This window comes from Labrus bergylta, chromosome 13 (genome assembly GCF_963930695.1).
Source record: "Labrus bergylta chromosome 13, fLabBer1.1, whole genome shotgun sequence".
NCBI lineage: Eukaryota > Metazoa > Chordata > Actinopteri > Labriformes > Labridae > Labrus > Labrus bergylta.
The window spans coordinates 25,350,904-25,422,992 of NC_089207.1; the positions used below are offsets into that span (position 1 = coordinate 25,350,904).

Below are 72,089 nucleotides of genomic sequence, written 5' to 3' on the forward strand. Positions count from 1 at the left end.
ATATTCCCAGGCAACCCTTCCCTCCATAAATCCAACACTTCCTCTTTGCCTCATTCGGTTTTGTTTATCGGTCGCCTGGCTTTCTGGACCTCGTTTTTTTTGCTTCTCTCACAGCGTTCAACACCTTCGATTCCCACTCACCCCTGGTCATCGTTTTCATTACTGATGTCACTGATGCCTCACATCTCATAGGGTTGATTTTTTATGAACGACATTATTTTACAGATGCATTTAAGACGTGGCCTCTGTGTGATCTCTCTTCTTTGTCTGACCTTTGTTAAGGTCTTTTTACACAGCTGAGATTTCCCAAATCAACCCCTGCGTGACTCAGGGATCCACACTAACAGCCCTCGTGGATTCTCACCTGCATGGTTACCAGATTGTTGTCATCAACATTGTAAACACAGGGGTCATCACAATCTATCAAAAGTTCTTCATAGGAGCCTTAAACCTCTGTGAGAAAGTTAATGTCACAGCAACATTACTTTTCGATGAAGCTTCTATCTCCTTTAAGTAACAACGTACAACTCCAAAAACATGTTGACCCAAATGGACTAATATGCAAATAAAGAATCAGGGGTTTTGTATTTCATATTTCATGAGATATTTTTGCATGCTACATGGCTATACACCTCACCTTATGGATGATCCTAACAAGTTTTGTATAGTGCAAAGACAAATAAAACAGTAAAAGTTCCTTGAGTTTGTTTTTGTTTTTGTTTCAAGTAAGTTTGTATTTTTATATATTTCTTTATTTTTTCTTCCAGCCTTGAATAAGTAGATGAGACAATTAAAACATTTATGTAACTCTGAGTTGCTCTTAAGGGCCGGAACACAACACTGATGCTCGTTTTACAGAATTAGTTCTGAGGGCTGAAAACAGTCTGCAGCTCTCTGTTGAGCACAAGCATCATTATGTGTTCCTCTCTGAGCTCTTTTTGGCAGTTTTATCCACTTTTTTTTGTCTTTTGGGAGTTTAGATTTCGGCGCAAAAACATGAAATGAAGCAATAATTAATTAGAAGAATAAATTAAGCAACCCCTTTTTAGGTTTGGAGATTGAAGCTGTCTGTGGAGTTTGGGCATTAAAAAATAATTTTGACGAAAAAAAAACAACTGTAACAGCTGAAAAGACTCTATTGCAGCTGTATATGTGTATCATGGAAGTCAACCCACACATAAACACACTTATGAGGTGCTGACAAACCTGCGTATGTGTTTGTTTAAATTAGCAAAGTCTCCTGAGAGAGGATTCAAATTTCATCCATGGCTAAACTGTGACTTTGTTCACTGCACCTGAGCAAGGTCTGCAAAACAAAACTCAAGGTAATGCACAGTAACTGGGGGCCCTGTGTGTGTGTGTGTGTGTGTGTGTGTGTGTGTGTGTGTGTGTGTGTGTGTGTGTGTGTGTGTGTGTGTGTGTGTGTGTGTGTGTGTGTGTGTGTGTGTGTGTGTGTGTGTGTGTGTGTGTGTGTGTGTGTGTGTGTGTGTCCTGCTGTGATCCAGTTTCCAGTCCCAGTTAAAGTAGGCCAGCCAGTTAGCCCATGAGTCAGCCTTTTCTCCTGAGGAAGGCGACTCCCTGACATGACAGCATCATTAACAGCTGACCAACACACCCCACCACACACACACACACACACATTTTAATATTAACTTAGACATGCAAGTCATATCTCATATGCAGAGCATTTACACAGAAACGCATACAGTATAAAACTACACGCTCACACACACACACACACACACAGCTGACCTGCTATATGTGTGAACACACCCAGAATGGCTTTCAGCAGGATTCAGTGATGGATACTGTAACCTTTTGTCTCCCCTCGAGTAAAAACGTGATGCTGAGGTCACTGACTCTCACTTGAATGCTAATAAATGCTGACATGAGCCGTGTTGAACTCAGTGATACTGAACCGACTTTACTTCTGTTTTTTTTTTTATTATCACATGACTTCATAGAATCCAGTCAGTTTAGTGTATTTTACACAAAATATTTTTGTTGTTTTGGGCATGTTGTATGCATATGTAACATTTAAATACATCCATGTGACATTGGTGTCTGTTTACCTCAGTCCATTTCATTTTAATGCACATGGGAAAAGTCTGTAAGTATTGTTCCAAATGGTGACATCTGCTGAACATGACTGATGTAAACGCTGACTCATTACTCTTACAGATAAGATGAAATGAAAGCGTTGCCAGAAGACAAAATAGGACACTGAATCAATACAGACACAATGTCTCTGTACCGCTATAGAAGAATCAAGATTGCACAAAATAGAAGCAGAGGAAAAGCTACCCTTAACCATAGAACATGCTTTCAGACAATATTCTTTCATTGTGTGATGAAATGGGATTCAGCTGCAGCAGCATTAAGAACAAGTGGACTAAGCTGTTGAAATGGGGTTTGTAGCACTACTCTTATGGACTGAATGAATGGGACAATTGTTATTCAGCTGAACCTAGACTCAAAGATGACAGTGTACCATTTTTTAAAAGGATTTACAAGGATTTGGAATGTGCTAAATGTGCGTTAGTCACTCAAAAATAGATTGATCTTACTTCTGCGGCACTGTAAATTGTTGAGTATTGTTCCTGCTAGCCTTAAAAAACCCAAGCATGTACCGTCTTTAAAAAGTCTAGAAAGGGAGGTTTTGTTTCAGTTTAGCTCACCACGGCCCTTCTTTTACAGATGAGAGAAACCAAAAGAAAATGGTGTTCTGACAGCGAGGTGAAGCTAAAATACTTTTTGTTCCAAAACCCATTGGGGTTCACTGTTTTCAAGTAGCTCATAGACCATACCTACCATCTGTTTTGGACATTTTAACAGACTTTCTTGTGACATAACTAAGCTTAGTGGTTCAATACGTTAAATTCACAAACACAAGATGCTCAAATGTTACTTTTCAATTATTAAGCCGTCTCTATTCAATGTTAAAATCAAAGCACTTCATATCTGGGGGAACACACTACAGGTAAACTTTTTACTGCTTTTTTAAGTTATCAATCTTTTATCTTTGACTTATATTTAAGTTTATATGTGTGTAGCATGTCTCAATTACAGAGTGTATCATTTCATTTCCCCTTGTGGGAATAAAAGAGTATATTTTCTTCTTCATTTCCAAAGCAACATGTTTTGTCTAAGATAAAAGATGAGAAAGAAGATTTTTATAAACACTGCAGTAAACATAGGTCAAAATGCAATAAAGCCTATAAGGGAAAATATGTTACATGTGTAACTGAATATGTGTGTAAACATGGGGTTCATAATGCATCTTCTCTTAAACTTCATATCTTAAATCACTGGCTGTTTTTCCATTAAGTCATGTCTATGAAATCATTATGAAAATACCAAAAGGTTATGATGTAGAAGTCACGATCTAAATAATTACTACAGTGTACCTCCTCCCACACACTGCAGCTTAATGAGTCTGTTTTCCATCAGCTCATTACTGCACAGGTCACTCTTTGGTGATATACATCTGAGGAAAGCAGTCATCCTGCAGTGATCAGGGGATATGAGTCATGCTTACATATATGCTATACCTGTTTGCCATGGAAGGACATTTTTTGAATGTGTGATTAAAGCTAGACTGGTACTAATTTATTCCAATAAAAAATGGATAATAGGTATATAAGATGTTGTAGATAAAGGGATGTTTGTTTGCAGTATCTCTCTTTTTTAACATTACTTTGGTTAGAGCTAATGCAGAAGAGTTGTTATAATGACAGAAATAAACCAATCATGTGTCTGAAACCATTGGGTGAGGAAGTCATGTGCAAAGCGCTGCTTTCCCATGCAGGAATAATTTCCCCATTATTTCCAGTTATAAAGTCATTATTACTGTGAAATGGAAACCTTTTCATATTTTCACAACATTAATATTTCCATGTTTCAGCGGCAACATTGAAAAACAAATAGGGGAAAAAAAGTATTCATGATGCACAAAGCTAATGAGGCATTAAGGCAAAATGTCTTTTCACTCTAAAGTGCATCATTGTTCCAAAGCAACATTAAAGATATGAAAGTAATGAAGCTGAGGCCTCGCAGTGGGCGGTTGGATACTTTCATGGTATAAATTACATCACTGAACTTGAGTAGTGCCATGATTGAGTTACTCATTACAATCTAAGCTGATAACCAACAGCAGAGTGCAATTTGAAATAAATCTTCCACCTGAATGCATGTGGTTCACTGCAAAGTAGAGTGGGGTTCCTTTCATGGCCTGCAGTAAAGTAGGGAGAGTTTCACGGCCTGTTTTCTATTTAAACACAGAAAAATCAGCGCACACTAAACCAGATGATGAGCTGTTGACTCTCTTTTCACTGTGAAACAAACATGAAAGCTGGGCGGGCCGTGACATGTGTGTGGCTAATACAGTATATGTTAGATTAGCTGGCATGACTAATATGAGATGACACCATTAAAGTGAATATGTACAATATGAGCGGATGAAGCAGGGATGTTTGTTTCTGTATTACAAAGTGTACAGTTAAGGTAGAGCAGTAAGGAATTATTATTTGTCTCTCAAAAGCATATTCTATATCTGTTTTATATATAACCTAACACACAATCAAATTTAGTGACAGGGCTGCTATACCATTGTTGGATTGAAGGATATTATAGACTGAATGAAAAGCTTTGGTCACTTGTGATCATTAACAGCAGTTGAAGTTGATTTATTCAATGAAAAATTAAGATAAGATAAGATAATCCTTTATTTATCCCAAAACAGGGAAATACATTACATTATTACAGCAGCAAAGATTGCAAACCAAAAAGTGAACACAGTACAATTTAAAGAAAAATTAAAAATGTACCAAAAAATAGATAGATACCACAATATAGATTTAAAAAAATAGATTAAAAAAAAAAAAATAGATCAGCTGAGCTGCAGTTTTGACATATCGGGCATCATGGACCGTATTCTCACAGTGGTTATCTGCCTGTAACATCCCGCTCAAACAGACGAGCTCAAATGTTGTTATCATGTCGTTCTGCTATGATCCAGGTTGTAAATCATTAAAACCTTCAGAATCTATTTTTTAATTTAATCAACTCCTGATTGATAAGAAGCTAAAGACAATGGATACTGAAAATCCAGAGAGACATGAGGCCTTATCATGTCGTTCTGCTAAGCAAATAATAAAGCACGTCAGCTTATGCCAACTGCCAGTGTTTGGCACCTGCCTGTCCAACAGAAAACAAGCCAACTCTGCGTTCATGGTCAAAAGCCAACCTAAGGTTCACCCTCGTTTTGGAATGAGCTTTATCCGCTTAGTTGTTGGCCTCACTATGATTATATATTCTCTTATGTGCCGCTACATCTGAGATATGCCGATTTGAAACACGTCCAATCACTGAATTGTATTCACTCCTAAACTCACCTGCTCACTGTCATTGGCTGGAGGAAACAATTGCGCTTCCTGCCCAGAAACGTCCAGAAGTCAACTACAACACACAATATATCAAAATCCAGCCAGAGGACAGGCTCTGCAGACACAGTCACCACCACACATGTATGGCAGCCCATAAGTGATGGTTGTACGACATTACTTTTATACAAATCTATATTTTATTGTTCATGTTAAGGCTACTGACTCGACCTTTAACCTATTATTTAAAAGATAAGTTCATGTGTCAAGGCCGCCCTTTTTAAACATTAGTATTGGTGGCCTTTCTGTGGTGTTGAAACATTACATTACTTATATTTAAAAATGTATTATTCAGCCGCTCCAGAGTCCTCCAGCTCATTGAATTGGTGCACACTGTATCTCGGGGTATGTTGGGTCATGGGTCCAGCACTGGCTGGATCTTTTGTTGGAGGTGGAAAGGAGAATGCATTTGTCAGCTGAAGAGGGCTTTAAATTGAACATTTGTCATTGACAATTGATTTTGTTTTCAGAGTTTGTCAGATTATTGCTGTTTGCAACCTGAAACATAGCAGTACAGCATGATAACACCATTTTATGACACAGGACGATGGCCGATGTGAGAATTTGGTCTATTTACTGTTTTTGTAATGAAGGTACTGAGGCAAAGTCAATATGGTAATTATGTAGCCAGTTCAAACCAGCCTTTTCCCCATTTGTCGCACCCCTTTTGGGATATCTGAGGTGAAAGTGAAATAGTTGCCAAATAAATAAAATACCCTTATAATACTCTTTATAAGCTTGTAAGTTTTCTATGGCACAGAAATAAGGACAGAAAGTCATCTATTTGCTTAAAGAGAGCTCAGGCATAGAACCATAAAATCAGTATCCTACAATGGATGGAAACACTCCAACACCATAAAAGAGATAATTCAAAACAGGAGAAGCCTCCACAGAAAACAACTGTGCTCATCACATTGAGCACACACTACACAACAGAACTCTAATGTTGTTCCTCTGTGCTAGATTTCCCTTTAGATACTCAAACTACACTAAACTGCCCAAATGAATGGGTGGGACAAGGCGATGATTTTAATGAGCACTGGCTTTGATAAGTGAACAAACAAGGGGAACAATAATGCTTAACTTGTTGTTTGTTTGTTTTTACATTCGAGTTACTCAGCAACCTTCTACAAGTTCAACCCTTGGGTTAACAAGTTAGGACTGATAGGATTCATTTTAAAATTAAAACATTTCAACTTTTAAATGTCTGAAAAGAACTAAAACCATGTTTTATATTTGATTGTTTTCAACATTATTGAAGCTATTTGAATTTAGATCACAGATATGTTTCATACAGTATCTTCCATTTAAAAACATTAAATCATATTCCAGAGATCCATGAAGTTTGCAAAAAGTTATCTAAAGCCATACTTGAGGCCTTCTAATAAAAAGGGTAATATCATTTCCACAAATAAAATTCAGTGTATAACTCTCTTCTGTATTTGATTTCTAGCTTAGTCATTGGAGAGTTTCTATCATCAGTAGTTGTGGTAATTTAACATGAACGTTTCCACGATGCCATATACTCCCCAATATCATCAAATGATGCATTCTACAAAAAATGTGATTAAGAGACCCCTCTAGGCAGAACAAGACAGACTGTGACTTTTAAAGTGCAACATTAGCCAAGTCTTAAGGGCCTTTCAGATAGGATGCAGTGGCCCCTCTCAAACCATTCATTGCCTATGTGTTGCAGTGCAAGGCCACAATTGCATTGCCGTCCATGAATGTTACCAAATTTGAAACTTGGCTGTAGCGCTCAGTGACAACACCTTGCAGCGTCCAATAGGACTGGACAGCAAACAATGTCCCAGTTTCCTTAGCTCTGTAGTTTGAAGACCTACCTGCACACTGGTAAGAGAGCTCTTGTTTTGAAATACATTTCAAACAATTTGGGGCGAACCGGGTGTGTTTTAAAAAGCAGCAGAAATGTGTGTTGTGCTTGTGAAGTGGTCGTTATAGAGCTGCAGCTCCTAGATGAGCCAAAAGTCTCGCACATCCTGTCCTGCCCTAAAGATTTTATGAAACCCACACCCTCTTCCGCTTGGTCTTCTCATCCTCCTCACCAGAAGAAAGACTGGCATTCTACTGAATAGTGGAAAGATACATTGTGCATCCAAGAAGTAGCTATTTTACCAACTAACGTTTCGGTCACCTAGCAACTTGGCCTTTGATTTGTGGATGTGTGCACTCCTCCCCTGCCCTGCACCATACCCTGTGGCGAGTGCAGCGCAAACCGAATCCTGTCTGAAAGGCCCTTTAGCTTCAAGAACTCAGGATATCATTTTGCTTTTTCCAAATATATGTGCACTCTGTCGATAAAATAGATAAGAATCTCAAACTGAGTCTGAAATTGCTTGTGTTGTAAGAACAACTGTTTCCTCACAGTGCAATGCAAAAGGGAAATGTTGAAAAGGTTCACAACTGGGAAAACGGAAACAGTCTTGAAATTGTGGAGAACAGTGTGTGACAGTTTAGGAAACACAAACACTGAGTTAAAATGTTTTTGTAACATCATCAGCTATTTCTAATCCTTTATTTTAGATGATTTTTGTTTGACAGCTGTTGGCTTGAAATGGATCCTTATACACATTGCAACATTTACTGCAGTTTACATTATTTTCTTTTGTACTCCTGGCTGATGAAGTTCTCCATCAGAGTGCACAGCTCATACATATGAGGTGTAAATTATTGCATTAGTATTTAATTTGTATTTAACAGACTCAGAGTGAACACTGCAAACACTTGGCAGGTGTGAGCGCAGGGTGGTACATGTTGTTTCTCTGCAGGCTGCTGTGAGTTTTATGGTATTTCCCAGAGAGAGAGAGGACTATGATGTCATCAACATGTGTCTCATCTACAGTTAAGAACCCATTTCCTGGTTTGACAGCTGAGCTGGGGATAAAGGGTCTCTGTTCTCATAATATAATAAAGAAAAAAAGTGTCCCTCCTAACCCGTGCCCTCCCACTGGGTGTTTTCTTTTCACACTGCCTCTATACACACTCTCACAAGCATACACTTTGTATGTGTATCATTTATCCAAACATAACTGTGAGACAGCTGCTGACATTTCATGGAGTAAACACTCTAAATCTTTTTCATTTTTATTTATAAAATGAAGGTGTGAAAAATATAGCAAGCATTCCTCGTGAATTGTAAGACATCCAACATACAGTACATAATAATATTTAATCTATTCTCCCTTTATGACAAAGCACTGGCATCTTACAACAGAGTCTTTACAAGACAAATAATTTAAGCACAAATGAAAACACAAAGAGAGGAAACATGATAACTATAAGCCGCTGGCTTTGTGCACAAGCTTAGGACAGTCTCTTGAATTACACGCACATTTATACAGCCTATAATATCAAAATAATCACAGAGAGTGTCCTTCAAAGAAATGGGTATGTTGCTTACATAAAAGCTCCTTTACGATATCTCATTCAGCTCCAAAGATGCTGTGAGATCAAAAAGATGCTGGTACAACAACATTTGTTAAGATTCAAATCTACAAGTTAGCCAGAAAAAATGTAAACAAGCTTTACAAAGTCCTGAAGATGCTGATGTTACGGTGGATCATAGTTCTGCAGCCTTCAATTATTATATATATTACAGATTAAATGAATGCAAAGTACAATGCAAATAAGAGTGTCTGCTTAAGTTTGCTACATATGCACGGCAAATACAAAATCCAACCTTTTTGGTGTGTGTATTTATTAAAGAAAAATGACCTTTTAAAAAAAGATATCAAGAAAATGTTCTTAATCAATGTCATTTTTCGAGGAATAAGTTCTGTTGTAGGTCAGTGTTAGTAGATAAATGCACAACGTCATGAAATAAAGCAACCAAGCCAAGGATAGCGCTCATGTTTTTTTTAACAGTACAAACATGTCTGTCTTGTTTCCCAGATTAAAAAAAAAAAATCATTATGGTAAAAACCTTAAAAGGGACAAGGTTATTTTCTCCACAAAAGGTTTTTTAAAGGAACACAATGAACAGAGAAAAATGACAGCCTTTCAGTTTTTTCCATCGTCCACATGAAAAGTAGTCCATTGGTCCACATTAACATTACATCTGTGCAGAACTCTTAAATATCTTGTGTATTTTTTTGGACTTGCTGCCCAAAGAGACAGAAAACAAGGTACAAATTATACGATTGTATAATAAAACAGACCTTAATGAAATGTTTTGATACTGCAGAGAAAAATGTATTGTTGTTATGTTCAGAGACTCTTGCATACAAATGACAGTATTTAAAACAAAGATGTACATTAAAAATACATTAATGAGGCAATGACTTGTATATTAGAAAAGTCTTTTCTGAGATAAAACAGTATCTTGCAGTTCCGTTGGGCTTGTTGGACACATAGTTTTAACAGCAGAGTATTTAATTCACCAGCACAGAAGCCTGGTGGAGTCTGTTTTTTGTTCTGCACGTTTTTTTGTGTGTATGAGTTTTTGTTTACCTTCCCCGCATTATATAACATGCAGGTAAGTCGCTTTGGTGTCTACTCCTATCACATTTTTTGCGGTGCATCTGTAAAACCCTGTATCTCTACTTGTTGGGTTCTGTATCACCAAGGAACCCTGAGGACTAAGGTAGCGGTTGCCATAGATACGAGCCTGACCCATGACAATGAGTTGTGTCAGGTCTGGTGTTTCCCAGGTGACCGTCGCCCGGGGGGTTGCTATGGTCATGCATGGCAGCTCCACGGCGACACCAGGTCGTGTGTAGGTCACGGGGGAGGGGCCTGTTGTGATGCGAGGGGGGTAGGCGATGACGATGACAGGGACAGTGAGGACTGAAACAGATGAGGAGTGGATGCTCTGCGACCTGCAGGTGTAGGACCCACGATCGAAGACAGTGGCCTGTTGTATTGTTAGCGTTCCATCCGCTCCGACAATAAATCGGCCTGATTCACCACTCTCACCCAAAGACATCACCTTTCCACTGGGCGTAGTCCAGGAGAGAGATCTCTGGGTGTATCCATATGTTTGAGAAGCAGGGCAGGGCAGGCGAAGAGTTTCTCCATTAATGATGCTCACCAAGGGGGCTGTCCTGGTGCTCAGTGCTGGCTCGGAGGCAAGGCCAGTTGAGCGGAGTGGAGGGCCAACTGGATGAGGTACAACTGGTAAAGAAGGGCCGCTTTGTAGAAGCCTTGGAGTAACTGGTAACCGTGGGTTTGGCACCTCATTCGAACCAAAGCTTCCTTGAGCAGGTCTTTCAACAGCTGGTGCCCTGTTGGAAGATACCTCAGAGACCTCCAGCTCCACCTGTATCCTGGTCTCTCCTTGCTGACCTCTAACCACACAAACCAAGGTCCCACTATCACTCACCCGCACGCCTCGCAGCTCCAACGAGCCATTCCGGTGCACTGTTAGCCGGCTGCCATAATAAGGAGCTGGCAACACACCATTACCAGGCAGAAGCCAAGCCACTCGAGGCGGAGGGGAGCCTTGTGAGGGGCATGGCAGAATAACAGTTTGGCCTTTCATTGATTGCTTCTTCACTGTCGTTATCATCCCAGCAAGTGTGTTAGAAGAGTTTTTAGTACCTGTATTATGAGCAGCTGTGTTGGCACTACTTGAACCAGCACTTATCCTACTGTAAGCATTAATGGCTCCTGTATTTATACCACTACTGAACCCATTTTCTCTGAATGAACCAGCTCCATGATTAGACCCACTGCTGCTAACAATTCCAGCATTTCTTGATGTACCAGTGTTGGCATCATTGCTACTCTTTCCTGGAATAACTTCATTATTGTAAGTCCCGGGCTTCCTTTCAACAATATTTCCTCTAGCTGTGCTGTGACTGTTGCCCAGACTATCATTACCTCTTGTGGTAATAGGTCCATTTCTAGTTATTTCAGTATTATCTGCTTTAAAGCCTATATTGCTAGCACCGCTAACCCCAACACTGATTACACTGCTACCAAGATGGGTTGTTATTCTACTGACAGGCCTGTTTAATGTACCTTCACTATCACTCCTTTGAACAGGATTTAAGACACTGGTTGCTAAACTAATGCCAGTGTTGGGTACAATGTTTCCCAACCTGCCATTATTACCACTATGGCCATTATTGTTGCTGCCACCAAACTTGTTTGTGACTCCATTGTTAATGTTTTCCCCTGACCTACTGCCTGGCCCATTGCTGGTACTCCAACCTCTTCCTCCAGCATGTTGTCCATAGTTAGGAGACTCCACTACCAGGCCTATCACCATGCTCTTCTCCCCAGCTGAGTTGCCAGCTCGGCATGTATAATTCCCTGTGTCAATCTTCTGAGCCATGCGCACCTCCAGGGTTCCACCTGAAACCACAACAACCCGCTCAGAGTAAAATCTAGATCCCAAACTGTTGGGGATGACACGGTGTGTTGGCGAAATCCATGTCACTGTCGGAGTAGGATCTCCTGTGGCCCGGCAGGGAATAGCGGCAGTTCCTCCCAGAGGTACTTTAATGACATGGTAACTTCTGTCATCGTTGAAGGCTGGTGGGGATGTCATCATGATCTTTACTTTGACCTTGAATATTTTAATGTAAACAAAGGATTAAAACGTTTGAATATTTCAAGGTTAGAATTCAGTTAAATAAGTCATTTTCTGGAGACACTGTTCTTCTTACCTTCATGGTGTCTTTCCCTCCTTGATTCTCAGCATAACAGGTATACTCTCCTTCCTCCCCCATACCCACTGCTGGAACCAGTAAGGTCCCATTATCAAACACAGTTAGCCTCCGTGTTCGCCTTCCTCTTTCTTCCCCCTGCAAAACACTGTTTACCATGGTTCCATCAGGGAGGCTCCACTGGACAGCTGGGTCAGGCAGCCCTGTTGCTTGGCAGTCAACCTGCAGGGTACAAGATCAGTGCTACATTTTAAAGTTGTTGATAAAAGTTGAACTTTGTTGGAGTTGTACACTGAAAATGATACAATTTCATGTTAAATACAATAAAGATCAAGGACAACAAATACCCACTTTAGTATATTGTCCTCTTTCTTGCACTACTGCCTGAGTGACATTATTTTTTATTGAGCTGTTAAATATTCATGTGTGTGTGTGTGTGTGTTATTCCCTGAAGGCTGCTGCTGATGACTCAAAACGGGCTGTGACCTGACAAGTCTTTCTGTTTTTTTTGGATCAGAAAAAAGTGCTGAAATTTTGTCAAAAACAACCAAGGAAGGTTTTGGCACAACACCCAATGATAGCAGACATCCAACACATATCACTGCAGGAACAGAAAATAGGGCTCTAAAACCTCATCAGTGGATTTATTGGAGGTATATTGTTTGAAGCTCCTGTGAGGAGTTTTTCACTAGTTATGAAACAGACTAAAATTAATACTGATGCATTTTTATGACCTGCATAAGAAAACAAGACTATAAGAGACAAGATTGATCATTTCTATTTAGTGGTACACAAGACCGGATAGGCACTGGACTATAATTTGTCTTTGCATTTTTTAACTGGTATTGAAAGAACCTGATGTTATCTTTATTTTTATAGACATAGTTTAATAATGTTCATTGTTTTATGATTAATGTGAATGATGTTGACTGTTCTTTTTTATGGCTGCACCATGGGTGAAGAGCCCAAAACACATTTCCCACATTGTGAGACACTTAATCTTGAATCTTGAAATAGAAGAAGAAATAGGGCTTCTTAGCACACTGCAGAAAACAGCCTTTTCAACAGCAAAGAATATGGATGAGTGATACCTATAACTGTTTAAAGAAAGCAGGAAGACATTTTTGTATTTGAAGACATGATAAAATAACAGCAAAGAATAAGAGATACCGCTGTGTCCACAGGTGTCGCCTAAACAACACAGACTGAAATTTCCTCACAGGAGCTTCAATACTTAAGGCTAGATCCAGTAACCTCATAGTTTTTGTAATTTGATGATTGAGTAGATATTATTATTGGGACATCGACAAGGATTAAAAACAATTCTTTACTCACCTTCAGTGGTTTGCCAAACAGCACCATCTGATCGTGTGGCTGCTTGGGTTCGATTTTGGCTGGCTTGGTAGCTACAGAGACACGCAGGAGGCGATAATCATCTGAAACCTTGTTGCGTGCAATACAGAGGTAGTCCCCAGCATCTTTTTCTGTGACTGCCTGAACTGACAGGGTGCCATTAGGATGCACCTTAAAGCGTCTGTCGAAACTGAAATTCCAAAGTAGAGACACAAAGATAGAGAAAAGGCTATACAATCAGAAACAGTACAAATGGAATAACTCAGATTAAAAAAAGAAGTGATAAAAAGTGTACCTGAAATGCTTGTCCACCAGTTTTCTATTGGGAGTCCTCCAAATAATGATGGGTGATGGGTTGCCAGTTACAGTACAGTGGAGCTGCAAAATCTCCCCATAGTGGATGGTAGATATGGGGGGTGTTGTAGAGACAATACGGGCTTTACTGAAAGGGGAAACAGGTGAGGGAGGCAGGGTTGAGGGTCCCTTTTTGTCAGAGGAGGTAGAAGTAAGTCTTGTGTTGTTTACAATGCCAATTGACACTCTGGTGTTATTTGTAGGCAAGGTGGAGAGTGTTCTGTTGATGTTGGCCAAGTGTGTGGGGGAGGAAGTGACTGTTTTATTGATTTTGGGAGGTGAGTTAGTGGGATTGAGTTGGTGAGGAGGAAAAGAGAATCGAGAGGAGCTGGAGGAGTCAGGCAAGTTCCTGGATCTATTAAAATGAGATGGAGGGGGGAGTCTGAATGGATTTGGAGGTTGGCTGGGGATTGGAAAGTTCCTTTCTTCATGGAAAGAAGAAGAAGAAGATGGTTTTTCAGCTGCAACTGCTCTTGCCCCTTCATGTCCTGCCCCACCCTGTGTTCTTTCCACTTCAATTTCCACCCTCACCGTTCTTTTATCAGCTCCAACAGCATTACTTGCTGTGCACTCATAATTTCCAATGTCTTTAGGCTCAACTTTCCGAATATGCAGTGTCCCATTGGGCAAGACAAAAAGATTGCCATGGAGAAACTGGGATGGTCGAACGAGAGTCCCATCCGGGATTCGCCATCGCAGAGTTGGTTGTGGGGCACCTCGGGCCGAGCAGTGTGCATAGACAGGCCTCCCTGGAGACAAGAGCAGGTGTTCATCTCTAGGTTGCTGTATCACCGGGGGCAAGGAGGACACGTGTACACGCGCTGAGGCGCTGGCGGCACCTGCTGAGTTGGAGGCCACACAGCGATACACTCCTCTGTCGCTGGGTAAAGTTACCGAGATATGGAGGGTTCCATTTGTGTCCATATTGATGCGACTGGCCGAGGGGGAAGAGGAGGTGAGGACAGAACGGTCAGGTAAAACCCAAGAGAGCAGAGGGGTGGGAATGCCATCTGCCTGGCACTCTAGGTGCACCTCTCCACCCTGATGAATGGTCGATTCTCTATAACTGGCCAGTTTCATACTAGGGGGGCGTGTCCACACTTCGAGGGTTGTTAACAACCTACCATGGAAGACAAAGCAGACACTTACTCAATATAAAATTACATAATAAAATGAAAACCCTTTCAAATAGATATTTAAAACAGAAAGATACTTTATAACAATGGGCAAAAGAGTAATCGAGAATCTTGGGATATGCTGAATTCACGTTCCAGAAACACTTTGGGACAAACACTTAAATACATTTGTATGGACATATTTCATAAAGAGAGTAGAATATGACTTAAGGCTGCTTAAAAATGTTACAGGGGACTTTAAATATGTTTGTACCTTGGACATACAATTATTACGTTTAAATAAAGTAATAAGCAGAGTCCAAGCATCTCAAATAAACATTTAAATGAAAACAAACCAAACTGTTAATGTAATAACACACATTTAGGAAACACCAAAAGGCCTACACAAAGCCTCCAAGAATCCTGAGAAATGTTATAATGTTTCACACACACATACTAATTTTACAAATTGTATGAACAGATTGTATATAGACAGAATTGCATATGACTTTAGGCTGCCTCAAAAATATGATTCAAGTGGCCTGTAAATATGTTTTCACTTGAAATAGATTAATTTGTTTCACAAATTAAGTGGGGAAATAGCAACAAAACACACATAATACTCATTAATTAGATTGCAGTGTGCCTCAGGCCTGTGTAATTTATACTGAAAATATTGTGTACGACGGTCATTATTAATGAATGGCTCAGTATACACTACATTAATATTCATAACAGGTATCAGTAGTCTCACCTGTCACGACCCAGAAAGCTGTGTGCACTGCAGATGTATGTGCCCCTGTCCTGCTGCTGAACATTCTGGATAACAAGGGTGCCATTTGGCAAGACCTCAAATCGCTGAGCCCTGGAGTGGATTGACATCACTGCTCCTGAAAGTCAAAGAGAGAGAGAGAGGTAATCAGACAGACAGCACAGGAGAAAGCGGAAATGAAGAGACAGAGTGGGGAAAACAGAGACAAATATGGAAGGAAAGCTGTAGAGTGAGCAAAAGACAGAGGAAAGGAGGATAAGGGACATGCAGAGTGACACAGCGTAAAGTAGAGTCAGTGATGCAATGCACAAAATGTTCCATTACTTTCTTTCACTATGCCTTTCCCATGTGGCAAGCAAGAGAAAGGGCTTCTGTGTGCATGTCAGTGCGTAATGCTGGGTGTTTATGGGTTATTTCATCAGTGTCAAATGATTTCACATCCGAAAATGTTCAAATCAGTGACTTCAGAATATAAAAACAAAACTTTGTTTGTAATGTATTCCACAGTCTGTAGTTTTTAATCAAATAAATGGCAGGTTTTAACATAGATGACTTAACTCTGAATGAAAAAAATGCATTTTTATGTTTCAGAGCGTAATCAAAAATAAAGCCCCAGAGCCTGGTCCCAAGAACAGGTTTACAGAGATAATCTTTGCCAAGTTTACATCAGTCAGTGAACTAGATTTGACAGTCACATACAAGTATTTAATGTAAACCTTAATTTAAGATAATACTGAAAACTGATTTTTACATTTATGGATTAAGTTAATATATTCTAAAAATGGCTATCAAAAAAAAAAAGTAAAGTAAAGTGGCTGCTCTGTGTGTACCTGTGGCGACTTTGGTCCATGTGATAGAGGGCTTAGGCTCTCCTTTAGCTTCACAATCCAGCCTGGCAGTGCTCTCTGCTGGGAACGACACAGTCCTGATATGTGGATCTGCAATCCTCGGTCTGGATTTCACAACTGGTTCCTATGATAGAGGTTTAGAAAAGAAGTAACAAACAGTAGTTACAACATAGTTAGAATGGATCCAGTACTGATTTTCATTTTACAAGTAAAAACTTTAAATGAACATGTGATCTGAGAACTTTAGGGCAGCATACAGCAACATGAAATAAATAGGACTGGCTAATAGCAAAAATGATAAATCAACATTATCACAACAACGTTATGAATGAACAATCTTTTAAAACATACCCCCAACCATAAAAAAAGACACACTCAAACTTTGTATGAGAAGCTGGATTCCAAAAAGCTACCTTACTTTAAAACTATAACAGTATAGACATTACTATGTAGGCTTTAACATTATTGTTAAGTAGCATCACATACTTATTCAAGATTCAATATTAACTTTCTTAGGCTCTTCACCCATGCTGCTGCCATAAAAAGACAAGAATCAACATCGTTCGCCTTAAACATAAAACAAAGACATTATAATCTCCACAAAACTTGAAGAATATAAATGATATCTGGTTATTTTAAATACCAGTGCAAAAATGTAAAGACAATTTATAGTCCAGTGTCTATCCTGTCTTATATTGCACTACTCTGATCGCTGCATCAGAATCATCAATGGTGGACCCAAAAGGCTTAGTCTGCAGATGCTTGCCAACAGAAATCCAGACATTAATTAACAATTGATTTGTTTCAGATCCCTGGGGATTAGGCTTGCATAACACTTAATGTTGTTAGTTATGGAACATGTGTTTTTCATCTCTTCTTTAGTTCACTGGTAAATCCATGAAATCGAAGATTTGTCAAAAACATCCCTCAGGTTTAATAGCAGGTCATGTAAATACGGATAAGACTATTTTCAGATCTATTGTGCATTTCTGCTAAGCTGTTGCCCCAGGGTTTGCACCGTTCTTGTATCTGTGTGTGTAGGTGCTTGTGTGAGAGAGACTTTGGGTTTGACTGTGTGTGTATTGTTATGCAGCACTTTCTCTCCGAACAGAAATGATAATTTGGGTTTCCCAAAGCTCACAATAAAGAGCAATATCTTTATACTGTATATAAGTACTGCAAACTTAATTTAAGAGTGACTTGACAAATTATTAGTTAAATGAAAGACTGAATGCAGAAAGTTGTTATAAGGGAACATTAAAAACATTTGCAATTAATGAACAAATAAAGAGCAAGCAAAGGTCAAAGCTAGGCACTTAGTTTTGTTGTGAAGTATGTGGGTGATTTAAGACCCATTATTGGTAACGGTATCCACAAAATAGCAATGTTGTGTTATTTGAACTCACCCCAGGGGTGACAGGGAGCGAGGAGGAGGGGGGCCGGAGTGGCCTGCCGCTGTGTGAATCAGGAATAGAATTAGCTCCAGGGTTCTTCCATTCAGTGGGGGGTCGACTCTGGTTTGGAGCCCTGGAAGCATGCTTCCATCTGGGGTCAACTTGGCCAGCGCTTGGCCTCTCTTTGGGTGATGCTGCAGTAGGTGTTGATGTCATTCTTGTTGTGGTAGTAGAAGGGGTACTGGATGTTGTAGCTTGTGTTGTGGTGGGAGAATTTGTGGCTGATATTGTAATTCTACTACTTATTGTAGGATTGGTGGTTTTGGTAGTTGTTGCAGTAGTAGTAGTAGTCGTAGTAGTACTCATAAAAGTAGTAGTAGTAGGGTTCAAAGTTGTGGAAATAGCTTTTGACAACACTTTAGTACTAGGAGCTGTAGTAGTAGTAAATGTAGTAGAAGGGCTGGTTGAAGAAGTAGTAGTGGTAGTGGGCAAAGTAGATGTTAGTATAGGAGTTGTTGGGGTAGTAGTTGAGGTAAGAGTAGTTGTGCTTCTGGTAGGGCTAGATGTTGGAGTAGTAATTGTAGTTTTAGTAGATATGATGGGAGGTGGAGTCATGGGACTAGTTGTAGTGGTTACAGGAAGTGTGTTCTCACTATCTATTGCGGTAGATAGACTTTTACTGCTTCCCATAATACTAGTAGAGTGAGTGCTCTTTAGAGTGGTTGAAGGACTTGTTATTTTTACAGTAGTGATGGCAATTGTCACAGCACTGGCGACTTCGGTGGAAGCAATGGAGGAGGGAGTGGGCGACACAGAGGCCAAGGACTGGGAAACATATGGTACACCCAATGAATTCCTCTTCGGCTCTTCACTGTGTTTGCTTGGTGGTCTATCAACATGTTTGCCTGATGTCGTGTGTATATGTGTCTCGGTGTGTGTGTCTGGCACATGTGTCTGTGCAAAGGAAATGGCAGTGTGGGAGTGAGTGGGTGCTGGTGTTAGTGTGCTGATGGGATTGGACTCTGCAATGTCAGGGAAGTTAGCAGACTGAGTCATCATGTCTGTATGTGCCTTTGTGTGTGAGGAGGATAATGAGGTGGTAGAGGAAGGAGGGGGAGTTGCTGAGAGGGAGTTGAATTTTGAAGTGAAGATACCAAGACTGTTAGAAACAGGGGGAGTCGATGACACCAGCAGCAACTTATCAAGTTGATCTGTTGTAGTGTCAGTTTGTGACTTAGGGTCAGGTAGAGGTTGTGTTGGACTAAAAGGTCGTCCCCTCTGTCTGTTGATGATTCGTCTTCGCTGTCCGATCCTCCTGCGAGAATTCCAAGGGCTTTGAGGCCTGGAGTTTGGAACCAAGTTAGGAAAGATACCCTGCCTGGGTTTCTGGGGCCTGGTTCTCGAAAGGCTGGGGTTTTCTTCTTGTTCATTGCCCTCTCTAGCTTCAGGGATAATTTCATTTCTTCCTGGGATTGGTTTAGATGTGACTTGTTCTTGTCGTGTTTCTGGGTTTGTCACTGTCTCTGTTGGTTTCTCTGTGTGTATGTGTGTCTCTGTCTCATTCTCTATATCAGTCTGTGTTTCTCTCGACCTATCTGTCTCTTTCGTTATCTCTGTGTCTGTTTCTGTCCCAATATGTGATGGCATTTTTGTCAGAACAGTGGGAATGGACTCTGAGCCTTCCTGTTTTAGATCATCGTCATTGACAGACGACCCTTCGGTTTCTGCTTCCACCTCTGAGGCCTCAGTTCTACCTTTATCTGTATCGTCTCCTCCCTCATGTCTGCTTTTCCCCTCTGCTTCAGCTGTGGCTGTCCCTTCTGCAATGGGCTGACTATTATTAGTCTGAGCAGTCTTTTGTCGTATCTTTTCCAAGAGGTCAGCCCATTTCTTGGGATCTATCCTTTGTTTGTTGGTGGTAACTCTATGTCTGTTTTCGAAGCGGTTTCTTCTCTTGTCAGTGGATGATACAGGCCTCCCTCCTCTTCTCAGGGGGCCCTCTCTCATAAGTCCACGTCCTCTGGGTTGTCCAATCGGATGACGTCGGTTTGGTGGCAGTTGGAGAGGCCTTTGATGTCTTCTATTGCCAATAGTCGTTTTCTCTTCTTCCTCTTCATCCCCTGATCCTTCCTCTTCTAGGCGTAATAATGGAGCTCTAATTCTGGTGGACCGACCAGCCGCTGACTGTGGCCCTCTTGAGAATGAATTCTTGAGTGAAAGGGGATGTTGTGACTTTAAGTCCAGCTGCATGGACATAGAATCACTACCATACTGGTTGACTGCAATGCAGCGGTAATGCCCAGCATCCCTCTTGGTGGGGTTAGGCAGAGAGAGACTCCCATTTGATTGCATTGTGACCCCCCCTGATACAGCTAATCCTCGACGTACTGTGTTTCCATCTGGTAACACCCAACTCAAATAAGGCAATGGTGAACCAGACACCTCACAAGACAGACTAATGGGCTCCCCAACAGCTCCTTTGGCAGGAGGTCCTACATGCTCTCCTAAAGGTGGAATCGAAGACTCCTCGACTGCAAGGCGCAAGGGCATAACATCTACATCCCTGCCTGTCCGTGCTATGCAGTAATAGATCCCAGCATCTGAAAGCATCACTTTATGAATAAGTAAACCTGAGTTTGAAGCCAAGAGCCTACCGTCTAGGTTGTTGGAGGGGGCGATAAGCTTGGATCCATCTGGGAGAACCCACTCTACTTTGAGGCTACCAGAACTTAGCAGAGGGCATGGTAGTTCCACTTTACTCCTTGCTACTGTCGCCAGTGCTGTGGTGGTATGATTAGTTGAAATCAGCGTCCACGGATGAAAAGCAGGGTTGGATGTTGAGGAATGAGAAATAGGGTCAGGATGAGCAGAAACTCTTGTTGAGTATATAAGTTGAACTTTGATTCCATTAGACTGTGCTCTGTTTAGCTGAATGCTAATTGCTGGCTGTAGCAACCATTGTGGCATAGCTTTAACAGAAGCTCTGACCCCCGTGTGATAATATCCGTCTGTCTCTACTGTCTGCCTGTAGCGGTAGGCCAATGCCGGGGCTTTACTCAGCATGAGCTCCCTCTCCAGGCGAACTGCTGTCTCACTATAGTATGCTAGTATCCTCCAGAGTTTCTCATAGCTCTGTCTCTCCACAGGGCAATCCAGAGAGAGGGACAAAGCAAGAGGGAGAGGGGAAGAAGAAGAGAGGGAGAGATCAGGGGGAGGTGCAATATCCTGGGAATCAGAAGAGTGAGTGATGTTGCAACTCAGATCAACACTGTTCCCCTGTTGGTCAGACAAACCCAAAGAGGCAGTGCCTAGAGGCTCTCTGAAGGATTCTCTTGACTGGATTTCAATGAGCTCCGTCTCCAAAGGTGTGACTCTTCCAGGGGAGATGATCACAGGCGGCTTGCACGGTAGATCAATCTGGTCAAACAACCCCTGCCCTTGAAGGGATTTCGGTGAGGCACAGATTGGACACTGAGGCCCGCCAGGACATTTCATGAATCCTATTAAAAGACATAGAGAAAGAGAGATCATTTTATTTTACAAAAGGCAGCCGTACTATCTCTGTATGTGACACAATATTAAAACATATTAGTGCACATTTCAGCTATCTGCACATATTGTGTCATATATTAGTCATGCCAGCTGTTCTTAAGCCCTCATTAGCCCTAATATCTCTTGCTGATTTGGCACGGTTACTTCATCTTCCCATAAATCAGAAATAGGCATCACTTCATTCCAACACACCAATCATTAGCCTATATTTCATCTCCCGGCACACATCAATGCTGTCATTATGGATTAGTCACGGCAGGTTATGTCTAGCATATCAATGAGAAACATTTTCTGGTCTAGCCTTTTTTCACATCTCAATAACGGCATCAAGACTGACTGGAAGAGATACAGAAAAGAGAGGAAAGAGAGGAGTGTGTGATGAAAAGTAGGTAGAAAAATGTCTGAGGCACCAAGATAACAAAACCAGATATATTAGAAAGGGCATCCATGCCCTATTTTCATAACCTCACTGGTTTTAAATACTATATTACAACAGGATTTTTCAATCCTGCTTATTTTCACATGCTTATTTTTTCATTCTCCTTTAGTCTCTCAACCATATTGTTGCATCTTAGTTGAACTTGCTCAAAGGCACAGCAAATCTCAAACATATATGTGGCAGAAAAATCAACAAATGAAAACATGTTATATTACAGATGTTACAGTCACCTGGATGAGCCAGACTCCATGTTAGAAACCAATTCATCCTACAGTCACAGCTCCATGGATTGTCCTGCAATACAAGAGTCTCCAGTAGAGGTGCTGTCGCTAAAGTTTCGCTGGGTAAGGTGGTCAGACTGTTGTTGGAGAGGTCTAGGTGTCTAGAGCAGGAGAGAAAAAGGTAATATTGAGATGAAGAAGGGGAGGGACAACTCAGAGGTTGAAACAAAGTCAAGGAGGAATAGAATAATTCATGAAAAGAGAGGGAGTGGGCAGAGAAGTAGATGACAGGTTGGGTTTAGTTCATCCATCATTTTTATCATTTCCATCAATGTTCAATGTTCAGAAAAGTGATGTAAGTGGATGAAAACGTGTAGAAACAATATGATACACATTTATTTGCCTGTATTCCAAGAACCAGCAATGGAAAACTTTATTTTAATCCAACTTAATTTTCTTTTAGAAATCAATAAGGTATCACATTATAACCAGTTCCAAAACTTTAGAAAAAAAGTGCTTTTGTTTGGCCTCAGATTGGCATATTTTTCAGGGATTTATTTACTTATTTTGATGGTCAAGACTGCACAACTCAGATTATTTAGGCTAGAAGGACAAACCAGTGTTTGTTTTTTTGTAAAAACCGATTGTTGTGTCTTGTTTGGAAAGGTGTAACAGACTTTTCAGACTAAATAAGTTCTTACTGCCCTTGCCACTATCAGGATGCTTTTCAGTAAACACTGAAAATATTGTAATTCTACAGCTAATAAATAATACATTACGTGCTTTAAGTGCTAGAGCTCACCTGAGTGTAGAGAAGTAGTAAGTATTCAGCAAAGAGAGCGTGCACAGAGTGTGTGGGTGCAGCTGATGCAGCCTGTTCCCTTGCAGACGTAGCAGCCTGAGGCTAGGCAGCTGGAGCAGGGCCCGGGGGTGGATGTGCTGGAGGAGGTTGTGATCCAAGTACAGGCGCAGGAGTGAGGTCAGGCCAGAGAAGGTCAGCGATGAAGAGATCTCTCTCAGCTTGTTATAGCTCAGCTTTAGTATCTGCGGGGGCGGAGGAAATGGAGCGAGCGGGAGAGAAGAGGGATTAGAAGAGAAATCAAATAACAGACTTCAAGGCTGATGAAGAAAGCATGCTATGAACATAAGTCTGACGCTGGGCTCCACATGCTTGTCAATCAAATTTACGACATATGATAAGAGGGGAAAGAGGATGAGGAGTTAGGTGAAATATTCTATGTAAGCAGAATGGCTCAAAGCTAAATTTCAAAATACATGCAGCTCCATCTCAAATGTAAAACACAGGAAATAGCCTACAGTGCATAACCAGGCGATTTAACCTGTCGCAAAGTTTATTGGGTCAAAGCGGGATAACTGAAAGGATATTTCAGCACTTAGGGTCTTCAACTTTTCAAATATAAAATTTAGCCCTTTATCATCAGCAGAAGGCTCTCGGGAATCTAAAGTTTAGAAGGCATACCATGAAAATCAGGTTTGAGGACTGTGGATTTTGCCAGGATTATGATAAATCTGCTCCCCAGGGAGGCTACTTAGCTGGAAAGGCTCCAGCTGCTGACAGATCTAGCACGTGAAGATGTCAGCCCATGGAAATATGGTTGGTATTATCACACAATGGCAAAATATATCAGCATCTGCCTGGGAGATGAAGGGAACAATTGCTGTTTGAGTAATATCACTTCCCCACAGAGCGCTGACTCTGCCCTAAGGTTGCTGCTAAACTGTCCAGTGTGTTTCCTGTCACTGAGCAGCGAAAAAAGAATGATGGTCCCATAAATTATAAATTAGCTGTACAGAAATTAGGAAAAATGTGAACAGAATCTTGAATACTGTTATAATAATTTGAATACTGGTTTCACAGATCAAATGCATAACTTATCCTTTTATGAATCCATTAGTTATTATACAAATGACAGCATGATTAAGGCACATTAATCAATGTAGCATCCCATTTGTATTGTTCCAAACCCTTTTTGACAAATGTTATATATCTTTATAATCCTTTCATCACTTATGTTAAAAAGTCATATCTGTTCTGTCAAAGCATCTAAGCATGTTTATTATCGCTCATAGTTAGGGAGCGATGATAACCTATAACTACAGTAAGACTAATGTTTCAACTTTAAGAACTTCTGCAACCAAGCACTTTCTAGATCCATGCAGGAGCCTGCATGGTCCTCATGGTCCTCCCTGCCTGAAGCTAGAGAGGTTTTTTTTCTTTTTTTTTGTAGAGAACTGCTTCAGTTTTGGTTTTCACATCTGTGTCCTAAAAAATAGTGCCAAAGGTCAAATATGTAAGGAAACACTGGTTTACTGTCCCCAATAACAGTCGGAATACTTCAGCATCAATAGTTTGTTTATGCAAAGGTCAGCTCAAGACAGTTTGATGTAAGTTGCTACTATAGATGCCAAAGAGAAAGGTATATGTTAGTTCCATGAAGTACATTTGTAAAACAAGAAGAAGCAGAGCCTTCTGTTGCATCCCCCCCCACAAAAAGAAAAATATCATCCATGCATTCTTTTTTTTACAGTTTACCTGTAATGATTTCAAATCTCTGAATACTGCATCTGGAATATGGTGGAGGTCATTGCTGTGGAGCATCAGGAGCTCCACTTTCTTTAGCCCCGTCAGAGAGGTTTCATGGATCCTGCTGATGCTGTTGAACCTATGATAGTACAGAAATAGTATCATCCAACATAAGTCAACAAACTGTAGTATATCCATGTTATCTTATTAGTGAACCAAAGTTTGACAACTTTTTTGCAAGCAGTGATTTCAGGGTCAATAAAAGCACTTCTTGTCCAGGTGTGTGTGCTAATATGAATTCTCTTACCCTAAGTTCATGCGGCGTGTGTGTACAGGCAGGCCAGGAGGGATGGCAAGCAGGGAACGAAAAGTACAGTGGACTTCACTGGCCTGGTAGCAGTTACAGCTCCTGGGGCAAGCCTGGCCGGTAGGCAACACAAGTGTCAGCACAAGGAGAGTGAGCAGAGCCCCCGGCACACACACACTCCGACACATCTTCACTCCTCAGGAAGAGAAGCTACACTGGGATTATCACTGCAAAGGAGAAAAGGGAAGTCAAGACTGATAGAGAGCAGTGAAAAGTCCCATGGTGATATGTCCAAAAAATGTACAGTCTCTGTCTTTCTCCCTCTCCTCACACACACACACACACACACACACACACACACACAGATACACACACACGTCAAGTCAGTTTTAATCATACAGCTCAAAACCATACTGCTGACTCCAGGGGATTTTCTGTCTGGACAACACCACATACCTCCCTATCCTTAGTCCCACACTAGAGCCATACAGCATAAAAAAGGCACAGCACCTGTCTAAAAGAAAACAGACGTTCGCGCATGCGTATTCCTATTAGGTTGACTGAATGACAGTATTATTTGCGTCACATAAATCAAGGTTCGTGTTGAAAAAGGCGCACGAGGATTCATCTTTGAAGTGGGAATAAAGAAGAGCTGTCATATTAGACCACACAGACACTCTCTTCCTCTCTCTCTCTCCCCCCCTCTCTCTCTCTCGCGCTCTCTTTCTCTATCTTTCTCTCTCTCTTTTATCTAATCTTACTCGAGCGCACAAATGAATTCAAAGCGTTAGACTCCATCAAACCAACTGTGGAGCGATACCTTCGAGTCGCTTTTCAACTTGAGGCTGATATTCAAGTAAATTAAGCACCTTGGCAAGACGCTCCCGAGATGAAGAGATTACTTTAATGCACAGTCACGGTTGATAAGAGCATACCTTGAAATTCCTTTGGTCCGGGGGAGTCAACTATTTCACGGAATTATTCATTGTAACCATGAAATGCTGATTTTAGTCCAACTGCACGGTTCAACAATTAAGTGGTTTATTCACCCATAAACTCCAATATTGCAGAACTGCAAAGAAGATCCCTCAAAAAAAGTTGTCACATAAGTTGTCACTGATAAGAGCAACAAAAATGTCAAAAGATGAAAGGAGAAAAAAAAACCCGTCAACTCCTCAAAATAATGTATTTTAGTAGCATCCAACAGGTCTCCGAGTGCGTCTCTGGAAAGATAAAAGTAAGCAGGCAGGCGCGCAATATGCAAACGTCTGTTGTGATTGTGCACGCGTGTGCATCTGTGTGGATAACTGTGGATGTGTGTGAGTGTGTGTTTGAGCTTAGGGAAAGGGGACTGCACTGGAGTGAACTTTGTGTGACGCTCAGGCGGAGGGGTTTGTCCTAGGAGGGGCTTTCTGGAAACACAGAGGTAACAAGTTACAGCTCCTCTCAAACCTTACTCACTGAATTCAGGCCACTGAGGAAGAAACCTTTTAAGAAGAGCAGCTCACACACCCCCTTTGTATCAATTCTTTCCATCTAGATTGTGCACAAGTAAAGTGAAGGGTTAAGGCTTCTGGCTAGATTCACCTTAAAAACGTTTTTTCATGTGACCCTGCAGCCAAGCCGTTCTGAGTCCCTTCAGACCCCCATCCCCTCCCCTCCCCAACTCCCAGAAATGTAGTGTATTGACCACAAGCTAAATCATTTTATTAAAGCCTTTTGATTTTAGGTGCTTTTTTTCTCATGTGAATACTTTTTTAATGTTACATTATCTGCAATTGTCCTGTCTCTGCATTAAGGTATGACAAAATCCTGCATTAGTGCCCTCTTTGTACCCTTTCAGGAATTAACTGCAGTAGTAAAACTCAAAATGTCCTCCATCATGTATTTGAGGTTTTTTTTACATTTGTAAAAAAAAAAAAAAAAAAATCACTTTTAGATTTAAAATTCAAAAATAAGATCTGTTACCCTCCTTGGGTCTTTAAAAACATCCTCATTTCCCAGAAATAACCCAGAGGTCATGACCTCCGTGTCCTCAATTAACTTTATTTCTAGGGTTATTTGGGGGCAAGGCATCCACCTAAAAGTGCCAAGTGGTTCAGTCTCTGTTTTCAAAGTTTGGTCCAAAAAGTGACAACTTTGGGTATCCTTTTACAATGTTTTAGAAAAGGCTCAAGCTTTATCCACTCTATGCCGATTTGGCCCGATTCAGATTTTACTGACAGTGGAGTAACAACAAATACTGGACTTTGCTTTGTTTTTCAGTAGATTCAGGTAGTTAAGATTCTCAAATGTGGGTTAGGGCAAGTACAACAGGGACTGAGCTCTCCTAAGAGTGAAATTACCCAGATTCCCAGGCACTCCGTGGCATTCACACCTCCTTCTGTGAGACTTAAATAAAGGGAGAACAAAAATAGACGGATCCTCCTCAGCTGTTGTCTCCTACAGACACAGTAACCCCCCCCATCACTCTTCTTTAGGAGCCTGCCTTTGAATAAATGAGGGTGTTTCTGTTTTTTTTAAATTCACATAAGGTCTCATGTACTGGATAAGTTCATACATGAGCTGATTTAGCTTTTTCTCACAGAGCAGAAATAGAGAGCAGCAGCAGATGTTAGTAAGTCCTGAATGAATTCTCACATCAGCTGTCTGAATAATGGATTGTAAAATTAATCTTGAATGACTGTTTATCCCCCCAGCTTGACAGCCGACAAGAGGAGATCCGTAAATATCTTAAAAGATGTGATTTGATGCTTAACGGTCACCAGCTAGTATCTCTGATGATTTTCAACACTTGTCTCTGCAGGCGATGTCTGTAAAGTCTCAGCAGATCTCATTCTGCACTGATTCCCTGGCACTGTGATGTGGCTGCGGAAAGCATTAGGACCAATCCCAACTGACTTCATTACAATGCTCATCACTGAACTGGAATGAATCGGGGCCATAATAAATGAATCACTGAATGTCTGACCAGCAGGAAGGAACAAATGAAGACATAATGTAGAGTCAATGGCTCTTTAGGGAAGGTGAATGTCTGAATGAATGAGCAGTGGTGGAAGACAATTTCAGATTGGTTACTTAAGTGAAGCAGCAATAGTTTCTATTTTCATGATGTTTTAGAATCCATCTCATGTGTGTATGATACTTTACTGCTGTAGTTCTTTATGGTTGTGCTAATCTCTATTTACATGAATAGAGAATGCCAAATCAATACGGGCCAGGCCACATTTTGATATCAGAAGTACTGGATTTTGTCTGGTTCCATTTGTACTCTGATCATTTGTATCATTTTTGCCGGACAGAACCCAATCCACCATATGCACTTTTCTGTGGTCATCTAACAAGAGTTTAGACTTGAATTATATTTGTATAATTATTAATTTGCCTTTGCCTGTATTGACAGGACAGCTGAAGAGAGACAGGACATTCTGGGGATGAGAGAGTGGCATTGACAAGCACCAAAGGGGTCGCAGGTTGCAGCAGAAATGGCAAACTGTGTGTCAAGGACTTTGCCTCTTACCTTTGGAAAGTAAATGAGGTGCTACCTCTGCTGCAGAGCTGGAGCCCCTGTAATTAATGTACTTAAGCAGACATCTGTGTGCAGGTGCGGCAAACAATCTGCTCTCGGTCATCATGTCTCAACATCAACTCAGTTCTCATCACACAAGTTGCTGGTCGGGCTTTAAAAAGTGTCAACGCACTGAAAAGGAAGTCTCAGTAGGAAGTCCTTTATTGCTAACGGTTGGATACGCCAGAAGCACTAAAAAGTTGTCTGTCGCTCCCAGAGACTAATCATCATAAGATGATTGCAGTAAATTCAGAAATTCAAGATTGGAGTTGTTCTTACTCCTTTTTATACTGTTGAGTTGTTAAAAACCACTGAAACTCAATATATTCTGTAGTATCACCATACAGTTGTATTTTGCTGCCCATCCAGATCCATTCATCTCTATAGAGTCGACCTGTTATGAAGAAGAAGAACTGACGGATGTTTAGGTCTGTAATGTGTGCATTTCACAGATAAAACTAAGCTTTTTTTTAAAGATTATGTAGCTTTTTGTAAAAATGATCATCCTGTAATGGTAGACTTAATCCCAGTTTATAAGAAAAGATCAAAATCACTAAATGGAGCGCAAACAAAAATTCAGTCAGGAAGACTGTCAGCACTATATTGGCAGTCTAAAAACACATTGTGTAAAAAGTGTGATGCAAAGTGATTTGTGGCATGTCCAACTAAATCGTGCTTGTTATGCAGTGTACATAAACATAGCTAGCTCATTTAACATCTCTTCTTTCATTGTGCCCCTGAAAACACAGAATGCACACAGGACACTTTATGTTGACATTCCCATAACATCAGAAACAGTCAGCTCCCAGGATTCTCCTTAAGGTGCAACGGGCATCTAAGAGGCAGCGGTGAGCTTTTTCTCATTACATTACATTACTGGCCTCAGGTTGACAAGAATTTCAAGATGACAGGAGAAGAGGAAAACAACATCTTCTGGTCTGTCCACACTCAATGTAGAAACTCAATGTAAATGTATCAGAAAGTGCTAAAATAGATTTAACAGAGAAGTGGGAGCTAAGATGAAATACTCTGTGTGTGTGTTACGTCCAGAGTTGAAGTCAGTTATGAACTCATTTATGTACGCCCATCTTTCTGACTCGCCTACTAAAAAGCAGTATATTCTAAGACATGGATTGTAACCAGGTTTTAGGAGGTCTAAGGCACCAGAGAAAGGAACACATCACCTGTATGTCTTACCACACCTCATATTAAGATCATCACACCCACGGAGGCAAACACGGGCGCACTTGTTATTTACACAACGTTAGCGCTGGGTCGGAAAGGGACAACTACATCAGTTGGAAAATAAATAAAGGCGCCTGTACTGCGCGCCAAGGCGCTTTGAACCAGGTGTACAATAGGCCCCTATATTTAACCTGACAGTTTGACTGTTATTCCTCAAACCATTTTTAAAACTGTAATTATATCATAAATGATCATACTAGAGTCTGGAAGGAGCCGTTAAACGTAGTACACATAACTCAGTGTATTTAGTGCATCTCTAAGAATGAATGAAAGGAGGCATGGGGTAAAGGGAGATGGGAAAGTTTCACTCCAATGTGTCTTTGACTTGTTCATTAGACAGAAACCTCCAAGTGAATAATTAAGAACAGATCAGTCAATAAATGAATCAATGAGTGAATTGCTGACTTGCTGGCGTACTGCTACTAAGACTGTCTCACTTACACTTGTGACACCCTGTACAACCACAGCTCACAGTAAGTAAAGATGCAGTCTTGTTCTCTTCTGCCTGCAGCCTCTCATACAGGGATAAAAAAAAAAAACACTGGACATCATTGCACTCTATCGTTTTGTCTCTGGGGCTTGGTGCTTTCTAGGTCAGCTGATGGAGTGCTGAGTCATGAATTCAGGAAGTAAACAAGTCAGTGACAAGAGAAGACCAGCCTTGCTGATACATAATTTGAAATTATGGGTATTATATAGTCTTTTTAATCTGGCTTTGATGTTTGAATACACACAAAAAAACTGCTAAAAAAATATTCCATTCCATTAAAACTTACATCCACCCCGATCCGGTCTTTGCATTATTGAGCTCAACTGCAGCATGTTTCTTTCTGGTTCTTTCTCTAATTACAGAACATTTTGTTTCTGTTCTCATTGTGTCAGAAAAGCTCTGGGTGATACGAAACAGAAGCAGAGAAGCGAAGCTACAAGGCACAGAGGTATTTGTAAAAAGTTAGTACAATTTTTCTGTGTATACTTAATCGATTGAAACATTATTGTTGTGCAGAATCTTCCAACTTGGTTTATTTAATCTGCAGTTCACATAATGCACCTTGCAAAAAATACACAAAGAAATACAAACATCCCTAAACACAGCACACCCTCTCTGTCAAGGTCATTCCAAAAAGTGAGAACAGGAATAGATGGATTAGAAGCCAAGAGCTATCCTCAGAGAAACTAAGACCTCTCATTACGCACTTACGACCTCTGGGCTCCAAGCAGGTTCAGGCTGTGGCCTTGTAAAAATCTGGTCAAAGGCAAGAACAGGTTGTCCAACAGAGACTAAGCACCATCATGGAAAGTAGCATTCTTGTTTTGTCACTTTCTTTGCTCTAGAGTGTCAATGCAAGATGGATGTATCAGGCGTCATTACTATTATTGCATTACTTTTATGCCTTAATCTTTTTTAATTACATGGTGCATGCTTAAGAGTTTAAATGTACAAAAGGTAGAGGCATTTTTTATTTTATTGGTTCAGAAAGCTTTTTTGGAATAACACGGACAAACATAATGTCCCCTGAATCATACATATATTCTTCTACTGAAAAATCAGTTTATAAATCAACAAAAGTTATGACATAACACCTTACATAGAGTGCCGGTCTAGCCTGTACTCATTGTTTAAGTCTTAATTGAGGGCAAACATTAATCCACCAATGAGCAAACACTTGAGCAGTTGCAAGGAAGATCTTGTTTTTAACAGGCTGCGACGTCAAACAGATCAAGACTCTATGGTGATCAGCCATCTGCCATGACTACATGGGCGTGTATCTATATTGATTTTAAAAAATGTATGCAGTACACTGACTCAAGAAAACATTTATGTTCAAATAGGTATGTTCAACAATTGGAAACTAAGCAGTAAGATTTCATTATCAACATTCAACTGGAAATCACTGTCAGGCCACCAGGCAACAATGCTCCAAACGAATGGTTACAAATGTGATCATGTTGTATGCAGTAGGTCTGGCTTTCTGTTTAAATTTTTTTTTAAATATTCATGCTTTTGATGACAGCTAACCTTCCTGGAGTCTGACTTTAAAGAGGGGCTGCTCTCTCACAGCCTGAGGGCATATTGGGGTAACAGGACCGGACCTCCTGTTCTATTACTGATTAGGGCTCCAGCACACCATGGGGTGAAGGCTTGTCTCACCATGGAGTGAGAGCCTGGAGCTAAGCAGCCAGCAATCCACTGGGTAATAGTTTGATGTAAACAAGGACTTATTTTGGGGCCACTTTTAAACTGTTGGAAACTAAGTTGTGGCCCCCTGGGAGAGGGTACCTCTCTGTGGCCTTACTTCTGCCCTGTTCTGTGAATAAAAAGAAGATACAATTTGAAATAAATATTTATACTTGATAAGTTTAGAATGAGATGCAAGAGCAAGTAGTTTATAGTAACCTATGTGCAGGCTCCATGTTTTACTGCAGCCATACATGGAGACTGTGCTCCCTGGTCATTTGAAGGCCATCGTTGAACTTGAAGCTGTTTTTTTCTAATATAGTTTTCTAACAATTTTGTAGTGGACAACAAGTGTATTTCAAGAAAGAAAATGCATAATAAACTATTTTAATAGTTATGTCCATAGCAAATCGGCCTATTTATAATACCTACATGGCAGCTGTCCCAAGAAAGTGAATGTAAAGTGGGCATCACAAAGAGGAACATAAATCAGCTACACATTGAATTAATTACAAAATACTAAAAAAAACAATATAATAGCCAAATATGATGTGTATCATGTATAATTACCATCCTTTGCTGTAAGTGTACATGCTAGCTTGCAGGGATAGCGGTAGGGACATTATAGTGCTGTTTATCATGACTCTGGACCTCTACCAGGAAATGAGGATCTGTAAGTCAAATAGCATTTTTCACCTTAACAAAATAAAGTTATGTATGTCTTCAAGCAAAGATTGAGGCTGTTTGAGCCATTTATTTTTTATTTGGGAGCTTTAGGGAGAAACAACATGCACAGAGATCGTTAACAAGTCCCGCTTGTGTTTTCCTGAATGATATACAGAGTGCGTTTGCGTAAATCTCTCACATTGGCGGCACAAAAATGGTCGCAGCCCCTGAGCTTTTAACCCTGTGTGGCTGGGTGAGAGACAGGAGGGGGGAAAACAAGAAAGATCAAAGAAAAATGGAGGGGAAAAGGTTAGAAGGGGTCTATTATTGAGCTGGAAGTCCATTATCTACAGATGTAGCCATTATATTATCACCTGGAGGCAACAGTAAATTGTTGCTGCAATGCCATCTCATCCTCAGCAAGAAGTATTGAAAAGATTCTAATTTTCTAAACAACGGAGAACACATGGTAAGATCTGGCAACATGTGGTAGGATTCTTGTAAAAACATCTTTCTGTGCATCTGGAACATTTGAGCAAGTATAAATAAAAGGCTTAAGATTTGGATTTTCCCATGACCACACAAACTGAAAAAAATCATCAAAGAACTGTTGATTTGGAATAGCAAATGCTATGCGCTAGTGGTGCAGTGGTTGATGCGCGTGTAGTGGTCCTCCGGGCGGGCAGCCTAGATTCGAATCCGACCTTTGACTCTTTTCCCACAGGTCATTCCCCACTTTCTCTCTCTCCCTGATTTACAACTGTGTCCACTGTCCTGTCTCTCCAATGAAGTCCCAAAAAGCCCAAAAATAAATCTTTAAAAAAAAGAAATCACCCACTGCTAAACCATACCCAAACCAAAACTATCAAAACTGCCCATGAACTACTCATTGGAAAGTGATAGCAACATAACCATGATTTTGCAGTAAGTACATTTACATGAACAGTAGAGTCGAGCTAAGGTTATAGCTCGATTAATTGGACTGTCCTTTTCCCACTATACAAGAACCAGCGGAGAATCGATCTATTGACAGAAGTATGTTTGACTCCCCTATGGTAGGTGGCGATAAGCCCAGTTTCAAGTTAGCGAGCAGAAAACTTGTTGTCTGTTGAAGAGTTCCTGAATTGCAATTTTCCTGAAATTTGTTTTACGGTTCAAATGGCATTTCCCTTTGCACCAATTACGTTTTGAAACCACGCATGATTATTTCTAGAGATATGGGCTTCTACATGCTATGGTAGCTTTATGTCGTGTCATTGTCAGTGCCAACATTGCTAAGGCAAATAAGCCTCTTTTCACTCCTGACGTTTTCTCGATAATTTCAGGAAATTCTGGCCAGATATTTTCCAGTACTTGCCTTTCTCCCACCCATCAGACAAATCAAAATACTTCTCCCGATTCTCCCGAACTAGCCGTTCACATATGCCCCTCACAGCGGGGGACTTTCCCTGTCAGATGGGAGGGGCCGCTGGGGATTTCCCGAGGTAAGATGTGACGTAAATAAACAACGCGGAAGTAGCGGCCAAAGCAACAGAGTCCGCTACATGACGTCATAATGAGAATATTTGTCTTTATATCAATGCTATGTGTAATCCAATGGAATGACAACATCCACAAAAGAGAGGAGAACAACATACTGATGAACAGAAAACATAATGCAACCGTTTAATTAGGTAGTCACTATATAAATGTCATTCTCTTTCTATTGGCTCGAGTTGAAATCCCTGGAGTATATGCGTTCAGACATCAGCTCACTCGGATATTCTGCAAATAAAATACTAGGGGTCTGGCTGGAGAAACTCCTGGTAAAGTCTGCGCGAAAAATGCAGCTGTTTGCGTTCACACATAGCCTTAAGAACCTCCGGGTAGTCAAATCTCCGGAGTTTTTCAGGAGATTTCCGTATGTGTGAAAACGGTTATTGAGAATGACACTGAAGCCCTAAATGTGACAGAGCCATCGATGTGTGGCCTTGCATAATACAATGTACTGTATGAGAGGGTAAATGCTAACATGTTGTTGAAAGCTCGAAGAGTGGTTTGAGGACAAGAAGGTGTAGCCCATTTAAAAGTTACACGGCCTACATGGTTGTTCTTACATGTGCTCTAACTTCAGTGAGAATACGTAAAGTTAAAGAGAGAAAGTGGAGAGAAGTGGGAATAAAGAAAGAAATATATACATATGGGTCAAAAAGGGGGCATAGAGACATAGATTCACAAATTCTAGGCCTGGTTAGACCAAAGGATGCTGGGAGCTCATGAGGAGAAGAGACAGAGGGGGGTAGAAGGGGGTTGATTAGAGTTTAAGAAGTCAACGGTAAGGAGTGTAGTGGAGAGGGGTGGGGGTGAGGTGATCGTGGAGGCATGACGTCTGGAGGGCCTGTGGTCCTTTGCATATGCGCCTCGTAATGGGGGCTGTAAATCAGCATGAACATTGACACACACACAGAGGTTACAGATAGAAAATGTTAATAAAAAATCTCAGGTGGGACTTTCCTCGCCTTCTCTCAGTCACACACTCTTTCCCCTCTTCCTCTGGTGTTCAGTCTCTTCTTTCTTCATAACTGTTTCTGTGAAGACAGCTTATTAGGGAGATTACATATGATTTCATTATACTTGGTGACAGACCCCAATAACTTAATACTGTGTTAACTCGCTCTAATTAAACCCATATAATAATCCAAGTCATCTAATGAAAGATGTTTTATTTCCACATCATATTTTCCTATTTCCAAGCAGAGAACATGGAGAACAATTTTTTCAGTAAAACCTGTTCAGCTTACATAGGTATCCCTGTATGCAATTCAATTCGACAGAAGAAAGCACACTACACTATAAGTTAGAAATAACTGTATATAATGTTATTTCACATTTTAAAATTTCATAAATTAAAAAGGTGTTATGAACTCTTTTAATTTTAGGTTTTGATATATGATGTCATCGGCCTGCGTGCAGAGGTGACGTAAATCGTCGGGGTCGTGGCCAAGGGATAATGTGCATGTATGCCGTTTTTGTTGTGAGGACCCGATGCTTCTTAAGAGAGATAATCATAAAATACAGCACCGGGAAGAATACAGTTGCCAAACGGAAGACAGAGTCCTGGTCTTTTCATGGGTGCAACATATGTAATGACCTGGAAATCTCTCAATTTTATCAACAGTATGATAGCTTCAATCAAATTCTATTTAAGCACCAATGATACTTTTCTAACTGTTTGGTCATAATATTAAAATGTTAGGTTTGTCATCAGCTGTGTAAGAGTCAGTATTTGTTCATCAAACTGTAGAGAACAAGGAGTCATTCTGCAATCAGAAAGTAGTTTATCATGTTAGATCTTTTTTTTTTTTGAGAAATCTGGTGTAAGTATAATTTCTGTAAATATAAGCATCTCATTAGCTTAGCATAAACTCTTGACACAGGAAAAATTACAGGCTCTTCCCAAAAAGAAAATGTATGTTTTTATTTGTTAGCTCATGAGCTCTGAAGGTGCTGGTGAGTGAGATAGAGTTTTTCCTCTTGTTTATATGACAGGCTAACAGACTAATGATGATAGCTTCATGTTGAGTTAAATGACAAGATTGATAACAGTGCTAGTTCCAAAAGTTTCTTTCCTTTGAAGAATTGTTTGTCAACTTGGACTGTGATCAAAGTTTGTGTCATCAGTGGTCATTTTTACCAGGCCACATATATTTATTTTCTTTATCTAGAAATCTTGAGGGCATGTCCAGATGGGTATTCAGGGGTTAGAATGGCAGCATCTGTAGTAATGATTGGCTTTCTGCCTCATCAGAGGCGGGGCTTAGGTCAAAATAAAAGGCTTTGGCTTTTGGGCAGCAGGTTTGCATTTAAATGTACAACTTTTTTATTACATTCAATGTTTATTTATTTGTATGATTGTGCACACAAACTTCTTGCCACGTGCATAACTCAGTGCCCAGGTTGGGCCACCCACTCGCAATAATGTAGACACAACTCTACTTGGGAATCATATGTTCCAGTTTACATTACCAGTGTGAACTTTAGTACCTTTTAAAGTATGTTTATTCTGGGACTTAGGACTGAAATGTTTTTTATTGCCCTGGTTCTAAATTCTACAGGACAGGATACCAAACACGAGTGTTTCTCCCAAGAATCACAACTGCTTAAAGGCCCATTTCTGATTTCTTTTATACTGTTGTCCCTCACAGTAAAGCTCAGCAGCAATTTTTTTTTCATCCATCCAAACAACCTAAGACTAAAATGTCCTTTAATGATCTTGTACTTTTTAGAGACCCTATCTTAGCTGTTTAAACAGTCATTTACTTCAATTGGTGCAGTTTAGCGTCCAGGTCCATTCACATGGAGGTGTTAGTAAGCTGTCATGCTAACTAGCTCACACACTTGAGGCTTTTTAGAGGATTTCTTGACTCCCTTAAGGTCTTGTTTCCCAAATTGGTCGTGTCCCGAGGCTGAACTAAAGATGTAAGATGCTTTGATCTATTTTTTGCTCAAAATTTGACATTGAGGAGGAAAAAAACAAAATACTGTCACTCTGACTGAAGCTGGTACTCTTTTGGCCTAATCTGACTAAATAAAACATAACAGTGCAGGTTCATGTTGTGTTGTGTTCTTTTTATGTCCAAACTGGAACATTGTTTGCTCCACCTAAAATAACTTGTTTAAAGGAGGTGGTACTTTAATGCTCTGTTTCTCCAGGTGGAAACTCTGTTTACACTTCTACAATCTCTTGAGTGCAGTGAGTAGATTTTAGAGTGCTGAATATTACCTCCAGGGTGGATATTTACTGACATGGAGTATTATAGTTATCCCGGTAATCTTGTATGAGGGCAGTCTTCCTGAGCAGAAACATCCCAGACTCTTAATTCTAGCCTTACATTTGCATGAATGTGTTGTGATTGTTGAACTAAATATAGAATTGCTTCTTATATTGGTGACAAATGTATACTCTACCCATGCAAAAGGACCAAATGAATCCATTTGTATCCATGTCTGAAAAGTCACACTTCAACAAATGGATTCCGCCCTGAACCACAAACAATTTAAAGCTGAGTGGCAAACACCAATCTTAAATAGGAGAGAAATGGCATTTCACAGCTTGCCACAGTCATTTAGCTGGTTTACTTAAGAGTGCTAAAAGTGGCAGGCGGCCAACTCGCCCAGAGAGAAGCTTTGGATGAGCCTGGCTAGGTTAGATTTGAGCACAGTTTCTCAAAGCTGTCACATCTTGTCTGTGACAGACACAGACAGCAGGGACGGAGGAAACAATGTAAATAAGATAATAATGGAGGATTACATTAGTCAAACATTTTAGGAATATTATAGGACTGGGGGGCAAATGACAGGAGGACTGTGTAAAGGAGTGGTTTCAAAGTAACACAAAGGATCTGAAAAGAAAATTATTGTTTGCCCCCATTCCGCATTTATGAAGTAAATATAAAGAAGCAACAGTGAAGGAAACTGCCAGAGCACTGAAGGCCTCTCTTTTTGGGACAGACTTTTCTTTCTTCCCTCTTTTTCTCCTCCACACACAAACCTAGAAATGCAATTCACATTCACATGAGCACTTACGGACACGCACACAGGCACATTCTCTGCCCTGCAGGTCAGACAGACAGAATCTGTAATTATCTCAGAGGAACACTTTGACTTTCACATTGAACCTTCACACAAGAATCTAGACTTTCTTATGTAATGGCTAGCCTTGCTACGAAATGTGTTGAAAATGCTAATTAAACTAATTTCTGAGTGTCACACAGATGTGGCACCCATATAAGTCTCCTAACAGGGTTAACTGCATAGAACACAGTGTTTATCCTGCACTTGTAAAGTGACAAATGAAATGCCATGATGAGTACCAACATGTTTACAGCATGGTGTTTTTGTCTTTATGCTGCCTTCTATTCAAAAAGTCATCCAGCTGACCGCCTGCATCATTAGAGTACATCATCAAACTTCTTGACAAGTATGTGGTGGTAGCAGAATTATCCTCATGGTGTGCAGGCAGGTATGTCAGAACTTTCACATTTCTGCAGTTAAATATTCAGAGGCAATGTCGTGTACAGGCTCTAACTTGCTTGTTATTTTCAGACCTGACCATCGTCCCACACACAGCAAAGTTTTTCATATCATGCTGCACAGGAGGTTTTTTGGTATGGAGTAGATTTTTGTGTGCATGTGCTGATTCAATTCAACAATAATGCAGGAAAGAGTGACAAGTAAGACAATGCTCTCATGCTGATAGAGAAAAGGTATACGGCCAGTTATAATGTTATGTTCATCATCTCAGTGTAGCATGGTGGCGTTAGCATATATGAACAAACATTTAATTTACAAGTTTTTATGACAGTTAAAGTAAATGGTGAATGGATTTGAGCTTTTCTAGTCTTCTGTCTACTCAAAGCACTTTAACACAACAGGTCACTCCTACCCATTCACACAGTGATGACAGAGGTTGCTATTTAAAGTGTCCATCAGTATTAACACATTTATACGCCACAGATGAAGAAGCGGGAGCAACTTGGGTTTAAGTGTCTTGCCCAAGGACACACCTGTCATGTTGCTGCAGGTGCTGGGGATCGAACCCCCGACCCTCTGATCAAGAGACGGCCGACTCTATCAACTGATCCAGAATAAAAAGGACAAAAAAAAACATTTACCTTAAGATAGTTCTAGATAAGATTTGAATTTGTACTCAAAGTTATAATGATTGATTTGTAAAAACAGTAAATTGAATTGAAGTCCCTTTATTACTGTACTGAGAGCCCAATTGAAACCAAAAATATGAGCCCCATGGTTGTTCTGAAAGGAATGTCAGGGACTCTTCAAAATTAACCAAATTATTCTCCTCTGCACCCTGCAAGTATCCTCAAAGTGTCTAGAACATCTAAATATTGTTGAGATATTTCAGTGCTGACCTTTGGCATTAGCATGTCTGAAAAAAAAAAAAATTCTGTGTTGCTCAGATTTAACTAAGTTTAGTGAGGACATGGTTTGACTTAGTTTTTAAATGCACACAGAGGAATTGGAAACAATTAATTTATCTTAATTGCTGCTGGAGCGTTATTGCCTCGGGGGAACTGAAGAAGATAACTCGATTCTGTTGGGGAAGAAATATGATCCTTCTTCTCCTACAGGAGCTTGTCCTTTCAATTAGCTGTAAGTGTGACTGAGATAAAAGAGAGCTGATTAAACTCACTCTGATGGAAACGGTATCCTTCATGAAATAAAAGAGCTTGCATTCCTAATTATATCAGAAGATAAGTTATTACATCTATCGTTCTTTCATCTATCATTCTGGCTAGGACTGCACTCACTCGGGCTAATTTCAAGGTCGGGAAAGTAAGTTACCCAGTGAGAAAGTTACAACTCGCAAACACGGTTGACCTGTGACACAACGGTCACACTATCAAAGTACTGTTTAAGAGAACAGGCTCAATAAAGATTTGTTCAAACTAGGGCTGTGCCTTGTGGAAAAAAAGTTCAAGTTTTTAAGGCAGCATCACAATTACAATTTTATTACGATGACCTTTTCTGTTAAATTGGACAGTTGATTATTTTTGAAAGTTCACTAGAACAACCAAACTTATTTCCCAGAGTGATTCTTAAAATGCACAAATGTGGTGATACAGTATTTTTTTTTTATCTGCACAACCTGTTGGTCAATGCATGAGAATTAAAAATTCCACAGGAACATTATAGCACCACACATTTATTTTCCTGCAATCTCAATTTTTTAAAACTCAGATTTGTGTATTTTCTGTACCACAACATAAATATGATTTAGGCTTGTGCCCTCTTTTGTGTCTTTAAAATCTATTGAAGGTTTCATCAGGCACATTTTCACACAATGATAAATACACTCATTTGAAAACACGGACTTTAAGAGTTCTTGTGTGTTATTGTATGTATGTATGTGTGTTGTATTTTAGCACTGCAGAATTCTTACAGCTGTAGCCTATATGTTCATATGTTTGGTATTATAAGATTTACTTTAGTTTTGTTGATACAGTGGTAAGAAAGGCAAAATATACAAATTCATACAGAATACAGAATGTGATTATTCTGCGACACATGCTCATGCAGTGAAGAAGTGACCTTATTTTGTTTTTACCGTAATTTTGATTTTTATTCATAGAGGGGTCAGGACAACATTTTATTCACAGTTACAGAGCTGAGACTATAGTATCACAGTCACACCGCCTGCTGCACACTGGACGAGAGGATAGAGAGAGAGAGAGAGAGAGAGAGAGAGAGAGAGAGAGAGAGAGAGAGAGAGAGAAATGTTGATTGAGATCAGTTCGAGCAGAGTGCATGGAAAAAAATGATTATACTGTAAAAAAAAACAAAAAAAAAAACGTTTTTAATCATAACAGCAGAGGCTGACATAATCCACTCCCTCCGTTTGAGACAGTCACCCAAAAGACATAAATCCAGTTTTACTCACGACTCCATTATCGCAACAGGTGAGCCTCGTGTAGAGAGGCTTAAGCGTAGCAGAACTAAGAGAGAGCAGAATAACTTTTATAACGATAAAAACTAAAGCTTTAGATTTGCCTCGGTCGACTGTGGTGTGGCTGATCTGTTTGACTGTTAGCATACTGTTAAGCATGCTGTCTCTTGAGGTTGTTCAAAAGGTTTGTTGGGATGTGCAAACCTTACTACAAACCTTTGCAAATAGCTGCTGTTTTGTGTCCTGTCAGTTTGGGGAAATCCAAACCAGTTTCACATTACCGAGATGGAGCTCTTTTTAGGGAAGCTCTTAAAGGAAGAATGTGCAACAAATTACAAATAAATAGAAATCAAGTTCATCATAATGTAAGTGCCTCTCTGAGTCATTACTGTCTACAATTAGTAAGACACGTGAGTCCAGCCAGTTGTATTTTTGTATCATGTTTACATGGACGGGACGGCCTTGTGTACAAAGCTCATTCATTCTGTGTCAATTTATGTGCAAAATGAAGTTATGAGTTAACCAAAGTGTGCTAACATTAGCCTGCTAACACAACAATGCAGGACACAGCAATTGAGGGAAATGTTATCCAACGCTTGTGCTAAATGGTGCTTAGTTGATAACTCCTTTGTGTGAACGTGAGTGGAGAGGGGTTGAAGGTGTGCTGCTGGAGGAGAGCGGAGGCTTAAGATTAGCTGAGGTGTCACCAAACAGCAGTTTGTTTTGGTTTAGTGCTGGTGCTCAAGGGTGACATCTACTGGATCAAAAAGTCACACATTCTTCCTTAAAGGCTTGATATGTGATTTGTCACACTTAAATGTAATATAAATCAAGTATATCCTCTGAAAATAACTCTGTGAGTCATGACTGTCTACAATGAGTGTAACACCAGAGTCCCACTGTCTGTGATGCTTTCAGAGTTTTCAGAGTCCTATCTTCAGTTTGTTTACATCGCCGGGACGGCCGGCTGACTCCTCCCCTCGCGTATAAAAGTTGTTTAATTGAGGGACTAGAGAAAAGAAGAATAACATACTGTACTCACTGCTTAACTGTGTTTCTAGATCACGCTCATTTCAGGTAAATTTACATGCAGTGTGAAGATACGAGCATAATAAAGATCGCTAGCATTAGCAATGCAGCGCAAGTTGTTTTGGTTTCATGCTGGTGCTCAAGGGCGACATCTGCTGGATCAAAAAATGGCATAGTAAGCCTTTAAGTTTAGTTTTTCATTTTCAGCCATGAATCATTCTCCATTGTGAATCAAAAGGCATAAAGACTCTACCCACACTTTGCTATGATTGGTTTATCAGTGTGTCTGCAATGAAACCATGGAACGGATAAGCAAAAGAGTTTGATTTGACAGATTTTTTTTTCATACATCTGTGACTGAGCATAGAAGTGCAACTGCTAGAATATGCACTGTAGCCTGATGCTACGAGCTCTCTGCTTTGGTAAATTGCCGTCACATTCTCACCTTGTAAGCCAATCTATTTCTGCATCCCTCATGCCTCCAAAGACCCAGTGATGCAGACGCACATTTGAGAAATAATCACCTACAGTTGATTGCAGGCCTTCTTGGGGTGCTCTCCTTGATGTTGAGGTGGAAAAGCATTTCCTGAAGTCTTTATTATGCAAATGAGGAGATTTAATATCACACTGGGGTCCTGTGGGAGTCTCCTGGAAGGACTCATGACAAGCTTGTGAATATGTGCCTTTTAGGGTTTTGAATATGAGATCATGTTAAAAAAAAATACATAATTTATGGTGCTTGAATTCTTATGTTCAGCTTTTTACATTTTAAAATATAAAACAGATTCAGCTATAATCTTCCAAGTGGAGTCTGGAACTAGAACACAGCAGTGACAGAGAGTAGACATCAGCTGAGATATGGCAGGCAATTTGGCCAGAACAGTATTTAACTGAAAGAGATTTTTTTTTTAATTAAAAAAGTCATAGTCTCTTTGTTTTTTGTGGTAATATATAACTGAAAGGCCATTTTAATTATTGAGTCTAATTTGTTAAAGATTCATTTGAGGGATTTTTTTGGGAGGGGATGACAGGCACCAAATATCAGGGCCAAGAGTTGAACCTGCTGCCAGTGTGACGAGGACTATAGCCTCTGTACGTTGGGTGCCTGCTCAGCCAAATGAGCTGAACAAGCCCCCCTGATTCCCTTGGGTGACAATTTAACATCTGCCCAGCAACTACTGATGAAAAATAGTCTTTTGTCCCATTTGCACAAATGTAAGTAAGTCTGTTATTTTTCAGCTTTATATAATAAGTTATACTGTATGTTTGGATGATGACAGTCCTACAGTAACATGAAGAGACACAGCCATTAGACCTTACGAGTACCCCTGTGTCGTCTTTCTTTCCTTCTACTCCACCCTCTACCTCATTCCTTGTCTCTTCTCCTTTCTGCTGCACGGCTTTCACTGCAGTATAGATTGTGTGTGTGCGCGCGCGTGTCTGTGTGTGTGTGTGTGTGTGAGGGTGTCTGTGTGTGCATGCTCTTGTTGATGTGCCTCAGCCCTTCTCCAGATGTCAGGGGGCAGGAGGACTGCAGATGGTCGTCATTCCCCTCTGACAGCGACAGGAAGAGAGAGATTGAGAAGCAGAGGGAGAGAGAGAGAAAAGAAAAAGATAAATTGGAGCATGTGAGACACAGAAGGACGAGAGTGCGAGAGAGAGAGAGAGAGAGAGAGAGAGAAGACAGTTAAGGCTTCTCTCGTCCTAACAGTGGCAATATTGCCAGCACTCCACTCTGCTTGAGGGGACACTCAGTACAAGAAAACTGACAGAGTGAACACATATCACAAAGCTGTTCTTTACACTTGTTATGGCTTCCTTTCTCACAGGCAGAACGAACGTGTCCACTTAATTTTAAATCTTAACTCCACTAGAAATATTTCATGTCAAGCAAGTTAAGAAACATCAGGAGTTAATTATTAAAATCATTTTACACATTTGGCATTTGTTTTCAAGGCTTTTCCCTCTACTTATGTACCAGAACCAGGATTCACACAATTATTGCACCGTGAAATCAGGTGGTTAGCCTTGATGCACAGTAAACCTTTTTTCCATGTCTGTCACACAGCAGGTATATGTGGCATTCTGCTTTTTATCATATTGATATCAGCTTATATAAACAGAAACTTTAGCTGTTTTCAAGAACAGAAAAAGAAAACATATTCTTCACCCTAAATGACCCACAAAGTTTGTGATATATTCAGCGCTGCATATGCCTTCTCTATCTATTTATCAATCAATCTAACTATCGATCTGTTAATGCTCATATGTATACAGGTGGGTGTACATGTTGAGCCTGTTTAAAGTGCAAGTAGTTCATCAACAATGTGAGACATGTACCTAAGCACAGAAAAAAATAGCAACATTTGTGTGAGTAAAATTGGGTAGAGAATATTCTTTGATGTGAAGGTTGTTGTATACGAAGAGGAGGAGGCACCGAGGAATGTTGGATCGGGCAGAAAGAGGAAAAAGATGAAGAGAAGGTTAATGAGGAGTCTGACGCCTTGGGGAGCCTTTTCTTGGCTCCAGACGCACGTACAAATCTACACATACACACACACCTAAAGCACTGCGGTCAAACCCCAGTAAAAAGCTGTTAACCTATAGCGCAGCTTATCAACAGGCCAACAACACAGGAAGGCTGCCTCATTAACACACTTAAATATACTCACAACTCAGCAACAAGAGAAAGGGCACGTTTTGTGAAATAAGAAGCAGCCAACAAACACAACATGACACAGCAATGGCACCCCGACGACACAGAAGGCAATCATGCACGTTTAAAAACAAGTCCCCGAGCCCGTGAACTGCATGAAACGTCATAAATAAAGAAGAGGCTACATTTTGAGTGCTGCTGGTTAGGCTTACGGCGGTAATTTAGTAGCACACTTGGGCCCGATGGAGTATTTGGTTGTGTTGGAGAACAATTTATTTTTTACTGTGCACTACTGCTGTTAAATTCTAGCTAGTACAGAGAAAAAGATAACACTAAAAGAAGGATGTGAAACTGACTGAATGTACTTTTTAAAAGCAGTTTTGAAACATTGCTTTACTCAGGTGCATTTGTCAGATAGTGTGTCTGTGTGTATGCATATGTGAACTTGTGTTGGTAGTCTTATGTGAGCCTGCTTAAGTCTTGTGTGCTATGCATTCAGGGCCATTGTTTTGGACTAGTGGTTAGTTCGGACACTCCATGTTTAGATGCTGCAGTTTTCTTGGGCGGCCTCAGGTTTGACCCTGACCCTCGGCTCCTTTCCTGCGTGTCATTCCCTCCTCTTTCTCCCTGGTTTCATTCTCCATCCACTGTCCTATATCTAAAGAATATAAAAGCCAGTAGGACGCATTCTCTGCTCATCCTATCTAGGCAGATGGCTATTCAAAATGAGTCTGGTTCTGCTCAAAGTTTCTGCCTGTCATCATACATTTTTTCCTTGCCATTGCTACACAAGTCAAAGGTCTCCCTAGAAACTACATAGAGCTAACATTTGTATAAAAAATGCTACACATTTGGATTGGTTTTAAGATCTAATTGTCTTCTGTAATGCCACCATGATGATGTTGACATTGTTGTTTTATAGCAAAATCGTCTACAAATCAGTTTGATTGTCATTAAGTTTAGTTGGTGGACTAACGTTCCCTTCAGGATATTTGTATAAACTTTACTTCTTTGTTAGCATTCCCACATAGAGGGTAGCGTAGCATTTAGCTCAAAGCAGTGCTGTTAGTATGAGCATCACTTAATTGATACATATGAACGGTACTCTTAACAGAAGTACTAAAATATGTATTGTTTAAGAAGGGCATCTGAATAAATACTATATTTAATAAGACAATAAGAGGAGTTGAATCTTCTCTCTCACATCCTCTTCTCTATTCTATGGTCAGTTTTTAGTCACTCTTGTGTTTCTTTGTGTACAAACTTACTTCTATGTTAAATACCTGGATAAAAATGTGTCTGAATGCTCCTGTATTTGAACTATTACTTTGTCTAAGTCATTGTCTGCTCTATGACCTTCAATATGGCCGTTCAGACACTTTGTCTTTCTGCATGTTGGACAAACTTTTGAGACATAAACAAGCCTTCAGTCTTCTTTATGTTAGCTTGTTTTTTCCTCAGTGTGTTGCTTAGCCTTGTGCTCTAAGGTCTGGAAGGTCTGGAATTTTTTTTGGACGGAGATAACGAACTAAAGTTTGTGTATATCTATAGAGCATAAAAAGCACTTTCAGATTCATGCATATTTATGTGGACGAGGTCTTGGTCAGAATCCTGCCCCACAGCTGCTCCTTAGTGGCCTGATAGTGTTTTGTCAGACATCTCACAGAAGAAATGTAACAAAGAGCTTCTTTTTTTTTTTAAGTCAAGGTGGTGAATCATTGCTACGCAGTACAACCGTGCTTAATACATTTTTCATGGGCTTTGCTTAAACATTCTGCCTGCAGTCTGGGGACATTTGATCACCGCTGATTGTCTCCACCTCTCTGTCCTCGCCTCGGCTCTCTCCGGCAAGCTCAATAATGAAGACTTCACTCTGAAAGACGCATTCGAAGGCCGAGTGTGAAGTGTGTGTGTGTCAAATGTCAGCAGGCACAGTAGCATTCTTTGTGTGTGTGTGTGTGTGTGTGTGTGTGTGTGTGTGTGGGTGCGTGTTTGTGTGTGTGTGCGTGTGTGTGTGTGTGTGTGTGTGTGGGTGCGTGTTTGTGTGTGTGTGTGTGTGTGTGTGTGTGTGTGTGTGTGTGTGTGTGTGTGTGTGTGTGTGTGTGTGTGTGTGTGTGTGGGTGCGTGTTTGTGTGTGTGTGTGTGTGTGTGTGTGTGTGTGTGTGTGTGTGTGTGTGTGTGTGGGTGCGTGTTTGTGTGTGTGTGTGTGTGTGTGTGTGTGTGTGTAATGTGGAAGAAAGCCATGCTCTGTATTCTTTGACCAGCTGGAGTGAAAGAGGAGTGTTTCAGCATTATGGTGTGAAGGGATCGATCACACACTCACACAATTACTCACTCTGCACAGTCTTTGTATGACTTTCCAACCAAAGCATCAGCAAACAGACCCTCAAAGTAAATAAAGGGATTGATGAAGTGTAGAAATTGTAAAACAAACCATGTAAAGCAAAACCATCTCAGACTGTTTTTTAAGGTGAGACAATAAAATTAATCATTTTTTACCTTTTCCACTGTTTTAAACCTCAAATCTTTACTTTATATGTGCATACATTTTCAAGACAAATGCATTGAAAGTGTTTCCCTTATATTGCAAGAGTTTTGGTTATTTATTTTGCACACATCCCAAGGGACAGCTGAGCGTGCACAGCTGGAAAGCCAGCAGAGAGTCAGTGATGTAGAAAAAACACAAAAATTCAGTTTGATCTGAGTTAAACATTATTCCTTTGGGCTGAACAAGGCAGAGAGAGAGAGGGACGAAGACTAGAAAAGATGATCCATTAATACATATGTATCCACAATCAGAGCTCAGATGATTGTCTTTGAAGCACCTTCTTTTGCTCTGTGCTATTCTGGGTATAAAATGTGGTTTGAAATCATCAAATATGATAGGATTTTACAGCCAGAGCTTACAGCAATCTTGATCACTGATGTTGGCGAGCCGTCGAGACGGAAGTGGATTTGGACAAAGAGCAGGAGAACAACCAGGACCTGGAAGAGGGACACAGAAAGAGGTTTAGTGGGGAGTAAGGGAGCAGGATGGAGAGTTGAAAGGACGAGGAACTTGAAAAGAGTAAGGTCGATGTCATTCTTTAGAGGGATTAGTGCTATCTTCTGCAGGGTTTTTGGACATTTACACACGCTCCAGAGCGCACACACTCACTCGAATAAACGCAGACCTGTAAGCATGTACGCACACAAGCACAGGATTATCCTTATCCAGTTATAATCACATCACATCTGATGCTCGGTCCTTGACTTCTGGCTACATATATAGTGTCTGTCTGCATCTGCTGTGGGATAAAGCAGTCTAATCCTAAAGGAATGAAACATCTTCTATCTTTCATTCCAACCCTTCTTTTCTCAACATTAAAGGACAATGTAATTCTCCTGAAGTCTAGTCAGACTAAGAAGAGGAAGCATAAAAATAAAAAAGGAGATAAAGGCTCGCTGAGATTAAGAGATTAAGAAAGAAAGGAGACAAGAATTGAAAAAAAGATAAAATGTCACTTCCAGGTCATATCTCATCTCTGGTTCTGTTTTCTGTTTCTTTCATCTTTTTCCATTTATACCATATTGAAGAAGATTTTTACTGAATGATTTCTAAAGCACACACTCACAAACTACATAAATCATAGACTTTACTACATGATGCACCATCATTGTTATACTAGTCAAGATAAAATCACGTCAACGCCATGTGCAGTTGATACCTTAACCTCCTTATGCGTTATTTCTTTGTACTTTGGGTGATTTTCATTTCAATTAGCTTTTTTGTTAAATATCATGAAGGTTGGTTTGCTCTCTCAGCTGAATCCAGCTATACAGTTCGTTAATAGACCTTTCTATATCAAATATAACTGTGTAGCCATTTGCTGTTTTTGAATTTCTGTTTTTGAAAAAGTTGTTGAATGTGGGTGTCTAAGGTGTCTTTGGATTTAATTTTCTTGTCTAAGAGTGTATTAAAGTCTATGTGTTTGAGTTTTATTTTTCATCAAAACTTGATCAGTGCATCTTTATCCAGACTGCAGTGTAGCAGGAAGTAAACACCTTCTGCTGTTCACAGACTTTTTTCTTTTTTTGGGTTGGATTGCATTTATGTATTCACCATAATTAATCATTTTCTGGTTGCATACTGTGCCACAGGGTACTAATTCGTACTAAGCAGTTAAGTTGTTTTGTTAATTAGTTCAGACCTGTCCTTTGGTTAGTCCAGGTATTGGCTGTTACTGAGGCTACACCTCCTCTCTCTACGTCCATATAACGTTTCTTTAACATGCATGTGCATCCGGTTACTGCATAGATTTTACAATGGGAGAGAAACAGCCAAACACTAAATGAAAGGCAGAGTAAACCCAGAAACCTCCATAAAATACACACACGCTGAGGACGTGTATGCAAACACACATACACATGCAAAGATAATGAGCGTGTGCGCATGTAGGAAACACACAAACACACGCACACATACGTATATGCTGAATGTGTACAGAGGCGTTTACGCGGCAGGCGCCTGCGCTGCTGGTGTGATGGTTGTGCAAAGGAAACGCCACAAACAGGAAATTCTGTAGGATATCCCACAAATCCCCTCTCTCTTTATGTGGTGGATAGATGGTAGCTCAGGCTTGGCCGCAAACATGTAAATAGAGGAAAAGGATTCTGGGAGGAAAACAGGATCTGGATCAGACTCGTGCTGCTAATTATTTTTATGTGCAGGAAACAAATGTGAGGAATAAAATGTTTAATGAAAATACTTTTTTGTGAGTTGCTAAACAACCCACAGAATTATGCTTCTTTTTTATGTAATCATAGCAAAAAAATGAATTCTCATCATAAAAAATTAAGATCTAAAAATGATATTGCGTGTATTTAATGAGCCCTCGATATGCTAACATCACAAAATAAGATAAGAAGATGTATTCAATACGCATTCAAAGTTAGTCTAGCTGGTTAGCTCAGCTTCTTCCTCCTGCTAAAAGTCTCTATGCTAAGCTAGGCTAACCAGCTGTCTGTCGCTCCATGTAGTACAATTGGTGTGGTCAGTTCCTTTACAATACACATCATCTTGTAATTCTAAGAAAGCTCAAATGACTGAATATATAAATACTCTTGGTACATCTAAAAAAAAAAAATGTTCCTCGTCTTCACCAGCTCAATAAATTACAAATATGTTTATTACTGATCTTTAGAACTAGTAATGGTTTAAAAAAAAGAAAGTATATTTGTTGTTTAGTGCACAGAATCACTACGGGCAACCAGTGGATTTTGACCCTTAGCCTTCGTCGTGTGTTTTTGCCAAATTGAAGATGTGACCCAAAGAGATTAATTAAACTTAAAACATCTGAGTAATCTTCAGCAGATTTTGCTCTTGGTTTTATGAGATCATCAAAGCCCCGCGTCCACTGACTCACAGTCTCCTGCCCCTGTGATAAAGAACACACTTCCCTCCAATCTGCGCTCAAAGAATGACCTTTGAAAAACAGGACAGGAAAAACTCCCCATGGCGAGAGCTTGTTTGGATCTCACTAATGCCTGTGATAGGAGCGTCTACAGTGACAAACAAACAGCAGATTCACAGCATCATCAAAAGGTCTTCCAAAATGTTAAAATGAGGATTTTATCCTTCAATTTCCTTTTTTTAGCATTCTTAAAACCTTAGATTACTTTTTGCCCTCAGCCACAAACAATCAGTCTCATGAAGATAAGAAACCTCAAAGGAGCAATGAACACAAATACTAAATGTGATGGATGAAGCTTGTTCCGAGTCTAAACAAAGAGAAGAAAGGAAAAAGAAAAATGGTCGACATAAATTAATATTAACAGCATCTTGCTGATTAAATAAACATTAAATACACGTAAAACATTCATCAACAAGTGAACTGTGGAGATTTAAGCTGCAGAATGATTTTTTGCTGCCCTCCTCCTGCTGTCTAAATGAAAAAGCCAAAGGATCATCAATCCTATTCACACACACACACACACACACACACACACACAGACGCACGCACACAGACAAGGTCCCAGGATGGTAAAGTCATTGAAAATGTACGAGCTTCTCTCAGTCTAAAGCCATGTTGCCATGACGACCGCCAAGGAGAGTATTTGTAAAGCACTCGACTTTGATAGTGGTTATGTAACTAACATCGGTCTGACACTCTGACCAGCTTTCATTCGCCACCATGGCAGATACAAGGATTAACGGCTGAGATAAAACAGCGATCTGATCATCTTTTTGCTTCTTAAACTGGCAGACACCGCTCTGTGTCTGTTTATGTTGCCAAGACATGAGTTCTGTTGCTGTAACTGTTACGTGAAAAGAGAGTCAAGATGAAATATAATACACAAAATAAATAAGAAAAAAAGATATAACCCAAACCATAAATCCATCATCCTAACATGTGGACATGTCAAGCCTTTAAAGATTGGTGGATCAATAACCAAAAGTTGTTTTTTTAAGTACTAAGAAATAAATTGCCCTACTGGCTTTTCTTGAATCAACCATCTGATGTCAACATTGTGACTTGCCTTTCTTTGAAAAAGGGAGGAATTATTTTGGCTTTTACAACATCTAAACACTACATATCTCTAATTTACTAGCACCTTTCATACAAAGAGCTTCACTTTGGAACAAACGGAAAATAAGCACAATAGAAGACAACATAAAACCACCATTTAAAGGTATCTCTTTATGTATCTATTTAGATTGATCTCTCCCTCTTATAGAGAACAGACTGCAACTATGGCTCAACTCGCTGCTTATGAGAGGGTTACATATTCTCTATTGAACAGGCTGGATCAACACATGTTTACATGACTTGGCTTTCTGTAACTGTAATTTGAGGTCAACTTAGCGGTTCACTGTCAATACTGGACATATGTAGGCTACAAAACCGTCACTCCATCCTTTGTATTTTACACTGATCCACACAACGGCGTAATATTGGTGTCACAGTATGTTATTGTAACACTATGGAGATTAGATTTATTTTTGTGAAGTTTTATTTCATAGATCTCTCTCAGGTTGAGATGATGTACATTATTTGATTTAATGCTAATTTAATTATATTGACATTTTGTACTTTGCATACAACAGAGTAACTGTTTGATATGATGCACTTTGCCTTGAAGGTTGCTCATGGTTACGGTTTGAAGAGTGATATTGTTTTAAGTGAGGCAACACTTGTTGTTGGTGTTCGGTCTGTGTCAGAAGTTGTCCCCATGCTTTTGCTTACCCACACCCGAAGGTACATTTAATTCAGTATGTGTAGTGTTATAGTTAACGGCAAGATCGCCAAGGATTAAACAAATAATCAGCATCACCCAAGAAGCGCAGTTACATTATTTTACATTCAACTATGGCATTAGGAAACGGCAATAGACGAATGGCTCTGGCGTTACAGAACACTGTACGCTAAAACAACCCTCCATAAGAACAGTTTCTTCCCCCAGGCAGTCACAGAGTGTCAGACCTGTCGCGGTGAAATGACTCTTAACCAACGAACACTGTAAATATACATATATGTATATATATATTATTTAATTTAAATGATCAATATACACACACTTATTTATGTAAATACTGTAATTGACATCTTAATTGACCCATCTGTCACATAATTGCATTTTACTTATTATCATGTTACTTCAGCATCTTTTGCACTATTCACCACTGCACTGTTTCATATTAGTCTTTTCTTATTATGTTTATTGTTGATATTTAATGTTGTACCAGTACATATGAGAGCACAGTTCACCGAAGTTAAATTCCTTGTGTGTGTAAGCATACCTGGACAATAAATCTGATTCTGATTCTGATGGCAGATTCACATAGACACACACACCTGGATGCATAGACATGCAGTGAGTGATGTACCAGTCTGCCGGCTTTGACAGTTTACACATTTTTTACTCTGTTAGGCCCCCTTTAACAGCCTCCAGTGCTGCTCGACCTCGCCAGCATCACACACAACTCCATGACATTTACACTGAAGGCAAGATGTAACATCTGTAAAACAGATCTGTACAACAGTTGAAATAATTCAATCTTTGATAACTCATGTATTTAGACTTTAATCCATTCGGTGCAAAAGCACATGTCACCATTGTCTCTGTTGCTACATCAGAATTAATGAGAATACTGCAAGTGTGAGAATGTTAACTCACATCTCACTGACGTACACACAGCTCCTGCTCAGTATAAATGAGTCTACTGTTCTGTTTGTCTGCTGCTGCTGCTGCTGGTAGCAATAACACTGATCACTGATCCCCAGGTACCAATATACTGTTCTCTGGCCAGGAAACACATGTACACACACACACACACACACACACACACACACACACACACACACACACACACGCACACACACACGCACACACACACACGCGCGCGCACACACACACACACACACACACACACACACACACACACACACACACACACACACACACGCACACACACACACACACACACATACACTAAAACACAAATTATAAAAGCCCATACACAGATTAACACAGAGGTAAATATTCAAGCACAGCCCCAGAAAAATTCAAAATCATAAGATACACACAGATATATAGACAAACAACCTAACCCTCCTTACATACACACACACAGGAACAGACACAGGCATACAGGTATTACTATAAACATACCCTCTAGCTTTTGTGTGGCCACCTACAGAATAATAATTACTGACACACGGAAACGCTTTCAGACAAAGAGAGCATGTCTCCGCTGCTGCACACACACACAAACAGGTATTAAGACAGGGTAAACACATACGAATGTACATATGCAAACACTTTTGTCTACAAAGAGAGTCATACTTATCTTTCTGCATTTCCCAAACACAAAATAAACACATGCCAACGCACACACAAACACAACTGCACTGCTTAATCCAATGTGCTTGCTTTCTTCTGGTGTGGCCCAGCTTGGCCCGGTTTTGGTTTGGTTTGGTTTTTTCTTCTTCAAGCACCAAGCACATGCAGTCCTTAGGAACAAATCTTTACTTTTCAACCTGATCTGTTGAATTAAGTAGCATAAAAATGAAATATATCCATTTTGCATATTTATTTAACATTTCATTATTATTAAGGAAATTTAGATCAAATGTCATTGTTTGGGTCACACTTGGAGAGTACTGAACACACCCTGTGCCTTGTGTTGTTGAAACAATTCTCAACGCAGATCTGTGTGTGTATTGGACGCCATTTGTCATTCTGGAGTGACGCCTGAGCTGCTGGGACAGACGGAGCCAAATTTCCAGTTCACATTAACACCCGGCTCACTCCAACACACATACATGCACCAGTGGGTCCGCAAGCTGATGCTTAATCTAAATTTAATAAATTTTTCTCTTTTTGCTCTCCTTCCTGTGGCTTTTTTTTTTATGATTTTATGAAAGAAGTTAAAGGTTCCATGCAGATTAAGTTTTGTGGAAATAATGAAAGAAAAAAAAACCTCTCATGAGGGACTACTGTCTAATCCAATATCTGATTCAATGCACATATTTTCCTCGTCACACTAAATTCAGAGCCAGAGCAAACCAGCCAATTTATTTTTAATTATCAGATGCACTCTAGACGGAATACTGGTGAATTATGAAACCATTCTGAGTGTGGAAAATTAAATTAGTGGACCCTTTAGTTTTTCTGACCTCAGGCTCAGCCCTGCACTGCATGTCAACATAAACACTGCAGAAACAGACAGAGGTTCAGTATAGACAGTGGTCAGATTGAGCGACAGAAGTTCAAAGAGTCCGACAGGGAGAGAGACAGACGAACAGACAGGAAGTCTTCACTTGCACAGTGAGCCTTTTCTACAAGCTCACCTTTACCTCCCGACCTTTAACAGCCATATAATGACATGGAGGGAGTCCATCCCAGCTTGGTAAGTGTCCAGGTCAACGATAGTTCATATTTCATGAGCAGAGTAGACTCAGAGTAGAAGCCTTATATGTATTTAAGTTTCAGACAGATTTACATCGTGTAACTCCAAAAAAGTAACTGCTTGTTTAGTGCTATTGAAGGTGAATTTTTCCATACAAAACCTCAAAATTATCATTGAATAGAAAAATTCAGAAACCAACAAAGTAGATGCATAGACAGTATGGACATAATCACAGTGACATCACACAATTGTATCTGAAGCGGACTTTTGAAGCCTATTGATGTTGGACGCCATATTGTAAAGTTCTGTCTCAAACTAACCTTCAGTTCATCCAGTAACAGGCAAAGAGCGGGAGCTGAGCTTGGCCTATAGCCAAACAGCTACAACACACTTACCTGTCAGTCAGATCAGCCCTGCTCCTTATTGTGAATAATTCTTATCCTTCATGAAATCCAAATGGATTACTTATAAACAAAATTATAGATTGTAACCCCAGACAAAACTCTCTCACCGAAGCACTGGCTCTAGGGGTGGCAGTAGCTCAGTCTGTAGGAGAGGTGCCAGATCACCTCCTGAGTACTGCCAAGGTGCCCTTGAGCAAGACACCAAACCCCCTCCCCACCATCAGCTCAGGAGCGCCATCACTCTGGTTTCTCTCTCTCCATTAGTGTATGTCCATAATCATGTTGAGATGGGAATTTCCCTTTGGAAAGTCATCTTGGTAAAAGTCCCTGTGTAACCCTTTCATTAGCTCCCTGCTGATCCCTGTGTTGACCTTTAAGTAGTTACATTTCAGGACACAAAGCCAATCACCTATAGGAGTTTTACAAATCTAGGACCAAAAACATGCTAGCAACCGTGCTAGCTCAGCTAACCCACCATGGACTCATAACTCTTTGATTCAAACTCCTCATGTACTACTGTTCTGTAAATGTAATCGTACAATGGCTGTTCCATCTGAGATACCGGTCTGCTCAGTTCCTGATGGGTTACATGATGGAAGAAGCCATCTGGAGAAATGCTGAGGTGCAATAAACTAGGCCAAGGTTACAGTCACAGAGGTTCAGTTCATCAGAAAGAGTTACCATGAGAATAAAAGAAAAACAGGGTCTTTGGTTATATGTAAAAATGGTAATGTATAAAAAGATACATATGAAAGCTTTTTAGAAAGCATGTGATTTGAATATAGGCATCTATTTGTAATTACCGTATTTTCCGCACTATAAGGCGCACCGGATTATAAGGCGCACCTTCAATGAATGGCCTATTTTAGAACTGTTTTCATATATAGGGCGCACCGGATTATAAGGCGCATAGAATAGAACGTGTTTACAACTGAACAAGGCTGGGAGATATTGTGAATATATAAATATAAATACGTATAAAACTACGTTTTATACTGTTAAACTACGTTTTATACGTAGTGCATTCACAATATCTCAACGTTGTTCAAACGTTAATGTGCATATTCACAATATCTCCCAGCCTAGTTCAGTTGTAAACACGTAAAAGAAACACAGTCTGATACCGCTAATTCAAACGTTAGTGCGTAACTCAACATTGTTCAGTTACGTATAACACGAAAAGCTCACTTTTTCAGTTCATTCCCCGTCCACGAATCCCTCGAATTCTTCTTCTTCAGTGTCCGAATTGAACAGTTGGGCGAGTACGGCATCCAACATGCCCGGCTCCCTCTCGTCATTATCCGAGTCAGTGTCGCTGAGCGCCGTGTACAACCAGTATGGATCAACCAATTAACCAATTGATCCATATATAAGGCGCTCCGGATTATAAGGCGCACTGTCGTTTTTTGAGAAAATTAAAGGCTTTTAAGGGCGCCTTATAGTGCGGAAAATACGGTACTTTGAAGTCTTTTATAAGTACAATTCAAAGATACTGATCCTTCGAATATTTAAATTATGTTATGCTGATGACACTGAAGCCTGTCTGCAGAAGTACTATGATACAGAGTGTTATCATTTTTATCTATTTTAATGTGTGTGTTTGTCTCTAGAAACATTCTTTCTTGCTTCAAGCTAAAATATTGCAACTATATTTTTCCTGACAGAGCACTATTGCATCTTGGGTATAAAATTCTGCAATGCTGAAGATGAAACTCAGATAAAAAATGGTTATTCTAAGCAGGCCATTGATTCCAGTAAGAGACAAACCTTTTCCTGCAGAGAGAGCTGTTTGTCTAAGCGTTTCTCCAGCCAGCAGATATCAAACCACCCATAAGTCTGCCTGCACTTCTACATACAAAAAGAGACAACTGTTTTTGTATGAGTAGTTAAACAGTTACATGAAGCCTTTTGGCTGAAGGAAAAGCTACATTCCCAGACTCATGATTATTCCATTGCTTCAATAATAGCATGCACACTAAAAAACATAATGTAGAAACTTCTTATATTGGTTAAGGTGAGTGCAACTGAAACATTCAAATAGACAAACACAACCATGTGTACACATATTGCTGTAACAATGCCACATGCATGCAGGGACACACAAGCTGCACACACACTAGCATAGTTAGGAGTTTATTGGTGCCAAAGGTAGTAGTTTTTACTTTAAGAGTTACTAACGTCAGTGTTAGAACTAAAACACAGCCTCTGGGAAAAACACGCTCCCAGAATACTCATGACACACACACACACACACACACACACACACACACACACACACAGGCAAACAAAGTAAGACTTTCACACACTTTCTTGCTAACACACACCTGTTTGACACCTATGGACTCACTTTTGCTGGTTTTGAAACACCTGCAGCAGGAATTCATCAAGTTTGGGAGCACGTGTGTGTGTGAGAGATTCATGAGGAGTGGGGACAACATACAAGAGCGAAAAGTTATTAAACCAGATATTTTTGGAGTTATTTTGAATTTATGTATCAATTAAGCAGTTTGTGGGGGGGAAAAGGCTTTCTTTATGGACTATATAAAACATGAACATAGTCTCTGTAGTGCCATTAGTTTTCTCCTTGAGCATATATTCATAAATTCCTTTTGTCTTGCAATTGCAAATATAAAAAATGTAATGAATAGCTTCTTAATAGGTTTCCTTATTTTACAAAGAGTTACAACATTTCATTAAATGTTTGTTTTTTGAAAACAGTCTTTTATAAATTCTGTCTCAACAATAATAAACAGTTATATTAACAGTGAACATTTCATCATTCATTATATTTAGTAGGCTATGTATACCACACATTTGGATATGCAGATCAATAACATTTAAAAAGATATAAACCATAAATGTTACATATAATACAATTAGTAGAAGTTGATTTTAATTTTTGTTCCAGTTTTGTCCCTCTTCCCTCGAAGTGTCCGTGACCCCCCTTAAACCTAGAACACTGCTGTACACAATGGCACTCAAAGGATGCTGTAAACACTTGTTGTTGTTTTTCTTTCTTTGCTTTGTGAATAGCAGTATGACAATGTAAGATTCATATAATAAAATACTGTTCAAATGATACTGTATATTTACTGTACATTAAAGTACAGGGCTGGCCCTTTAGCTCATCATCTAGCCAGCACATTCCAAATGATGAAACCTCAAAAACAAAGCCGACAGTTTAAGATCAGTAATGAGATTTAGCTTCAGTGAAGCCTGAGGGTTGTGTCTACTAACGGCTTCTTTTTTCATTGGCAGTGCCAAGGACCTCCGCTTCTCACTGAATCTTTCTGTTGCTAGGTTACAAAAGTTGGCCTCAACACTTCCGTTTCTCTCAGTGCTGATCGATAGTTCTGTTTTAAATAGCTCTGTATGAGTAATATTTGCTTTTGTTCTGGGAAATATCACCAAGATATCATATCATCATATATCATATTGAGGAATCCTGTCCTGGCATTAGCAGCAGCTCTAGACCTGTAAATTGTGCCCTGGAAAGGATGAGTCAGACCAGTTTCTCCTCCACAGTTGTTGTTGACAATGATTTTGATTGGTCGGTGAGGGAGAGGTGACATTGACGAGCATGGAGGTGTTCCAAAAAAGCAACTATTTTCAACTGAGAGCAGCAACAAAAAACAGTTGATTCGAAAGGTGATGAGAGAGCTGAAAACACTGACCTGCATTGGCCATCACCCACCACCCCTCACCATTCACATCAACTATACACTCAGCATACTGTCAGTCATGCTCTTTAATAATGAATTACTATTGTTTTTTCTGATTTATCTCAGATATTGGCCGCAAAAAGTACAGAATATCAGTTCTCTGGAGTCACTCTGGGGTCCTGAGCACCACTTCAGGATTCACTGTTTTAGACAACACAGATCTCTCTGAAAATCTACAAAAGAATCTGTAAACTCTTCAATACTGCCTGACACGCGGCGGAGAGGCAGAAACAGACCGACATTCCTGACTCCCAAACCTGGATGAGGACAGATGCACATTCAAAGTTGAAAATATTGCTTCTGTGAAACCCGTCTGGTTTAAGAGCAAAGGGGCGAGGTCAAGCAATAAAGGAAGCCAGACAGAGAAATGGGAGAAGAGAGAACAAAAACAGTCAAAGGGAGTGAGGGAAGGCAAGCGGGATTGGTGAGATGAAAAATTGCCATTCTCCCAGCGTGCTGCTGTGTCAGGCGTAACTGGAGGAGGTGCAGGAGGGGGGAGGACTGAAACATCAAAGAAGAGGGAGAATATGAGTTTGACCCCTGCAGAAGAGGACAACAGGGTTTGACCCCTGACCTCTGTAAAGATACAGTTACTCCAAAACACACACATGCACACCATAGACTGTAAAAATAAGACTGCACACAGACTCACGCAGAAAGAGCAAACAGTGAGAAAGTCATTTTACGGCCATTTTTAATTTCCAAACTCCTCTCTTATTGTTTAGCATGCCTTTATATGTATATTGATCTCTTCTGTGCTTCATGCAAAATAGCTTTGCAAATTATTTAAAAAGCTAGATTACATTTTCACCCGAAAACACAAATATTTTAAGTTATGCATACGCTAACGGGGGTGTGCAATAAACCTAAATCTTACGAGAGTTTAGAACTACACAATAAATCACTTGTCTCAAAAATGAAATCACACAGCGTAGCAGGGACAACTGTCACCTTCTTCTTGATTAAAAAAAAGTGCAGATTCACTCTCTTTGTTCACATTATTAATATTCTGGTGCTGAGTGTGTGTGCACTGGTTGGAAGTCATATCAGCATAACCATCAAAACTGAGGATCAGAATACTAAACCGCCTCCGACAAAGCTGTATTCAACAACATGGGCTGAAACCAGTTTTCTCATTTCCTGTTCCCACCAAGATGAAGATGTTCAACTCTGAGATATAAACAATTTACCGACGTGGTGTTTTTACAAATTCTGGATAATAAAGTTCAACAGATAAAGACTTTTGCTGCTTTTTTGGAGCTGCCAAAAATGAAAAAATACAAATAATAACAACAGCTGTGCCTTATTAGGGTAATTTAATTTTGTCCCTTTTTTAAACATTAAACAAAATTTTTTGAAAACATCATGAGGTCAAGAAAACAAACTTTAAAGTAGCTGGGAAATATATCTCTGCTATAAATGTATAAGCTGCACTTCTTCATTGAAGTTTTGATGTTTTCACTGTATATTAAAACGTTGTTTTTCAAACTGTACCACTATGTGAAATTAGATGTTTCTGTATGTTTTGTGAATCAATTTATTCATATTTCTTTAAAAGACACACCATTTCTTGGTATTTGATAGAATTGTCTAATTCAAAGTAGAAATTGGCTGTTTGAGAAAAGTTTATCTGCACAGCATCGGCCTTTGCTTATTGATCTGCAAATGTGAGTTGATCCTAAATTAGTTAAAAGAAAATTTAAGTTTGTTTTCTGGTTGATTTTTTTTTTTTTTTTTTTTTAGATTTCATTTGATTTACTTCAATGGACTTTTGACCATCATTGTCCCTACAAGAAAGTCGATTTTGCTGTATAAAGCTCTATTTTACATTTCCAAGCAGTTTATTATCCAATTGTGTTCTTAATAACTAATCGACATGTTAACATAATACAGTGTTGAAGCCAAAGGCAACGGCCAATCTTTTAATTAAAAGGTTAATTGATAGAAACAACATGAAATGTTAGTTCGTCAGAAAAGATAGTAGCAGTCTGATGGAGCAATGTGTGTAAAATCTGCCCAGAGATTCTCCAAGGACTTGGTTGCCTTGTAAGTCCTTATGAATTTTTTGCCCCTTTCCTTGAACTCTTAAGGCCAACAAAAAGTGGTTCAGAGAGGAAAGGCAATTATTTTGACTTTTCAAACAAAGCCCATGTAATTTTTTTTATACCTGTGATCTGACTACTAAGGATGGCCTCTATAGTTTAAACAGTTGAGGACTACTTGGAAAGTTTTCCAGAGAAAACTTTTCCCTCCACAAGGTGAAATGGGAATCCTGTCCACCAACAGTCAGCTTATCTAAGAGCACATCCAGAGTCCAGAGAATATTAAGAGAATTTGCACAAAACTTAAACACGTACACACATCCAGGTAGTTATCTATCGCTCCCAGCTGTGAGCAAACTGAACAGAGTTACATCACAGCACCTGGGTGTACTTTACATAACACACAGAGACACACACACATGGACAGAGAGAAACACACAAGCATGCTCAGAAAAAGTGCACACAGCTACATGCACACACCATACACAGCAATGTAGGTTCCTGTGTGAAGGTCTGGAGCAGGAGAGATAAAATTAGCATTACTTGGGTCTCAGTGGATTGTGTCTGTGCATCTGTCGGGTAAATCAGCACTCAGACGGTACAGTATCTGGCGAGCTGTTTTACTGATTCTGTTTGTCTCATCTGTCTGTACATGACTTGACTGGACAAGCAGAGTCATTTGTCTCAAACTGTCCTCTGACAGAAACCCCTGAGGGCTACGGCAGCTTCACATCCTGGATAGATTATTAGCAAACACGTTGATGCGACAAAAACAGCACCAATGAGTGAGAGGAAACACTTCTGTTAATTCTTAGCATCTTCGGTTAACAACATTTGCTGGGCGAAGCAAACTTTCTAGAACACACACTCTGCTAAATACATTTAGTTTCAATGTCTCTGTACTCAAAGTATTGCTGCGGTAAATGGTTTATTGCTAGTAAGACTGTGCAGGAGTGTAGTTGCATATGTTCATGTACTCATGTTTTGTTCTGAAAATCTGCTCTGAAGTTGCATAGTCATACTTTAAGGTTAGACATCTTCATATTTATGCCTTCAGAGAATAGAATACGCTGTTGTATTACTAATGTCTTGATTTAAGCTAACTTCAGATAGAAAAAAATTAGCAGCTGGTGTTTCGGAGTGACTTTTTGGGGGGATTTGGGCCAAGAATTAGGAATTGTAATGACATGGCAAATCAGTTGCTCACTGAGGTGATGATTGCAAAAAAAAATCAACCATGTCATATGCTAGATAAATACTGTAAGACATTCACCTGAGCTGAAATAGAAAAGTAAGACACCCTTCAGAATTCAGATGTTTGGGTTGGGTATGGATCTTCACAGCAGGCTTTAAGAGGCCAGACTTTTATCTCAGGTGCATCTTACAAAATCAGCTATCACCTCTAGTTCGTTGCCAACAAGGTTGAGAGAGCTTTTGTATGTATAAGTGGTGGCACCAGAGCTGAAGTTTCCAGCCTTGGCTGAAAAGAAAAAAACAACAGTTAGTGGTTTATACTCTTCTTAAAGTGGCACCTGAAACTCTCTCTCTTGGGAAGCCACAGAAAAGTGCCCTTGCTAGGGCCTTTAAAATGTCAAGACTTTCTTGGATAGTCTGGAGAAGGGGTTGGGCTGACATTCACTGCATGGGCTCAGGGGACGTCTGGAATATGGAAAGAAAAACTGGTGTGACAACTGTAAAAAAACGAAAAACAAAGACAAGCTGGTGCCCCGACTCGTGCAGGTTATTGACATCTGGCACTAAAGGGGTAACCGAGTGATGATAGCATTTGTAAGTCTCATTTACATGGAAGAATATAACCCCTAATTCTTATTCCCTTTGGTAACTTCCATAGTCACCTCAACAATGGCTTGCCCTGCTGAAAATACCCTTCCAGGAGGAAGAGCAAAACCCTCTGGCTGAATGAAGTTAACAATCTTTGGTAATTCCCATCATCATATTATTGAATATATCAAGTGTTCTGGACCACTCTAATTGTTTCGTCGATTGTATTTGGCAATAGAATAAAGATGTCTAACCTCATATGGATGGAGAACAACCTTGGAGGGTTTTCCACCATCTATGACATCTTTGGGAATTTGGCAATTGCATATCCCTTTACTGCAACCAAGCTGTAGATTAGGACTGCCTTTCAGGAGACCGGGCTTCCACCTTACAACAGGTATGTGATTTTATTGAAAGAGTTTGCACCATCGATGTGAAAGGGTCATCCCTTTTTTAGGACCTAGGCCATCTAGGCAAAGGCACGAACCTCCAACCCTCAGGCCCTAGAAACAGCATAGTCTTTGGCACCACATTATCTTGCATATTGCCAAGTCAAATGCAAAAACCTCTATTTTAACTGACTCAAGAGAAGGAGGTACATGTAATTGAAAGGAAGCCACAAGGTAAAACACGTCCATTCCAAAAGAAATATGGGGGAAACCAAATCTTAAACACCAAAGAAAAAGCAGGAAGGCATTACAAAAAAGACTCCAGATGCCTCTAAATCAGATGAAGATGAGTGCCTGTGTGTTGTTTGTGAGGGACCATTTGCAAGCAGGCGTCAATGAGAGTCTTGGGTTCAGTGCTTCCAATGCAAAGAGCGGGCTAATGAAGGGTAACCCCCATGCAAAGTAAATGATGTGTGCATCATAAGGATTATTTTTTTAACATAATAATGCAAAAGAAAATTAGCCCAAAGTCTTTTCTTTTTTTTTTTTTCATTTTCCATAAAACTTTACGAAGCTTCTTTTTTTATAGTTAGCATGCACACTTAGTTACATTTTTTTTTAATTAAAGAGGTTAATGTTTATCAAAAATGTGTTGAGCTATTCAATGCTGTGAAGAGAACTTTTAAAATAGAAAAACTTTACCTTGGAAATGTCTTTAAACTTGGCATCATTTATAAGGAGGATTTCTGTCACTGTATGTTGAATTTTCTTTCATTTGTACAAAGGGTTATTTTGTCACAGCTCCATCTGTTTAAACATCAAACAGTAAGTATAAGACTACAATAGAGCTGAATGTCTTAAAAAGTAGAATCATTAAAAGTTTGGTAACAGCAGTTGTGTAGAGTTGGTGTGAGCTTTAGTGTTATACATGGGTCCCAATGTGAAATCTCCTTAATGGTTCTAGCATCCTTGGCAACACCTAGTTATTCCCATGAATAATTGCAATATGAACAAGCTAAAATAATAATCACAAAAATAAATTAATTGTGCTTTAAACATCTTACTTTTCTGATGGAGGGACTTTTATGGTATTACACAGTAAATCAGGAGCTGATTAAGGTGACCAGCAGTTCTTTGTACAGTACATATTTGAGTATGAGTACCACGGGTCACTTGAAGCCTTGTGTATCAAATTGTAAAAAATCAAAAGAACAGAAGAGAAAAATCCCAACTCCACTCCTGCAACCACTTATACTGTGTGAAGGTTTTGAAAAAGGAATGAACCATACAATAATTTGTAAAAACAAATATCAACAAAGACAATGTAATGCAAAGTTAAAGGAGTCTCATTTGTGTTTCACTTTACGAAGACGTGGTTTTCTAATGATTTTTTACAAAGAATAAGTATCAGTGGAATTGTATAAAAATCAGAACCATTAGCACAAACAATATGTAGCCAAGACTAACCCAAATCAGAACACTATGAGAGTGGCTGAAGAGAATGAAAATGATAACTCTTTTAAGGAGGAAGAAAATGCAGAGTAATATAGTATGAGCAATAACACAACCCATACCAATGAGATGTTTTCACAGTTATTCTGCTCATTTTAAATAGCACACATGCTGAAATATATTCAATGAGAGCCTACGGGAATACAGAGATGCACTGCAATATTAAACTAACACAAGCAGCAAATGCACTCACAGCACAGTTGGCTTCAGTGTGACTCAGGAGGTCACATTGTAAAACCACTTAGGCTGCTCTTGAGGCTATTTTGAGAAAAATAATGGCTTTATTTTCTGCTTTATGTAGGATTTATCCCATATTTGATCAGTTTAAGTCATACATGGCTTATATGGGGGTTTGGATTGTTACATTTATGCTTGAATGTACATTATTATTAATCATAGTTACTAATATCTATATTGGTAAATGGACTTTAGATTGTCCTCAGACTACTCAAAGCACTTTTACACTGCATGTCACACCTACCCATTCACACCCATTCACGCACTGAAGCAGCAGGAGTAATTCAGGGTTAAGTGTCTTGTCCAAGGACACATCAGAAATGCTGCTGCAGGAGCTGGGGATCGAACCCCCAACCTTCCAGGTGAGAGACAACCGACTCTACCAACTGAACCACAGCAGCCCAAGCTTACAACACCAGGCGGTCTCCCTTCCAAGTACTAACCAGGCCCGACCCTGCTTAGCTTGCGAGAGCGGACGAGATCGGGCGTGTTCAGGGTGGTATGGCTGTAAGTTTATTGTTATTGTTAAATCATCACCCTTAGAACTTGTGAGGAAGTTATAATGTCTGAAAGTAAACAGAAATCACTTCAGTTTTCTTCTTTCAATGGATCAAGCAGAGTGGCTGCAGGGTGTGAGACAGTCAGATTGTATCTTCACAGACCCACAAACAGTTCACACCCTGGTACAGTGTGTGTGTGTGTGTGTGTGTGTGTGTGTGTGTGTGTGTGTGTGTGTGTGTCTGTGTGTGTGTGTGTGTGTGTGTGTGTCTGTGTGTGTGTGTGTGTGTGTGTGTCTGTGTGTGTGTGTGTGTGTGTGTGTGTGTGTGTGTGTGTGTGTGTGTCTGTGTGTGTGTGTGTGTGTGTGTGTGTGTGTGTGTGTGTGTGTGCGTGTGTGTGTGTGTGTTTGTGTGTGTTTGTCGGTCAAAAGACTTAACACAGGGAGGAAAGTCGATGCTGAAAAGCCAAACTTCCTTCGAGTCTGAGCGATATCACAGGCCAATGATAACACACACACACACACACACACACACACACACAGAGAGAGGTTACATTTGTCTATCTCGCTCTCCTCCCTCCTTAGGAAAAAAAGAAAAAGAAGGGCAGTAGAAGTATTTTTACTTCTCAGCAGGGAGTCTCTTGAAACAAACATTTTGAAAAAAGAAAGTCTAATATTCCTTCATAGGTTATTGTAAAAACAAAACAAAAAGAAATCTATGAGTAGTTTCCATTCCTGTTTTTCCCTCTCTTGTAATTACTGAAAAAACGTTTGCAAACCCAGAGGAACTCATGGCTCACAAAAATGCACAACAAGCCCAAAAATGTTCAAAATGATGTGATCTTCTGGAAGGGTGAACCAGCTGCTATTTAAGGCAACAATTCACACGGATGAAAAACACAGTTCCCCTATTCTCTATGCACCAGCGCCTCTGTTATCCCATAATTATCATGCTTTAAAATAACCTGAAAAACAGCACATTTTGGGCTGTTCAAAAAGTGAAACTTTGCTCTATGATCTCTCCTTAAGGCATGATTTTCTGCTGTTAATTTATCAGGAACAATGCTGACCTCAGCTGGACCGATGGTGCTACTGCTGTTGTTTACGTTCATGAATGAAAAGCATCAGTGAGGACTGAATTATGTAGCAATTCTCCCACAGAGAGAGGACTCAGGACAATCAGAGAGCCAGAGAGGTAGACAGGCAAGATTGCAGACAGGTAGATAGAGTGATCCAGAGATGGACAAGACACAAAAAGGCAAAGTGAGACGGACAGGCAATAAGCAGACTAAAGCATCCCACGCTTAATTAATTAGAGAGCGAAAACACTGCAGGGCTCGCGGCTGCTTTACAGACAGTTAGCCGTGTAACATCCCTGCAACAACACAACTGCACTCAAAAACCCAGACACGTGCCACGACAGGCATTAACAAGCACACACACGCACACACCCGCAAACACACACACGACAAAAGGAACCTTGTATCACCTCTTTTCTCAGATTCTTAGATGAGCAGAGGGAGGAATGAAAAGAGCACAGAGGGAAGTAAATGAATTGGGGGGGGAGAAAAAACAGGAGGGGGAGACTGCAGTGGGAGAAGGAGGAAGAGGAGGGGGAGGGGAGGGGGCAGAGAAAGAGAGGAAAATTGGGGAAAGGGACGCATGTCGGAAAAAGATGGAGCAGCATTCAGAAGAGAAGAGATGAGGCCAGATGAGGTGGAGATAGATGTTGAGAGGAGGAGGCGAAATGGAGTGTGAGATGAAGAAAAGTAAAGGATGCAATAGAAAGAGAGAGAGTGGAGGAGGAGGAGGAGGAGGAGGAGGAAGAGGACAAATTAGATGGAAGAAGGAAGCCAAAACAGAATAGTGAAGTGCACTGGAGAGGAGAGGAAGAAGAGAGGCGCAGGGAGACGAGAGGAAAGGAGAAGAGAGACTGGAGACACTGTGACCTCGCATGCTCGCCCGCAATGATGCTTTGAAGATCATCTCAAGGTTGTTAGATAAGAGGAAAGCCGTACAGAGTGAAGAGAGAGGAGAGGAGTGAAAAGAAGGGGATTGACAAAAGGAAATTGGTGGGAAGAATGTGATAGAGAAAGGACCAACAGGAGGAAAGCAGAGAGGAGGAGGAGGAGGAGGGCGTGAAGCGATAAGAGGAGGATAGTGTTATAGTAAGAGAGGATGAGAGGGAGAGAGTGGCCGAGAGAAAACGATTCAGTGACTCAAGTTGCTAAGAGGCATGCAGCAGTTTGTCTGTGTGTGTGTGTTTCTGTTTTAGTGTGCATTCAGTAAATTTGTGGTATGCATGAATATGTGCACAGTGTGTACGTAACAGCATGCAAAGGTGTATGCTGAAGAATGCAATTGAGTGTGCGTGCGTGCATTTGTGCGTGTCTTGGCAGGAGTGATTAAGCACAATGAGCCTGCCATCCAATAAACAACCAGGCAGGCTGTGTTCCATTCCTTAATGAGTTCCCCTTATCTGTCACCTCCCTCTCCCTCCTTCCATGCATCCTTTATTTGCGCTCCTTTACATTATCTCATTCACTCCCCCTCTCACTGTCACATTATCATTCATCAGGCATCCACCAATTCTACTCCCCTTTCAATATTTCCTTGCTCAACTACTCTTTTTTTTTACTTGTATCTTCCTCCCTCACTCCCTACTCATTCAGCAGGAGGAGTTGACATTGTCACGGTTGTTCAGCAACACGATGCAGCCAAGCAGAGATAATTTGTTCAAATCAGAAGCCAGAAGTGTTTTTCTTATGTGACCAAGTCGCCGTTTTTGATTATATTTTGTATTGAGACAATTATAATTCATCATTTGAGGAAACATTTGCAGGACTGCACAGTGGCTCTATGAAGTGCAATATTGGTCATTATTGATTAGATAGCCGCATTAGATGGATCCCTGAGCTCTGAGTGCAGGTATTTATATTCCTAATACAGAGTGTAAGAGCTTCATAAAAATATATGTTTCTAAAATAAAGCTGAAATATTACAAGAATAAAGTTGTAATATTTCCATAATAAAGCTGTAATTTAAGGCTATGATTAGCCTGCGTCTTATTTTGAAGGTGGATTTTAGAAGAGCCAGCAAAAAACGCTGAAATGAGAAACACAGAGCGTCTTGTGAAGTTACACTCCGAGATAGTTCCCAAAAATAACTTAATGCTTTTCTTTTATTGCATCAGCACCACTTTGTCAAAACAATCAGGACTGTAAAAAAAGTGTGCAAGAAAACTGAGCCTGTTCCAAAAGTCAGTCTAATGGGCAGCCTGAGCTTTCTCTTAACATAACAACTTTATTCTTGTGATATCACAACTGCTCTTATAATACTACAGCTTTACTCTTGTAATATTACTAATTTTCTATCTCGCAAAACACAATTACAACTGCTAATATGACTTCAACCTTATATTAAATTTGACCCATCTTTGGATCCATCTGCTTCAAATGTAATTTCTGTTTTGTGTTTAACTTTAGCATGCAATTACACTAAACAGCCAACTATTCCCATATGCTTCAGTTCTACTTCTTGTTTAAAGCTTGTAAATATTAGCATGCTACCCAATAAACAGCCAGCCACGTCCATCTGCTTCAGCTGTGCCTACTTTCCGTTTAAGCATCCTTAATATCAGCCTGCTAACATGCTAAACAGCATCCACAGCAACGGTATTAGACATCAGCATTCAGGAATTGTAACTAAACACAGGTATAGGATGCTTAGGATTTAAAGTCAAATATCACTAAAATCCCGCCTCACAGTCGCCATCATGGCACTTTTGTCTCGTCTAAACAATGCCTGCTTTTAGACTGTTAAACCAAGTGAGTACAACCAGAAGGTTTTGCAATTCTCTTTTCTATTTGTCTTCCAAAGGGAAATGTGTCTTGACTAATAGGGTACAGTACCAGAGAGGAAAGTGGTAATAAAATCTTTGTCATAAATAATGAGCATAGACTCCCTGATGATGTTGACTGCATCTCACATAAAGACCAAAGAACTCTCCTCTGTAGATAACCACTGGGATAATAAAAAGAAACTCTTATAAAACACTTTGGATAAAAGCACTCTTTATCTGGACAGGTATTAAATTAGCTAATGCTCTTCAACGGCAATAAATGCTTGAGCTTTTAGTAGTCGTCACACGCAGCATGATATTACCTTGGAATAGCCTCCAGGTGTTTCACGTTCATTTTTTAAATATTAGTAAGGTTTCTATGAAAATGTTCCAAACCCCACCATCTGGACACATCTCAATGCACACAGCATTTAGAGGCTGCACTCAGTAGATAGACTTCTCCACCTCTTTCATTTATCCTAAAAAAAAAAATAACTACAAACTAATTGGCAATATTTATGAAAAAGCTGTTAAAAGTTAGGTTTGACTACACTGTCTGAAAATCACTTCCTGTTTCCAAGTGAGTTTTTGATTAAGTAAAAAGTCATCCTCCGATGCTGCCAGTGGTTCTAAAAATGGCAAATAGAGATGGCAATGTTCAAGTGATTCATCAGGTCTGAGAAAGTTTGTGTCAGTTTCTGCACCAGTTGACGGCACACAGAAAAACACCTGGTCATTGAGACTTGAACTTGTGCTTTCTAATGTGTTGTCTGACATAAATCAAATTAACTGCAGTTATATCTAGTTAATGGGATTAGAGTGGGGACACAATGTAGGAGACATCAATCTGCGCTGGAAGTCAGCCAGGAATTTGGTTCATTGACATTTCACAGGGTCTCCTTGGCCAGCTGGCAGGGGCTGCTCGTCCATGATGATTTACAGTAATGTTTCCTGATTTTGCTGCAGTAGCTCTGGTACAACTCGCACTACAGAGCAAAGCTAAAGACGACTAATTTAGAACTCTTTTTTCCTCTGCTTTTGTGAATTATAAGGCACAGTTTCTTGCTGAGAGTTGATGAGAAAATTGTCGCAACTTTCATGTCTGTACGCTGTAAATGTATCCGCAGGCAGCTGCCAATTCGCTTATCTTTGCATAGCAGTCAGCTTGTCTCTGATACGAGAAAAAATATCTCACTTCCCAGTACTTCTGCAGATTTTAAAATGTGTTGTTGTTTCATACAAAATATACAACCATTAAAATATGTTGTTATGGGAATATAGGCTTAACAATTTCTGAGCAAAGCACAGTAACTTTCTGGAGTCTTGACGTCAACCTAAGTTGCAAACCTGAAGTCAGTTCAGCAAATGATTTCCCATTCAACCACAAACAATCCTTAACCAATAGGCCCTTGACGGCGTATAACATGCTAAATTGTCGGGATTGAAGCTGGTAGTTACATTTTGCAATCTTTCTAAAACTGAGCCAGGTTAGCTATTATTTTCCCCCCTGCAACTAGTACAGTTAATGCTAAGCTAAGCTAAGCTAATGGCATATGGACTCCTGAAAATTTCTAGAAAATTTCAGGCCGGCTGCCCTGCCCTGAAATCTTCCTGAGTTAGTGATCTCAAGACGGTGATCTCATGAGGCAGGACATGACGTGAAAAAAACAACAGCGTCCGACATTATGAGGCCAGTATTGGCGTCTATGCTCAGTGTAGAACATTCATCATATCATTTCAAGAGCAGAGAAGAACCTACTGGAAAACAGAAAACATAATGAAGAATTTTCATTATGTAAACAGAGATCAGACCAGCAGGACACAAACATCATCACTCCCTTCAAACTCGCTCATTGTGACTTTTCACGGATATTGCCTGTTGCATTTTTACACAAGGTTTTGGGTGGTGTGAAAGCACTATATGGCTTTAAAGTCAGAGTCCCACTGCAAAGAATGCAAATGCCTGTCCCAAATGTTTTTGAACTATTTAAATGAAGATCACGATACATTTTCCATTAAAAACATTCCATCATTCAACAACTAAGAACTAATGTCTGAGTTTAAACAAATTAAGGAACAAAGGGACATGACTGCATTTCTACAAAGTTCTTATCACTGTCACTAATTTCATGTTTACTTTGCATCATTTTTTAATATCGGTAGAAAAGATTCACTTAATATACTGAAAACAGAGGATGCATTAACCAAAGAGCTTTCTACATCGCCTCTAAATTCCTACAAACACTTCTATAAATATTCAGAATCGAAACATACCAGACATTTAAACTGTCATAAATTGTAAAATACTGATATTTATTTGTCAAAAATGCAGCAGAAATGTTTTATGCTTGACACAATCCAGCCATCCGCTGAGTCAATAAACCCATATGAAAAAAAAGAAATCAATCAAACATCCATTAAACGTTGTTTTTATATCATTTTGTAAAAGTTCTTTGCTTGCCATCCACAAGTTTTTCAGCTTTCATTTTTCACGTACTCTGTTGACAATTAAACTAAAATCTCTCATGAAGAAGTTACTTAGGATGAGAGGAGGTTAAATAGGCCTCACTGTGACAAAGCTGCTGCATGGAGTCGCACAGATGAGGCTGGGGGGGGGGGGGGGGGGGTAGGATGGAACATAAGGAAGTAAAGGGTAAAACAGGAAAGAGACAATTCAAGGTTGATGTTAGAGTTCGCTTGTTAGTTGGCATTAGGTTTATCTTTACAATAACAATTAGACAGACAGGATCTCACTTATTCTCATTGTTGATGCCATGATAATAAAACATCTCACATAAATTAAGTTAAATCAACTTTAAGAATGTTGGAAATCCAAAAATGACCACATAGCTGTAACAACTGCCGTCCAAAAGTCCTCACTGTACAGTTAGCTGATAAACTCCGACTTTTGTCTGGAAAAGAAAAAATCAATCTTTATTTCTAATTTCTGTTGGAGTTTGATAAATTAATTTCACATCTTCAAAAGCTTTTCTTAGTGGCATTTGGGGAA

General features: G+C 39.9%; 2 protein-coding genes across 2 annotated transcripts in view; both read right to left on the minus strand.

The window, feature by feature from the left end:
• Positions 1–8,533: 8,533 nt before the first annotated feature.
• On the minus strand, positions 8,534–26,249 carry mxra5b (matrix-remodelling associated 5b). Its single transcript, XM_029277692.2, has 12 exons — positions 25,909–26,249; positions 24,974–25,200; positions 24,676–24,805; positions 22,924–23,165; positions 22,131–22,282; positions 17,922–21,409; positions 16,498–16,639; positions 15,650–15,785; positions 13,722–14,900; positions 13,409–13,616; positions 12,074–12,295; positions 8,534–11,973 (listed from the first exon to the last, which is right to left on the minus strand). Exons 2-12 carry the CDS (start codon positions 25,159–25,161, stop codon positions 9,922–9,924), a joined length of 8,139 nt encoding a protein of 2,712 aa, XP_029133525.2. The 5' UTR covers positions 25,162–25,200; positions 25,909–26,249; the 3' UTR covers positions 8,534–9,921.
• A 45,122-nt stretch (positions 26,250–71,371) lies between these two features.
• The window catches only part of nlgn4xb (neuroligin 4 X-linked b), a 26,768-nt gene continuing 26,050 nt past the window's right edge, over positions 71,372–72,089 (minus strand). The window contains exon 9 of the mRNA XM_020635653.2: positions 71,372–72,089. This exon is cut by the window's right edge and continues 2,286 nt beyond it. The gene's annotated coding sequence lies outside the window, so the exon portion shown is untranslated.

Bases quoted from the DNA above. Each gene is read 5' to 3' on its own strand.
- mxra5b (XM_029277692.2), bottom strand. From the start codon at position 25,161: ATGTGTCGGAGTGTGTGTGTGCCGGGGGCTCTGCTCACTCTCCTTGTG. The intron at 23,166-24,675 runs GTAAACTGTAAA...CCGCCCCCGCAG, and splicing joins GAGATTTGAAATCATTACAG to ATACTAAAGCTGAGCTATAA. The intron at 14,901-15,649 runs GTGAGACTACTG...CTTCCATGGTAG, and splicing joins AGCTTTCTGGGTCGTGACAG to GTTGTTAACAACCCTCGAAG.